The sequence below is a fragment of the Trichosurus vulpecula genome, chromosome 7 (genome assembly GCF_011100635.1).
Source record: "Trichosurus vulpecula isolate mTriVul1 chromosome 7, mTriVul1.pri, whole genome shotgun sequence".
Lineage (NCBI taxonomy): Eukaryota > Metazoa > Chordata > Mammalia > Diprotodontia > Phalangeridae > Trichosurus > Trichosurus vulpecula.
Window position 1 is genome coordinate 240,103,378 of NC_050579.1, and position 71,839 is coordinate 240,175,216.

General features: G+C 44.5%; 1 protein-coding gene across 9 annotated transcripts; it reads right to left on the reverse strand.

Moving 5' to 3' along the window:
* Positions 1–2,685: 2,685 nt before the first annotated feature.
* SLC29A1 (solute carrier family 29 member 1 (Augustine blood group)) lies at positions 2,686–32,800 on the reverse strand. Of its 9 annotated transcripts, none has more exons than XM_036766685.1 (15): positions 32,665–32,800; positions 22,650–22,764; positions 21,570–21,664; positions 21,195–21,276; positions 19,057–19,138; positions 16,613–16,803; positions 15,493–15,632; positions 14,113–14,247; positions 13,888–13,985; positions 12,646–12,724; positions 6,858–6,943; positions 6,415–6,523; positions 5,892–5,977; positions 4,622–4,824; positions 2,686–3,310 (listed from the first exon to the last, which is right to left on the reverse strand). In XM_036766685.1, exons 4-15 carry the CDS (start codon positions 21,221–21,223, stop codon positions 3,199–3,201), a joined length of 1,350 nt encoding a protein of 449 aa, XP_036622580.1. In that variant the 5' UTR covers positions 21,224–21,276; positions 21,570–21,664; positions 22,650–22,764; positions 32,665–32,800; the 3' UTR covers positions 2,686–3,198. The 9 variants fall into 9 exon arrangements, with proteins under 9 accessions (XP_036622580.1, XP_036622581.1, XP_036622582.1 ...); XM_036766686.1 differs by lacking the exon at positions 32,665–32,800 and adding an exon at positions 29,131–29,236 and having other exon boundaries at positions 21,570–21,930; XM_036766687.1 differs by lacking the exon at positions 32,665–32,800 and adding an exon at positions 29,131–29,199.
* Positions 32,801–71,839: the final 39,039 nt, after the last annotated feature.

Genomic DNA, 71,839 nt, shown 5'->3' on the forward strand with positions numbered 1-71,839 from the left:
CCAGCTTCACTTTCTCCTCCAGGGCCATCTGGGTCCAGCGGCCAGATATAGATCAGGACCACGAGATGGCCCAGGATGCAGTGAGGGCTCTGTTACAAGGGATGGCATGACCGGATAAGTGTCCTTCTTTTAATATTAAAGGCAAAAGACAAGGAAAAACAAGATCAAAATTAAAAGAAAAAACGAGTTGGTGTTTTAGGGATGGAATAATAGCTTCTATCTTCTGACCATCACCAGCAGAGTTCTTCTCATGGCCCCATTAACAGCGGCCTGGCCCTACAAGACAAGAACCTAGCTAGGCGGATCCTAAGTGTCAATAGATAAGCAGCTGATGAAATTGGGATATCATGGCTGTGGGGTGGGGGAAGGGGAAGGTTGGGTGGGGTGTTTCTGAGGAAGTAGAGCTAGGGGATTGTAGAGGACCAAAGTCAGTCTGGTAGCCCAGACTTCTCCATGCCTCTCTTATTCCATATCCCATAAATGGCTCTTCAAATCCCAACTTTCTCCAAGAAACTTTATAGAACTAGTAAGAAGAAATAGGTGACTGCTTTCTTCTTTAACCCCCAAATCTGGCTGACGAGCTTTAGGGATCCAGGACCTCATGGCCCTCTGCCCCCTACTACTTTTACTTCTGACCCAAAAAGGATGTAAAATTTATCCGTGATCTAAGTAGGATGTCTGACTTACAGACCCATTCTACACTGAAATGCAGACAATAGCAGAGAAAAGTGGGTTGTAAGCTGTCAAGTCCTATGCAAATGCGACAGGAGCCTTCAATTAGATAAATAAACCATCTGGCGCTGTGCTCAGAAACTCCAGGCCAGAGGCCCAATCTCCTTGAGTCATTCACTCAACTTTGAAATAAGGGCCAGCAAAAATATTTCCCTGTCTTAGGTATTTTTCTCCCACTGTGCATGTGTGTGTGTGTGTGTGTGTGTGTGTGTGTGTGTGTGTGTGTGTGTGTGTGGTGTGTGCCCTGTATATTTGTGTCTGCACAGTGTGTCTGACTGGGAGCCTGCCCAAGGGCAGGGCCTGCCTGTGTCTCTCTGCCACTCACTCACTGACACAGCAGCTTTGCAAGGTAGATGGCAAAACTTCCCTAAACTTTGCTAGGACTTTTCCATTAAGTCGGGGGAAATCCCTTTTGGGGAAGGGCCTAAGTTCAAGGAAACCCAAGAGATCTGAGCTCCCAAGGTTCTACAATCACTCCCCTGACACCCGAATCCTGGCCTCCCTCCTCTCAGACCCTTCCCTCCCAGGCACAAGTCTGTTGGGGTGTGGGGAAAGGGTCCAAGGCTGAGCCCTAGGGCGCCAAGCTGGCTAGCCCCCTCATTCTGGGGAGACACAGGCCCCCTTGTTCTCCAGGAAGCCCAGCAGGAGTGAGAGCTGAGGTGCCAGGGATGGATGCCAACCTTTTGGAGGCTTGAGCCTAGCCTCTGACTCCTTCAGTACAGGCGTCTCAGGAGTCCAGCCAAGAGCTGGGGGGTCTGGGATCCTGCCTGGGGTTCACTCACCCCTGGGGCACTGGTGGGGAAGGGGAAAACAGAAGTGGATACATGTGTTTTCTAAGTAGACAGAAGTATTTCAGATGATATTTCTGACAGGAAATGTCAGAGCTAATCTGACAGGTAGAAGAAATATTCTGGATCTGAGGTTAGGAAAGTAAGATATCACTGTAAATGACAGAAGTAGGTTCTGTGTGCCTTTTTAGAGGCAGAATGGCTTGTATTCTGGACTGAAAAGACCCGGGTTTGAATCTCACCTCAGAATCTTACTAGTTTTGGGATCCTGGGTACATCACTTTCATTTCTACACACTTCCTGTTTCCTCATCTGTAAAAGGAAGGTCTTGGACTCAATGGCGTTTAAGATTCCTTCTAGTTCCAGAGCTGCGATGATGTTGTTCAGTTGTGTTTGACTCTTGGTGACCCCATTTTCTTGGCAAAGATACTGAAGCGGTTTGCCATCTCCTTCTCCAGCTGAGGCACGAGGATGAGGAAACTGAGGCAAACTGGGTTAAGTGACTTGCCGGGGTCACACAGCTTAGTGGTGTCTGAGGCCGGATCTGAAATCAGGAAGATGAGTCTCCTGATTCTAGGCCCAGCACTCTATCCACTGTGGCACCTAGCCACCCTTAGAGCTGTGATACTGTGACCTAGATATCACTCCAAGTATTCCCTTAGGGGAATGGGCAGTAAGCAGCCCTCTCATGGAGGGGAAGAGGGCTTGCATTCCAGGTCCATCCCTCCCCTATCATCTGGGAGCATTACAGCGCCAGCAGGGGAGACTGACTCATAGACTGTTAGAGCTGGAAGGTCATCTAGTCCAACCAGGTCATTTAACAGAGGAGAAAACAGACCCATGGAGGGCCTCAATCATCAAGGCCCTACAGCTAATTCAGAGGCAGGACTAGTAGACAGGTCCCCTAGCTGTAAATCCTGAGCTAACATGCTACATTGGATTTCCTCTGTTCTCCCCCATTGCCCCGCTCCCCACATACATATAAAGGCAAAAAATAGGTTTTGTATAGCTCAGCCCCTGTTCTTACCATGATCATCTGGGAACACCCTCTCCTCCTTAGGATACTCACCCCAAGCCACCACAAAAGGCCCATTCAGTCCTCTCCCCTTCCCCCATCCACCCCTCCCACAGAATAGAGTTGATGAGAAACACTGAGCAAAAAAAAAAAAACAAACAAATCCCGAATGATTTATTTGATGCCTTCAAGGGGCACCTGGTTTCTGTCTTGAGTATAAAAAAGGCAATAAATGGCACTGTACATGAGATATTACATGGAAAAGCTAGGAATAGGGGAAGTCCTGGGGTTGGATGGATGGAAAAACATGGCCAGAAAAAATATGACCTAAAGCAATGTTTCGTCTCATCCACTTAGCCCCTGACACCAGATACAGACAGACAGACAGAGGGATAGACACACACACAGCTGCGGGGGGGGGAGGGGGGAATAAACACTGCTTTTCCCATAGTTGGGTTCCGTCGGTCAGTCAGTCAAATACTGCAGGAAGCTACTGACCTCTCTGTGCTGTCCTCTGGGACCCCTTCCCCAGGATAAGAGAGCTCTAGCTCTTTGGCTCCCAGTGTCCAAAGAAGGAGTTCTGCTCCTCCGTCCCCAGCACAGGTAGTGGGAATACAGAGGTCAGAAGTGAATAAGGGAGGGCAGCTGGAAGATTCCAAGTGGTCACACTATAGCCCGCAATCCGAAGGACAATAAGGCGCCCAGGGCCAGGCCCAGGGAGAGGAAGAAGGCCATGATTGTACCTGCAGTCTCAGCCTCAAAAGGTTTCACTTTCCTGGGGGGAGATGGGACGAAAGGCAAGGTCAACCCAAGACTCTTGAACCTGGTGAGCTCTTCTCCAGATCCAGACCCTCCTCCCCCTCTCCAGAGAAATCCTACACCCCCTTCCAGACCCCAGGACAGCCGGTTCTGAACCCTTGGATACTTCTTTCCATGCACTCCACTCAGTTCTTTCAAAGGTAAGAAATGTTCACCAGTTTAGAACTGGAAAGGACCATCTGGTTTAATTTTCCTTTTTCAGAAGACAGAACCAAGTCCCAGAGAAATAAAAAGTGACTTGTCCACTGGTAATAAGGTATCAAAGGTGAGATTTGAACCCATATTCTTGGAACTCCAAATCTAGTAATCTTTCCCAAAAATGTACAGTTTATGCGCTCTCCCGGATTCAGGATAACTGTCCCTGGCCCCTTGGCTTGGCTTATGGCACCTCTCCCACAGTTCTTCTCCAAGGTAATCTCCTTCCTTACTCCAGCGCACACACACACCCTCTCCACTTGGTCCCCAAGTCAGGGCCACTTGCTAGCTCTAATACTCACACAGCCCATTCAGCAAAGCGTTCCTACTAACCCATCCCCAGCATCCTCTGTGGCCTCCACTCCATCCTTCTCCCCTCTCCCCCGTGGAGCCTCCTCCCTTCACTGCTCAGGCCCACATCCTGAACGGGATCTGTGATACCCCATTCACCTGAAACTGCACCCTGCACGTCACCTATGAAATGTCCTATAGCAAACAAACTACACTTCCCAGAATCCCAAGCTGGAAGCTAGCTTACTTCCTGCCTTTAGCAACCAGAGCTGCAGGGGCTGCAGAGAAAAACGTACATTGAGGATGCTGGTCAAGTGCAGGATGCTGGAAGGGCAAATCTTTGGGGAAGAGCTGTGTAAGAAGGGCAGGGCAGCACAGAGGTGGGCACTCCCACTGGCTGAGGCTAATGGCTATCCAGAACCTTCGAAACTGTTCACCAAATTTCCCAGGCTCAGACTTTGTCCGTCCTTATCTCCCTGAACCCTGACCTTGGCTCTAGGCACACCTAATCCTAGAAGGAGGTGTCTGTCTGCCTCCAATGAGATTGAGGTTCTCAGGTGTACAGAATGGGTCTCTTCTAATCAAGCCTGAAGGATTAGCTTCCCTCCCTGCTCCCCACCCCCCATCCTGCCCAACTCAGAACACTGAACTGCGGGCAACGACTTACATCAGACTCACTGGTCAAGGATGTGCTGAGCCCCTGGGCCGTCCCACCTGCCGGCTAAGGACGCTGCCCCAGAAAATGCCCTCCCCCTCTCCTCTCCATGCCCTGCTCACTCACTTGGGGCCAAAACACATGCAGAGGCTGGCGAGGTAGCCGTTGGAGAAGGCAAAGAATATCATGAAGATGATGAACCAGGCATCATGGTGGAAGACCACGGGCAGGTTCTTCCTCGGATGGACGTTGCACAGCATCATCAGCGGCACGAAAACGATCCTCGCCACCACCAGGGAAGGCAGCAGCCATCGGCTCTCCTTCTTTGGCTGTGGAGGAAGGCCACCCAGAGGTCCTTGGTCTCACTGCCTGCTTCTAAGAGAGGGCCCCTACACTTGCCACACATCCATTCGTTCAACATTTATCCATCAATGAGCATTTATTAAGCTCCTGGCCCGGAGGCACGAAGATAAAACTATTCCTGCCCTCCAGGAGCTTACCAGCTTTTAAAAAAAAAATTAAGTTTTAGTTTACAATACACAGTTCCACAAGTTTTTGGTTCCAAATATTCCCCCCCCCTCCCCTCATATCCCCCCAAGATGGCGTGTAATCTGATATCGGTTCTACGTTAAACTTCCTTACACAACAGTCAAGTTAAGTTGTAAAGAAGAATTATGACCAACGCAATGAACCATGAGAAAGAAGAAAACAATGGCCCCCCACCCCCAAAAGGGGGAAAAAAAGAGAGCAAATAGTTTGCCTCCATCTGCGTTCAGACTCCATAATTCTTCCTCTGGATGTGGATCGCTTTGTTGGGAGCTTACTTTCTATCGAGGTGAAAACAACAGGGACCCAAAATGAGCAAATATGGAATCATCAGGGGAGTAGGGCACTAGTAGCTGGGGGAGGTGAAATCAAGGAATCAGGACAGGCTTCCTGTAGGAGGTAGCAACTGACTTGAGCCTTGAAGGAAGCCAGGGATTCTAAGCAGCAGAGATGAGGGAGGGAAGTATTCCAATTATGAGGAGCACCATGTGTCACAATGCGGTCCCTGGCCCACTAACCACCCACAGGCAAGGACCGGTGATCACATGTGAGTACAGATCTCTCTCTCTCACACACACACACACACACACACACACACACACACACACACACACAGAGCACTCTATTCTGGGACATCTTTAAGAAACTTCTAGTCCGGGAAGTTGGACCAGAAACCCCAAAGCCTAGCCCCACCCACCACACATTCCTGGGTTGGCCAGTTTCAGAGCAGGAGAGGGCAGCTTAGATCCCCTTCCCATAAATAGCTACTGTGCTTTATTTACTGTTCCATCACCAAACAAAGTCCCATGGGGACTCTTACAACAACCCCACCCCCATAAGCCCTACTTACCCACATGTAGACGGTAGTGAGGCTCCGGCCAGCCCAATCAAAGACGTTGAAAGTGAAGAAGCAGGAGACAGGAATGAAATACTTATCTGGAAGTGAGGTGGTGAAAAAGTTTCAAATTAGGGAAGGTACCTAAGGGGGGGGGGGCATTAAGAGTCAGAACACAGATTCTGGTTTCTGATCTCTGTGTGACCTGGAACAAGTCCCTGCCCATTTCTCCAACTGTGCAATACACCCTGATTTTTACCTTCAGGGAGCTGATGTGAGAACAGAATAAAAAGATGGGAACGGGGAGCCAAAGGTTAGGGACACCCTCCTAGCCCCCCATATGCAAGCAGGTTTCCCAGTCTTCTCCCCACCCATCCAGGTCCCTATCATCTCAAAAGGAAAGGGGACAAACTTGGCACCCTGAAGACCTCCAAATCCTAGTGAAGTTCTCTTCTTCTTACCTTCCTCATTCTCCACACCCTCCCCCTCCAATTCCACACCCAATCCTTCCCTGCCCACCCTGCCCTCCAGCTCTCACTCCAGTCACTGGTCCCTGCAATGGTGGACTGGACCTCAGCGGTCACAGAAGGGAACACGCCGATGGTGACGGTGAAGACAAAGCAGACAGACAATGCCAGAACCCAGATCTGGGAATTGGAAGAAAAGGGGATGGTTTCCTCCAGAGGGCACTGGAGCAGGTAGGGGTGGTAGTTCAGTCTCATTTTTGGATGTGTGTTGTGGCGGGGGTGGGGGGTGGCGCTGGAGTGATGAAGATGGGGGGGGGGGCGGGGTGAGAAAAGAAGAATAAAAATCTCTTTCTCCTGGACCCAGCCACCAATAACACAAGGTCAAAAATGAGGAAAGTCATAGATTGAACATGGGGGATGAGAACAGAAAGGGTCAAGGCCAAGGGGTGATGGGGATGGGTGAGGACAGGATATCAGAATGGCTAAGACCCAGGGGTTCTACACCTCAATCTACCTGTTTGAGGATCGCTATAATGGAAGGCCTCTCATGTGTGCTGGACTTTGACATCCCTCCTTCTCCACTCTTGGCACAATTATCTCCTGGGGAGAAGACAAGATAAATACATGAGAAGGTCCTGAGTCAGGGTAAAAACAAACTTGTTTTCTTATATAGTGTTACATGATCATAGATTTAGAGCTGGAAAGGAATTCTGAGATCATCTAGTTCAACTACCCCCCACTCCCACCCCTCATTTTATAAATGAGGAAACTGAAGCCCTAGGACCTTCCCCAAGGTAACATAGACAGTGTCAGAGATAGAATTTGAACCCAGACCATCTGACTCCAGGGCAAGTGTTCTTTCCACTGTCCAGCATCATCTCCTCCCAAATGGGCCCTGCTTCCCATCAGCAAGGTCTCAGGTCACTGGGTAGAGAGAACCTGAGATGGTCTCAACAGGGACCCACAAGATAACCATTTCACAGTCCCACTGGAAGCACTCTCCATGTTCTCTGCTATTCCCTTTCCACAAAGAACCCTAGAACCTCAGAGCTACCACTCATCACTTGGGTCACTAAAATGGCCTCCTGCCTCCTCTAGGCTCCCTTCTCTAATCTATATTTCACCCTGTCCCTACTAGAGGTATTTCCTTATGGAAATACACCATTTTCCTGTGTCATATCTCAGAGAGGGAGCTCCCTGTAGTGAAGAGAAAGCAGGTCTAGGTCAAGAAGTCTGGGATCAAGTTGCCCCTGTAAACACATACTAGTTCTCTGACTATGAGTTAACCCAGGGGTAGGGAACCTGTGGCCTTGAGGCCACAGGCCTCGGACCTAGACCCTTTAGGTCCTCGGAGCTAGAGGGACACTTGTGGCCTCAAGGCCACAGGTTCCCTACCCCTGGGTTAATCACTTCCCTCTAGGCCAGTCCTCTAAAACTATACATTGTAGTATAGTTATTGATCTTAATTAATTAGTACTGGGAATTTCCTCAATAAGGAATTTCCCTATTAAAATGACATGAAATCACAGTCCTAGACCTCCCGCCCCCAAACCTCCTCCATACACACATTTACTATGATTTACTTCATCACAACAGAATCATTTCCCTTTCAGTGGCCTCTCTAGTGGCTTCCTACTCACCCTCCTCTTATTCTTCCCCACAAAGGTACCCTCTATTCTAGTCGGAAGTCTCCTCAGTGGCCTACAAACATAGCATACTCCTATTCCTATGTGGGAAAATGGAAAGAAAACAGGATTTGGAGTCAAAGGACTCCATGGTCTAGCGGATAGAATAATAGACTTGGAATCTGTGAGACCTCAATTTGAGGCAGCCAAGTGGCACGGTGCACAGAGCACCAGCCCTGGAGTCAGGAGGACCTGAGTTCAAATTTGAACTCAGATGCTTGACATTTACCAGTTCTGTGACCCTGGGAAAATCACTTAACCCCATCGGGCTCACCAAAACCAAAAAAACCCCAAAACACAAAGGCCTAAGTTCAAATCCCACCTCGGATATCTACTAGCTGTGTAACCAACTTCTCTGGGACTCCGATTCCTCACCAGTAAAAAGAGGTTTCAACTTATCGCCTCTTACATCCCCCTTCAAGCTCTAAGATCTTTGATCCTCTAACTCCATATGATTTAACAGTGTGACATAACAATAAAAAGGCAACGATAAAGCATAATGATATATGATAAATGCTTACTGATTGATAATACAGTCCTAGGCACAAAAGTCAGCAAACATTTATTAAGGGCCTACTGTGGCACTAAAGAAAGACAAAGCCCCCCCCCCCCAATTCCTGCCCTTGAGGAGCTCCCAACCTAACAGGGGAGTCAACATGCAAGCAACTATGTAAAAATAGGCTATAGACAGGATAAACTGGAGAGAATCACAGAGGAAAGGCACTAAGAGGTGACTAAAGAGGTCTAGGAGAGGCTTCTTGTTTGTAGAAGGTGGGATTTTAGTTAAGACTTGAAGTAGCCAGAAGGCCAAGATGAGGAAGGAGAACCACTTCAGGCTTGAGGCATAACCACTGAAAACGTATGGAGTTGGGAAAGGCAGAGAGAGACACAGAGTTCACAGTCTAATGCCCAGAACAAGGAGGTGATGGTTCCAATCTATTCTGTTCTGGCTGGGCCATTATCTCTAGAGCACCTTGTTCAACTCTGGGCACTCTATTTCGAGGAAGAGATAGACAAACCAGAGTGTATCCAGGAGAGGATGGTTGAGAAGAGAGAAGAACATACTTTATGAGGATCAGTCGATAGCCTGGAGAAGGTAAGACTGAGAGGTAACAAAGGATAGCTATCTCCAACGATGTAAAGAGCTAGACTTGTTCTGTTTGAACTCCAAGGGCAGGAACTAGGAGCAGTGATGGAAGTCACAGGAAGTCAGTTTTGGATCTGACACCAGGAAAAGCTTCCTGACAATCGGAGCTGTTTGAAAACAGAATAGGAGGCTCAGGGTCATTCATCGGATGAGGACTTCTTAGATCATCTAGTGCTCATTTTTCAGATGTGAGTACTAACTGGGTAAAGTAGGGAGCGGTGCGGAGGGACAAGGATGGGTCGGACTAACCGCCAACTGAGGTCCCTTCTAGTTCTTGGGTTCCTTGTTTTTGTGAACTGGGGCAAGTGCCTTCTCCTTTCTGGGCTTCTGTTTCCCCCCAGAAGTAAATCGAAGACAGTAACACTAGCCAAGAGGAAGTGTGGCTTAGTGCAGAGGTGTCAAACTTGCAGGACCTCCGCAAAATCCCTGAGTGAGCCAGAACCAGATGAAAATGTCACTGATAAATGTTTAGCAAAAAAAAAAAAATTTGAAAAATACAATGCAACACAGATAATGTTAATTTGTGGTTTTCTAAGTTAACGATCTGGTTTCTATTTGAATTGACTCCACTGGCTTTATTAGATAAAAAGCCAACCTTGAAGTCAAGAAGACCCAGATTAAAGTCCCACCCATAATGGCTGTGTGACCCTCAGCAAAGTCCTTTAATCTTTTCATGCCTCAGGTGAAACACTTCTAAGATGGTAATTTTCATAGCAAGAATGGATCTGTTTTTGACGTAAGGGAAATTCCTCACTAGGAACACTGTTGCAATCATAGGTCCAGTCCCCCAAAAAATACTACCTACTTTTCACTGTGGTGGTGAAGAAATCACCCTTCTGACCTTTGAAATGCTACACAAGGGGCAGTGGGTATGCCTGGGCCCCTCCCCCAGCCCCATGACTCCAGTGCTTCTTTGGCCCTATTGAGCCACCATCCTCACAGTTCTCATCAAAGATAGCTTTGGCAAGGTGATGCTAGCTGAGAAGACATGGGGTCTCTGGAGAGCTGTTTGCCCATTAAGATCCTAGAGGAGGATACGATGGGATGGTGCAGGCAGCAGACTAAAGAAGCCCATCCTGGCCCTGTGGGGCGTTGCGGGTGGGTGGTAGCTACACTCCCTTCCCTTTTCTAGGTTACAGACCATACTTTGTGATGGAGTCCATGATGGGTGGGCGGGGACCTCCTCTACCACATTCAGCAGCTGGGCAACTCCTGACCTCATTCACTCCTGATGAATGTGGATCTAGCAGCTGGACAAGTTTTACAGGGACCTCATGGGCTACGTTCAGCAGCTGGGCAGGTCCCATTTGGGGAAACTATCATTGGCCTCATCTTCCCACACAACCAGGGAATCATCTACAAGGACCTGAAGCTGGATGATGTGATCCTGGACACAGACAGACACATCAAGATCATGGAGTTTTTTTTGCATGTGCAAGGAGAACATCTCCCCTGGGACCATGAGCTGGAACACCTGCGGCACCTCGCACTATGTCGCCCCTAAGATTATCGCCTACCAGTCCTCCGGGAAGTCTGTGAACTGGTGGTCCTTTGGAGTCCTGCTGGAGGAGATGCTGGTGGGATGGCCTCCATTTGATGGAGAGAATGAAAGCCAGCTCGAAGCAGATGGGTCACCTGCCCAAAAGCATTGTCCCAAGGGGATTGCTCACTAAACACTGAGTGAAGTGTGTGGGCTCTGGACCCGATGAGGAGGCTATCATCCATGTGCATGGCTTCTTCTGTTGAACTGATTATTAGCAGGGTACCTTGAGAGGCCAGAGATTGCCCCTCCCTTTGAGCCACAACCGTGTGGCTGCAGTGGCGAGCCAGGAGCCATCCCTCACTCAAATCAAAGTCCACTTTGATCAGGTCGATTGCTAGGGCTTCTTCTATGTCAATTCCAATTCTATACATCCAGATACCTGAGTGATCTCCAGTCCTGGGGCTGATGGCAGCCCGATGCCTGTCCTGTGAGCACATCTTGCTGGACCCAGATCCTTCTGCTGCTCCCCCACCTCCCTCTAAAGGTGGGGCTGAAGGGGCAGTTTTCAGATCTTTGTATTCTCCCCCCCCCCACTCTTTCCCTACCTGGGATTTGCATCCTGCATACCCTGCCTCAATCTATTCTACCTCCCTAGTGTCCTACCAATGTTCTAGTATCCCCACCCCCATTCTAGCTTCCCTCTATTCTTCAACTTTGACCCACCCTCACTGCCCTGAGCCTAGAGCCTACCTTCAACCCAAGGTCCTGTGGGAGGTGCTCCTGGGCCCAGGGAGTAGATGGAGATGATCCCCCGCCCCCAACACAGCTGGGTCCCAGTTGTCCCTGCCCCCCTCTCTGGTGTTCCCCACCAGCCAGTGTTCTAGAACTTCCCTTCTCTCCCAACCATGGCTCAACTCCCTGCTGCTGTGTGTGACTCAAGTCTCAGCTTTCATGGAGCCCTGGATTCACCTCTTAGAACCCTTAAGGCCTCTCTCATTCACAGTCCCCACATCTGTCTGCTCATCCCCATCTCTCAGGGCTGGGAAATAAAGTTGGGGTTTGATGCTGAAAAATAAATAAAATGCTACATAAGTGATAACTATTATGATTGCTGCCTGTCCTCACTCAGTTTCTTTAGCTCAGGCCCTCCACCCTTCCTTCCTTCCTCCAATCAAACCCCACCAATCTTTCAAGCTTGATCCATTCCCAGGGGCCTTAGAAGACAATACAATCACAAACATCTGTTAGGAATCCCATTTTTAAAAAAAGAAATCCCATCTTACAGAGAGAACCCTGCTAAGGGAGTGCCAAGGGACATGAAAAGTTTAGACAGCACAAGATCCCTGCCCTCATGAAGGTTACATTCCAGCAGGGGGGTGTGTCATGTACACAAAGCACAATCATATACAATTTTACACGGTAAGCCCACACTACAGAGGGCTCATAAAATAAAGTGCCATGAGAGTTTGGGGGTGAGGGTGGCACTCTGGTCAAAGGAAGACTTTTGGAGGAGAAAGCATTTGAGTTGAACCTTACAAAATAGGTCTCTGTTTCTTCTGAAGATTTCTTGCATGGACAGTAGGAACCTTGCAATTTTCAGAAAGTTATTTCACATCTATTAAATCTGTGTCCTCAGGTAGGATATAAGTTCCCCAAGGGCAGGCATCATATCTTATATTTTTCCTCACAGCAGCTTAGCCCAGAAATCATATCTAGGTTTGCTTGGGGTTTTTTGTTCCTTTGTTTTCAAGATTGGTCTCCCAATCTTGCCCAGGCTGTAGGTACAGCAGCCACTTACAGGCCTCAGTTTCCCCTGGAGCATGTGCTGCCATGCCCAATCATATTTTGTATTTCTTCTGAATCACCTAGCCCAGAGGCCACGTTTTTTTCTATATCCTTCACAGCACCTAGCACATTTTTCTCTTCCTCTTTTGAGTATGCATTCCCTCCGAGTAGCCTCCCTCCCACTCCTCTGGGGCCCAGGTACCTCTTCGAATCAAATCCATTTTGGTTTCTTGCTCCCCAAGAGTTTCCACCTTTGCTTGCTGGTAATACTGGTAGAATTTCTGGCAGGGAAAAAGAAAGAGAAGGAGCAGCTCAGACTGAGATTCTTTTCCCCGATTTCTAACTCTCCAATCATCTATCCTTAGGCTCACAGATCTAGGACCTTGATCTCATCCAACTCCCTTATTTTATATTTTTTAGAGGAAGAAGAGAAAAAGACTTTATCTACATGTGTGAGCACTAGAAAATAAACAAACATGGCAACTGACCTATATGCCTTCTCTGTCCCTCCCAAAACCTGGAGGAGCTGGGGAGTAGCAATCCATAGGGGAGGGAAGCAACACCATAAGTGCCCTTGAACTCCAGGGACAGGGGTGGAAGGAGGACAAACAAACATACTATCGTTTTCCCCAGGTCCCAAGGTAGAGAAAGGTCTTTGGGATCATATGTCTACTGGCCGATTACTTTGATAGGAAGGACACAGTACAGAGGTGTCAAACTCATGGCCCAAACCAGAAGAAAATGTAATTGGAAAACGTTTAACAAAATAAATAAGCAACATGGATAATATTAATTTGTGGCTAAGTCAAAAATATGCTGCTGGCAGAGATCCTCTCTTTCTATTTAAGTTTGATACCACTGGCTTAGAAGCAGAAGGGGGTTCCTGAAGTACTAAAAGGGAAGGAGAATTGTGTGGGGAGGGGATGGGTTTTGGGGCAGTGGTGTGCAGTTCTTGGAAGAAAAACAGAGGGGCCTAGGCAGCTCTAACCCCCACATTTTACAGGCAGCGTTGAGTCTGATGTCAGGAAAACCTGAGTTTAAATCCAGCCTCAGATACTTATTGGCTCATGTGACCCCGGGCAAGTCACTTAATCTCCGTTTGCCTCAGTTTCCTCACCTGTAAAATGGGTGTGATAACAACACCCATCTCCCAGTGTTTTGGTGAAGATAAAATCTGTATATTTATAAAGTACTTTGCAAACCTTAAAGCAACATATACAAGTTAGCTATTTATTTTTATGGCTATTATTTTTAATACCACAACTACTACAGTTTAGGAAAGTGATGGTCAGAGAGAAAAGTGATTTATTCAAGTGGCAGAGCCAGTATTTCAAACCCAGGTGGCTAGATTCCCAACCCGACTCCTTTTCTACTCTGCTACACTGTGTGTATTGTTCAGAAGCCCCCCCCCCCCAAGAGGACAGACTTCCGCCCTCTATCTTACCAGGCGAGGCAGGACCACATAGCATATGATAGAAAGGACAATGACCACACAGGCAGTGATAAAGTATCCAAAAGCACTTTGTTCCAGTTTTGAACCACCTAGGCAGACGGAGGGAAAGGTGAGAAAAGGGATCTCTGCGGGGCCTCTATCCCTAACCCATCCTCTAGGGCCATCTCCCCTCCCCTTCACCCCTAGGGAGTCATTAAGGAAGTGTGAAGAACTCACTGGCAATGGCGCAGATCATGGCCATGGCAGCGAAGGTTCCGGCCAGGCCCTGGCCGCTCATGATGGGAACTGTGTAGCTGGTAGGCAGGAGGCCAGCCAGGCCAAACAGGCTGCCCTGTAGAAGGGCTCCAAATGCTGAAGAGGACACAGGACATGGTATGAGAGAGGGGAGGGAAAGGTGCCAACCCGCTGAGGTCTCATCTCATCTCAGGACCTAAGACTGTAAGCTCCTTGAGAGCAGCGACGGCCTTGATAGTGCCTGGCACACAGCGGCTGCTTAACAAATATTTAATGAACTGAACTGAATGGTAGAGAGGGCACTGGGAGAAAGCAGGCAAGTCCTAGAAGGGTGTTACAACATGTAGCGAAGACCGGAGGACAAAGAGAAAGCCACTGGCCACTCCAGAAATATTCTCTCAAGGAGGGAGGCCAAGGCAAACATCTCTTCATTTTCCACCAGGCTGCACTCCCTCTAGTCTTCTCCATCAGGTCCTATTTCCCTTATATGCCTTCCCCACTTCCGTCTTTCAACTTCCTTTTAAGTATAATCTTCACTTTTAGAAAGTAAACTCCTTGAGGGTCACCTGTATTTGCATTCCCAGCACTTAGCACAGAGGCTAATACATAGTAAGCACTTAATAAATGCTTGTTGACTGCTGGGAGGCTAAGGAGGCCCTGATTCAAACAGATGGGAAAATGAAGACATACTGTGGAAGGGGCAGATAGGTGGGGGAGGGTCAGGAGGATGACTCCAAATCTGGCCTCAGACACTTCCTAGCTGTGTGACCCTAGGCAAGTCACTTAACCCTGTTTGCCTCAATTTCCCTCATCTGTAAAATGAGCTGGAGAAGAACATGGTGAACCACTCCAGTATCTTTGCAGAAAACCCCAAATGCAGTCATGGAGAGTCTCAGCAACAACAAACAGAAGGGAGTAAGCAGAAATGGTTGGTCAAAGCCACTCATTTCCCCAGGGTCCACTTTGCAAAAGGAAATAGGTGCTGTGGAATTCAGCCCTTGGGATTCCAGTGAGCTTTCGCCTCTTCTTGCCTGGAACTAAGCTTCCATACCGCTTCTCACCCACCTCTATATTGTGTCCTCTCCACCCAACCCTTTCCAGATCTCTTTTGTGTATCTTCTTCTCCAGTTAGAAAGTAAGCCCTTGGAGGGCAGGACCTGTTTTGCTTGATAGTTTCTGTATTCCCAGGGCTTAGCACAACCTAGTAAGCCCTTCATAAATATTCTACCTAACTATCTATTCATTCACTTATCTATCTCTGTATGGAAGAGGGAGGAAAAATCCAAGCTGAGGAAGTCCCCACTGGCTCTCCGTCAACCCCCCAGATGCCCCAATCAGCTCTCTTCTCCCCAGAGAACTCACAGTTGATGATGACAATCTTGATCATGGTAACAGTGAAGAAGGACACGGGATCAAGGTTCACTTTCACCAGGATGGCTGTCACGGTAAACATCAGCAGGATGGCCACCAGACTGCCCAGGATCCTCAGGGCCTGAGGGATCCTGCAGAAAAAGAAGAAGGAATGTGGGTCAAATCCATGTTCCCTCTCCCCAAAGCTGAGACAGGTCTGCAGGCTCACACAGGGGAGTGGAAGGCAGGGCATGGAGCAGGGAGGAGGGGGGATAAAAAGGATTCAGGACAAGCTAGGCGGGAAAGAAACGGGTGTGGTGGAGAACGGGCAAGGAATAAGTTCAGTGACCCCTTGGAGATTACGAAACACAGCAGAAATACTCATATTCAGATCCTGCCTCAGATATACACAGTGAGTCACTTAAAGCTCTTTGATTCTCAGTTTCCCCTACACTGAAAATAGGGATCAATTAACTCCTACATCATAAGGTTCTTGTAAGGATTTTGTAAACCTTAAACCATTATACAAATGGGAATGATTACTATTGATTCCAATCCCCTCATTTTATTAAAAAAAAAACTTATTGACATACAGTTATCCTTCCCAATTGAAGGGCTTAGGGGCACAATGGAAAATCACTTTTTTCTGTGTCGTCTGCTGGCCTTTACACGTCCTCTGTGCCCTCTGCAAAACTCCCCCAAAATACCCATTTAATTTTTTATGTCAACCCACGATATATTGAAACTATGATGGGGGAAAGCTGTGATATAGAAGGGATAACTGTAATTTGTGTTTATATCATAATCATTTCTGGGGAAAAGAAAAACTCTCTAACCCCCTTCTAAGACTGAACCTTCTCTTGAAACAAAATAAAACGACTGGATGGAAACATTCAATACAGCAGCAGCAGCATTGGATAAAGCACACAACATTCTGTCTCAGAAGCTTTCCACCTCTCTGCCACCCCGTAGAAAACAGAAAGGGTGATGGTGGATGTCAGCAGATCTGGGTCAAAATTCTCAGAGCGGCTACTCCACCTGTGTGTGCCCGGCAGGTCATCACTACATCCTTACTGAAGCAAGGAGTTAGGGCAGTAGGGAAAGGAGATGAGTCATAGAAGGGTTCAGTTACCTCTGATGCAGGAAAGAGTTGAGACAGGTGAAGACCAACAGGGGAAGCATGGCACATATGGTCATGACATTGTTGAAGATGGAGTCTAGGAAACCAGGCTTCAGTTGGGGTAACGATGTGTTGGCAAGGAGGTCCCTGTTTTCCTCCGGCAAGGAGTTATTCTGGGGTGGGCCCAGGCGGCTTCTGAAGTACTGAGGAGAGAGGAGGACTGTGAGGAACGCTCGAGGTATTCCCGCACACACGGGAAGCAAATCTAAGCTCTCAGCGTATTCACAATAGACTGAATGCAGAAGCAGATGAGAATCCAGCTGTCTTCTAGTAAGCCAGACAATACTGAAATTTGCAAAAATATGTAAAAAAAAAAGCGCTACTCTGTTAACTAATTTTTTTTTTAAAGGAAGCCACCTTGGTCCCAAGGCCATCTTGGAAACTAAGAATTTACAAAGGAAGGAAGGAGGCCAAATACTGTAGTAAAAAGAATATGGAACTTGGAATCAGAGGAAGACTTGGACACAAAGTCCTAGCTCTGTTACTACCTGAGTAAGTCACTTCTTTGGGCCTCAGTTTCTTCATGTCTAAAATGTAGAGACTGCTTGAAATGTATGATCCTATCATATTCTTTGGATGACTCTTGATTCACCTACATGGTTACTGCTTTCACTAGGAGAGATCATAATCCATCTGTGCCTTCTTGGTTCTTGTCCCTACCTTCCCAGAAATCTTTCTAAGATGACCCACCCAACATATGGGGGAGGCCTTCCTCTTGGTTAACATGGAGATGTGCTTCATTTCTTCTATTAGTGTATCCAGACTCACAGTGGGCTTTGCACAAGTATCCCATATATAGAGAGTACCAATAGTTGACACCTGGGTTTTTTCTTTTTTTTCCATGCAAAACATATTTCCATATTAGCCATGTTGCCAAAAAAAAAAGAAAAGAAAAGAAAAGAAAAAAGGCAAGAAAAATTAAGAAACACAGTCTAGCAAGTCTAGACTGACGGTGATGTATTGAGTGAGAGGCTGAGTCAGGAAGATTTGGGTTCCAGTCCCACCCTCTGACACATACAGGCTGTGTGACCCTGGGGGCAAGTCACCTCAGCTCCAAATGCCCAGGCAGTGCTCTCAGACTCTGAGTTATAAATGAGTTACTGGATCTGCAAGGGTGGAGGAAGCTTCCTATAATCAATGAATCACAGGTCCAGTTTTGTTTTTTTAAAAAGGCAGTACAGAAGTTATAAGATTCCGAATACCATCTCCTTTTCTAATCTCTTCTCTGTAGGCAGACAAGGCCACATAGAGCCCTATGTATTTTTATCTTGCTTCAGAGGAACAGGGAATTGAAGTTAGTCACACTCTCAGGTGAGGTCACTTGCTCCAGGTCACATACGGCAAATAAGTGTCAGAGGTGGGATTCAAACATCCATCTTCCTGACTTCAAAATCAGTTCTCTGTCTACTGCAACACACAACTTCATGTTTGGCCATAGCTAACGTGGTTGGTGATGAGTCTCCTGGAAGGGAGTTAGGCTGGTCATTGGACAGCAAGTACAGTCTATCACCCAGACTGAACCCAAATGAACTTTTTCCGAGTCAGCAGAGCATGTCAGAGCTGTAGGAACCTAGGGGTCACTGCCACATCAGCATAAGATTGCAGAGGACTTTAGAGAAAGAGACACAGAAATGTACTTCCCCATGCACAGAAATACGATACTTGGAAGGAACCTTAAAGAGACCATCTAGGTCAGGGACTTTCACTTTTTGTGTGTTACGGATCCCCTTGACAATCTGGTAAATCCTATCCTATCTTCTCAGGAGAATGTTTTTTTTTTTAAATGTATAAGACAAAATACATAAGATTACAAAGGAAGACAATTATATTGAAACACAGCCATCAAAATATATATTAAAAAATACAGAGAGCCCAGGTCAAGAATCTCTGATCTAAGGGGTAGCTAGCCAGCACAGAGGATAGAGCACTGGCCCTGGGGTCAGGAGGGCCTGAGTTCGAATTTGGCCTCAGACACTTATTAGCTGGGTGACCCTGGGCAAGTCATTTAACCCTGATTGCCTCCCCCTTCACCATTCCACCAAAGAAGAATCTCTGATCTAATCTCTTCCATAATTTTCAGAGGAGGAAACCAAGGCTCTGAGATGTAGTAACTTGACCAAGTTCTGATATCAGAGTCCAGACTAGAACTCGAGTTGCCATATTCCCATGTCCAGGGCACTCTCCGCTACCCAACAATACTGCCTCTTCCTCCTGCCATCCCAGTGGACAGAAACATTTCCCTCCTCCTAGGATGGACCTGTCACCTATCCACATCCTCAAATCATACCCTCCAGCACCTGACTGTACACTGATTTCCCATGGTGCCCCTGGGGAAGGTGCCCACCCTCTGGCCCTTGCCAAGTAGTCTACCATCTTCCCCCTCTCCTAAGTCTCACCATGGTGGCAGTCATAAAGAAATTCCATGGTAGCAGGGTGCCCAGCCCCAGCACGAAGAAGATAAACCATACCGCCTTGTACCTGGAGGAAGAGAGAGGAAAGGCACATGGGATGGATGAGTGGGATGCCCCAGCTTCAGTCCATAACTAAAAGGACACTCTCTCTGGAGCCTACCCCTCACTCCTCGTTTCCCCCCCAGCTCCCTCCAGTCCATTGTGACCCTGAGCAAACCCTTCACTTGGCTTTGGTGCCCCCTCCCAAGGAATGAGCATGGAGGAGAGCCCTTAAAAAGCAATAAAGACTGAGCCTTTCCTGTTCCCCATGGACAAGGATAAAAATAGAGAGATAAAGAGGCTCTCTCCAATGGAAGGGAATAAAGATAAAGAGATGATGTTTGAAAATGCGCTTGGACAGCTTTTGTGAGGAGTCTAATGGGAATATGGAGAACTCTACCTCTGGTGCTTTCAGAAGGGAAGGTGTTCCATTAAACGTACCCTGCCTATCACCTGGGTCTCTCACCTGCTCTGTCCCTATCTGCCCAGGCACAGGAAGCTGCTGGACAGACAGTCTTAGGCTCAGAGAAAGACAAGTTTCTTGCAAAGGATAAACACAAGGCTGCCACTATATCTGTGCCTTGGTTCCCAGCCCTCACTGATCCATAGGGACCTTAAAGGCTGAGTACTGCAGTTCAATCCCATACAGTTCCACAGAGAAAGGGGAGAGAAGTGGTGGGGGGAGGAGAGGGGAGCAAAAAAACAAAATACACAGCAAATATCCCTCCTTCCCCTTTCAGCTGGAAATTATTACGCTGCTGCCTCTTGGGGGTAGGAGGGAAGAGGAATGTCTAAGGTACCCTACAAAAGATGTGAAATCAGGGAAACCAAGCTCCCTGGTGATTATGCCTGCCCCTTCCAGGAAATGGTGGGTGGGAGAAATGAACTTGGGAGGCAAGGGGGTGTGTGTGTGTGTGTGTGTGTGTGTGTGTGTGTGTGTGTGTGTGTGTGTTTGCCTTCTGCTACAGACAGAACCAGCTTTGTTGGTCACAGTACCTAGGGTGGAACCATGGGTGTCAGGCAACAGGATGTCACCCAGGTTAGACAGAGTTAATAGTTAGGGTTTTCCTTGTTTGGGGGAGAAGGAAGGAAGGAAGGAAGGAAGGAGCTATTCCCCAACCCACATTAGGGCTGTAATACTCCCCACCACCCACCCCCATATCAACCACTGTCTGGGACAGGCTGAACCACAGGGGTAGGGTTGGGATCATGGCTAGGATCCCAAGGGAAAAAAGTCTGAGCTATTTCGCCAACCAAGAGGCAGAGAGGCTGGGCTTGGACGCCAAGAGGGCCAAGCAGGATGATGAGGTGAGAGAGAATCATAGGTTCCTGATTGTATGTGGGATGCAGGGATGGGATGGATGGCAGAGGAAGGATGAATCTCCCAAAGGATGAACAGTGAATGATCAGAGAGGGAGCACAGGGCCCTGTGATAGGTGTACTGGGGGCAGGGATGTAAGGAGTGGGACAGGAAATGAGGTTAGGACAAGAAGCAGACCATAAAAGTGTAGGGAGACTAGAGATGAGGCAGGAAGGTACTGAGAGAGGGTGACAAGGGGAAGAAGATGGGAGAAAGGGGACAGGAATCCAGAGAGCGGAAAAAAGTGAGGGCAAGACTCAGACTGGGGTTATCCAAGGAAGAGGTCCCAGAGAGAGAAGAAGGGTGGTGGTGGTAGCAGTGACAAAGTTTTCCAGATGTGCTGGCAAGGGAGAGACAGGAGCTGCCAAGTATCCTTCCCCACAGGGAAAGGCTGGAAGCCAAGGGCGGCTAGCTGAGGGGAGCCAGCAGCAGGGTGGAAACAGTGACGGAATGGGAAGAGGCCCAGGCCATCCTACATGGCCTCCCACTGACCAAGCACCTAGCAAACAGCTCAGCTGTGGATTTGCTCCTCATTGGCTGGTCTGAGCCTGACTCACAGGTGGCCAGCAGGAAGGGCTAGTAGACAGAGGGGGCCCCCCGAGAGTTATGTCACCACCCCTTTCCCTAGGCAGAGACCTCTCCTTGGGCCCTCTATGCTTCCTCTCCCTGCCCCCACTCCCCACACCCCTACCAGAAACCTTCCCGACCTTCAGGACTGTCATACCTGTCCTGTGGCCTGTGACTGGTCGTCATGGCAGTGCTGCCCCTGGCTTCACGTGGCTTCCAGCTCTGTCAGTCTGGGGGTCCTTGGGAGGGAAGGAGCAGCGTCGGTGTAAGTCCCCTCCCTCCCCACTCCAGACCCTTCTTTATCCCATAGTGGCCGAGCACTAGGTTAACTCCTAACTTCACTATTTTTGTTGGAGTTGTCCCTGTCTGACCCCCTCCCCACCTCCCAAAGGGACCCCAGCATGCCTCGACTTACTTCCCTTCAAAAAGGACCCTGTCCCCAGAACAGCCGAGACAGCCACCAAAGGAAACAGAGTCCTGGGAGCTTGCCCCCACCCCACCCCCCCACCTCCTCCCCTAGCTGTGGCAATACCTGGTTGCCCGCCACTGCCACCTCTATTTTTATCCAGTTCTGGAGCAGTCTGTAGCCGGGAAACAGGAGAGGAGGAAGCAGAAGGGAGGGGGTAACTGGAAGGCAAAGAGAGAGAAGAGACAGACGAGAAAAGGAGACTGGAAGGGCAGCAGGAGACCAGAGGAGATAGGAAGCTGGGGGGAGGGAAACAAAACAGAGAAGAGGGAGGCACGGACAGATATGCGAGGGAAGGAAGGGGCAGAGGGAAGGTACAAAACAGACGGAGGAGGAGAAGCTAAAGGACAAAGAAGGGCGAGAAGACAACCGCCACAAAATCCTCCTCTCACAGGAACTTGGCCTCGATCCCTAAAGATCCTTTCTCCTGGAGGTGGGAGTGGGGGAGAGGGGGAGGTAAGAGGGTCCGGGCATCCGCTCCTAGGCTGAGGCTTCCCTTGGCCCCCTTCCTTCCCATCTCGGTTTCCATCTACATTTCTGTGATTTCCTACTGTTATTTTCTAGCCCAGATCTTCCTCCCATCCCCCACCCCACACCCCAGCATTAGGGTTTGCCTGTCCCCATTCCAGAGATTTTCTCCCAAACACAAACACTTTCTAATAAACACATTTCCTCTATGCCTTGACCCTGAAACCCTTATTCTATCATGCTGTCCTGCCCTCAGAAAGCCTTTTGTGAAAAGCAGGCTTTCCCCACCCCCACCTGTACCCTACTGCTCTCTCAGTTCCTTTGTGAGTCAGGCCCCCTCTCCCCTTCCTCTTTCTCCCAGAGCCTTAGGAGATGAAGGGGAAGGAGGAGCAGCAAGGGGGAGGGGGGGAGTATCACAGCTTTCTTGATCCTAAAAGGCCTCTCTCTGCCTTCCCCTCCCCCACATTGGAATGGCCCCGGGATGAACAGGTGGCAGCAGGGTGTACGGACCCATTAATGGACTGCTTGGGAAACAAGGGAAGCTACGTGTTCTTGGCCATGCATGCAAAGGACCCACATGGGAGGGTCAGATTCCGAGGTCCAGATCGGACTGTCCCCAGGGAAAGAATCCTGTCTCCTCCCCCCTGCCCCAAGCATTCCCCCGGGCTGGGCACACACCTGAGGTTGGAGCCCGGGATCTGGCAGCTTTGTTCTCCCTTCTGGATAAGTCTCGAGCGAGGGAAGAGCACGGAATGTCCAAAGAAACAGCAGGGCCAGTGCAGATTCACTTAGCCTAATATGGGAAAGGGAAGGAGAAAACAAGTTACGAGGCCCCTTTCTTGGAAGACTAGGTGTGCAGAAGAGATAATACTCTTTCTGACTTCGGGAGACAAAAGGGGGACAAGAGCTGCAAGGCAAATACGTCCCTTCTATAAGGGTTACAGTCAGTCAGGCAATAATCATTTATTAAGCTCCTACTATGTGCCAGGAACTGTATTAAACACTGGGATCACAAAGAAAGGTAACCCGGCGCCTTCCTACCTTTCCAATGTTCCTGCACGCTACTGCCTTCCATACGCTCTCCAGTCCAGACAAACTAGGGTACTTTCTGTCCCTCACACGCAATACCCCATCTCTTGCCTCTCTCCCTTTCCACCGACCATCTCCCATGCCTGGTGCGCACTCTCTCCTCACTTCTCGGGGTCTCTGATTACCTCTGAAACGTCGCTTGAGCGCCAACTTCTATGTGAAACCTTTCCTGATCATCCTGGCTGCTAATGCCTCCCTCCCCCTCCAAATTACCTTGTAGTCAATTTGTACATGTTCTTTCCCTCTTCTTCCCACTTCCCCACCATTAGAATAGTTGATTTTTGTCCTTCATACTTGAAAAGAACACCGAGATCTTGGGGTCAACATAGGGTGTGTCTGGCTGTGGCTGATCAGACCAAAGTGAGCTCAGAAGGCACAGGACGGGCACAAGTAGTCTGTGTGACTATCTGGAGTGGAGAGGTCTCTAAACGTGTGCATTCCGCCTCGCTCACAGAGCACAGCACCTTCTCTGATCCCTGAAGAACACTGGTATTGATTGTGAGATGTGGGATACACGGGCACTCCTTCAGAGCAGGGCCTGAAGACTTTTATCTTCATCACCACATGACCGTATTTTTTGTTGTTGGGTCTTTTTGGTCGTGTCTGACTCCTCAGACACTCAGGGTTTTTGTGGCAAAGATACTGGAATGGTTTGCTATTTCCTTCTCTAGCTCATTTGATGTGTGAGGAAACTGAGGCAAACAGGGTGAAGTGACTTGCCTGGGGTCACACAGCTATCTGTCTGAGGCCAGGTTTGAACTCATGAAGATGTGTCTTCCTGACTCCAGGCCCTGTACTCTGTCCACTGTGCCGTCTGGCTGCCCCATTACCATATTTTAGGATGTGGAGAAACTGGACAGTACCCAGAGGAGGGCAATTAGAATGGTAAAAGGCCTTCAGCTCGTGCCAGCACGTAATAGAGTGCCTGGCACATAAAGAGGTATTTTAATAAAGGCTCACTGACAGATTGATCAGTAAAAGGTAGATGATACTTGTACCACCTGTCAAGCAGGGCCTGCTGTTGGAAAAGTGTTTTGTAAACTCAAGCACTCCAAAAATTCGAACTGTTGCTTAGCTCTTCCCCTCGACCTCCTGCTAATTTCCCCTAACCATCCCGCATACATCGTGGCCAGTCAGTTTCCTCATCTATACGATTCAATTCCATAAGCATTTATTAAGTGTATACAATTTATAAATATGAGAGATACAGTGACCAGGGGAGACCAGTCAGGAATGATGAAGGCCCTCCAGGTAATGCCAGATATGGACTGACTGAAGGAAATAGGAATGTTTAACCTGGAAAAGAAAAGGCTTAAAGCTCGCATATGGAAGAGGGAATGGGCAGAGTTTTGTACCTATGTGTTCCCTGAATTGTAACATAGCCTTAAACTGTATTCTTCACCCGTTGGTGAACAAAAAGATCCTTTTTGTTGCCTAGAAAATATATAAATGGGGCAGCTAGGTGGTGCAGTGGAGAAAGTATCAGCCTCAGAGTCCAAGGGACCAGGGTTCAAATCCCACCTCAGATACTAACTAGCTGTGTGGCCCTGGGCAAGTCACTTAAGTTCTATTGCCTCGAAAAAGGAAAAAAAAAAAGAAAATGAAAAAAAATACAGTAAGTTAAAGGAATGAAATTAATAAAAAAAAACAAATTTGTATCTTTTTTAATCCTAATAAAAATAAATAATTTGAACACTTAAAAAAAAAAGTAAGTGGGAACAGACTTGTTCTTCTTCCTGACCTCAGAGGTCAGAACCAGGAGCAATGATGGCAAAGAAACACACTCAGACCGGGGGTAAGGAAAGATTTCAGCACCATCCACTAGTGAAATGCCCACGCATCTGGCAGTAGCAGGCTCCCCCTTCCCTGGAGGTCTTGGAGCTAGAGCAGAATAGCCATTCACCAAGGGAGTTTTAGGGGGTATTCTTGATCAGGTCTCCGGTGGACTGGATGTTCCCCGTCCCTGGAATGCTCTCACTCCTCCCCTCCACGTCTGAGGTCCCCTCCAAATCTGAGATTTCACAACTTTGTGGTTTGCACCGCTCAGACTTTAAGGTGCCTTTGTTGTCTTGCAGTCATGCCAGACTCCTCCTGACCCCATTTGGTGTCTTCTTGGCAGATACTGGAGTGTTTTGCCATTTTCTTCTCCAGCTCATCTTGTAGAGGAGGAACTTGGGCAAATAGGGTTAAGTGACTTGCCCAAGGTTACAAAGCCAATAAAATGTGAGGCCGGATTGAAACTCAGGAAGATGAGATTTCCAGATTCCAAGCCCAGGGCTCTATCCATTGAGTCACCTCACTGCTTCCAAGACGGTACCAAGGAGGTGAATATTTGCATTAGCAAAAGGCCAAGAATACCTCACGCTGGGGAAATCCCCGTCACCATATGCATGCAATTCGCATGTAAATAATCATTCCTCCTGAGGAGATAGGAGATTTACCGCATTTTTGCAAATGGTGAATCCCTATCTAAATGTCAGCTATTATTATGAAAAAAGGATGAGGCAACAAACACCCTCTTTACCTCATACCTGCATTATTGCAATAGTCTGCTGACTGGTTTTCCTACCTCGAGTGCCTACCATCCCAAACCATCCTCCAAACAGCTGCCAAAGGCACTTTTCTTAATTGCAGATGCCAACGCATCACTTCCCTACTTAAACTCCAGTGGCTCCCTATTACTTCCAAGATCAAATACAAAATGCTATGTTTGGCATTTAGAGCATTTTACAACCAGATACCATGCTAGATTTCCAGTCTCCTTTCCCCTCTATTTATTCTACAATACATGGCTGTTCATCCACCAGCCACCATCTTCAGACTCTGTTTTTTTTTTTGTTTTTAAAACTAATCGACCCCCTAGAATGCCCAAAATTTGCTCTCTCCTCATGTCTGCCTGCTGGCTAAGTGACAACTCAGAAGTCTTTCCTGGCCACCCCCCCCATGATAATAACTTCTCTCTGACGTTATTTCCAATGTAAGCTGTACATACTTTGTTTATGCATAATTGTCTGCATCTTTTCCCTTCCCCACCCCAGACTGTGAGCCTCCCACCCCCCCACACACCCCCCTCCACCCCCACCTCAGCAGGGACTGGTTTTTGCCTCTCTTTGGATCCTTAGTACTTAGCACAGTGCCTGGACACATGGCAAGCTCTTAATAAATGCTTTGGTCCAAGGTGTCGGATCCCTCCCACCTCAGATCTCAGAAAATCAACTGAGTTGATGGAAATGCCTACTCCAACTAAAGTTCCTGGTCCAGCAGCTAGGTGATGCACTGGGCCTGGAGTCAGTTCCAGTTTGGGCTTAGCCATATGACCCTGGTCGAGTCACTTTAACTCTACCTCACTTTCCTCGTCTGTAAAATACTAATACCTCCCTCCCAGGGTTGTTGTGAGGATCCAATGATATAATAATTGTAATTACACCTGATACAGAGTAAGCTCCATCACTGTTAGGTGTTAGAATTATTCTTACTCCTGAATAGGTGGAAGAATCAAACCTGAGACCTTCACGTGCTTCTTACCAGATTACAGAAGGATGAAACTGGCCAAACCAGATCAGTTTTAGAAGGAGGGGCAGCTGCTGTGGAGAGGCAGGTTTAGATGTCAGATTTTCCCATCACTCAGCAGAGGGGAGAATCCCTTGTCACTTGTGGCAAGGCCCAGTCAAGAACCCCTGGGCCCCACCTACCACAAAGGCAAAAAGGAAGGAAGGGGGGAGGTTTAGGGGCAGAGCTGAGTTGTCTGGGTGGGGGGGGGGTGAAATACAGAAGGCAGCAAATGCCATTTTAGAATTCCCCCCCTTCCATATTACTAGCTAAAAAAATTCAGGCCCTGAAACTAGAGGGATCCTCCCCAATGTGGCAGCCTGGTCCTGCCAGGCCCTTCACACCATCCATTGGCTCCAATTGCCCCTACCTCTTCCTCCTCACTTTTCTCTAAGCCCTGAGAGCTGTTTGTATCTTTATCTGCCCCTACCACCAGCAGCCTGGCAGGTGGGGGTAGGGAAGACAAGAACACAGAGGAGATGCTGGCAGGAGCATCTGGGCTCCCTCAACCTGAAACTTGACAGAAGGGAGACATCATGAGCTGTCAGCCTCTGAACAGGACAGGTCAAGCCCTAGTGACGAAGACCCCCTACCCCAGAAGCTATTCCTCTCCTGAATCCAGAGTCCACTCCGCTGTACCAGAAAGATGCCCCCCTACCTTCACTGCCACCAAATCCCAACAATTCCCTGCCACCCCTATAAGCTTCCCCACATGACATGAAGCAGGTGGGGAGACAAGGAGAGCGCCGTCTTCCCAATACCACAGAGACCAGACTGCCAAGGAAACCTCAGCTCTTTCACAAGACATACTGGGGTACCTGCACATGTGTTGAGATGAAACACTGAGACAGGCCTGGAAGAGTCTTATATCCAGGATCTGGAACTTAACTGGGGTAGTGCTGGCTAGAGAGGAAATGCTGATAGAGGAATTAGCAGAAATGGGGACCAGAGGTGAGGAGTTGGTGAGAAGGGTAAAAACAAGGATTAAGACTGAGGGAGAGCGGAAAATAGGCCAGGGCAAATAGACTGTGATAAGGAAATCTTGGAGAAGAGCTTTCCTTGGGAGAGATAGGGAAGCCAAAGGGTGGGCTGAACTCTGCCCGGGTCCCTTACATCTTAAGTGTTGTGCTTAGGTCTTGGTGATAACAATTTAAGAAACCACTGATAAGCTGGAGTGTAGAAAGGAGAAAACAAGCAGGATTTTGAAGGGCATCAAGAGATGAAGCCATAAGACAATTAGGTGTAGGCTCAAAGAATATCTGGCCTAGATAGAAAGACTTGGTAGCATTTGGGGGACAAGATAGCTGGCCTCAAGTGTTTGAAAGGCTGTCCCCTACAAAAAGCCATATAGATTCGATCTGCATAGCTCCAGAGAGCAGAACTAGCAAGTTGGCATGCCTAGTAAGTAAAACAGAGGCTTGATGCAAGGAAAAAATTCCCAATAATTGGTTATCCATAGGTGGACTGAGCTGCGTCTAGAGGCAATGCGTTCACCTCATCAGAGGTCTTCACCAAACGCTGTCTGATTTTTGTTCAAGTCTGTGCCCCAGCTCTGAAGTTCAGTCCTTCCGGGGAACCCTATCCAAAAGTTGGAAGGGGGGGGGGGGGGGGGGCGGCAGACTCAGGAAACAGAAGCTTCAGGAATAGATGCACCTGTGTTTGAAACGGGAGGCGGGGGTAGCCCCATCATAGAGCCCCGGTGAAGCGGGGCAGGGGCCAGATGTGTACAGGAAAATGCGAGGGAGGGATGGGTAGAGTTCACTCTCTCGCACTTTATTAGGGATAATCTGCAAGTCCTTTCCTCACCCCCGAGTCCTTCCTCATCAATAAATCTCTTGCCAAGGTAGTCCTTGCCCTCGTGGATCCGACAAGCGAGGACAGGCGTTACATAAACTGGCATGAGAACTATCAGATCACAGACCGTCCTTAAATAGCAAGACTTGGGCCCCTCCGACCAATCCACCGAAGACATTAACCAATTAGTCAATTGCCAGCTCCTTCCCTCTCCCGGTGCCCCCTCAGCTCCGTCCGAAGGCAAACTTGGTGGGCCAGACACCGGACCCGGCCGTAACTCCAGCCCCTCCCAGAGCACCACGAGGTCCCCTGTCCGGGTCCCCATCCCTTCTTCCGCCGCCACGTGCTCCGCGGCTCTCCTCTGTCCTCTACCCCACCCCGGGACCAGGAGGATGACAAGGGAGCAACGGCGGACGCGGGGACGCGGGAAACACCCAGGGGTGCTCCGCCCAGAGACCCTGGATCTTCCCGCGCTGTGCCCTAAGAGCGTGCGCGCGCACCCCTAAATCCCCGGGGACGCCAGTGTGGCCAGTGCCAGGGAACCCCACCTTGTCTCCTGCACACGCCGGGCCAGCGCAGAATGGGAAGGGGCAGCGCAAAGTGGAAATGGCCAGCGGCGGATAGGGGTTCAGAGGCCACGGGCCATTAAAGGATGGCGGGGCTCGAACCTCCTACCCTTAGGGGTCCCCTACCGCCCCACTCCCCGCGTGCACATCGAAGACCGCACCTGCTCGGGGTTCCTCCGGCTCTCAGCTCCAGCTCGGCTCGATTCCCGCGTCTTGCTCCCGCAGCCCCGGCCCCCTTCAAAGCTTCCCTCCCTAGGTCCCGCCCACAACCCGAGAAACACCGCCCCACTCGCTAACCCTCTCCACTCCCGCCTCCTCCGCTCCCCCAAGCTCAACTCCTCCTTCTCTTCAAATACCCCTTTCCTCAGCCCAGGGAGCCATCCCCCCAACTCCCCCCAGCCCCGCCCAACGACACCCGATAACCCCTCTCCAAAACCCTGGGATTGGTCTTCCCCACGTCTACTTAATGGTAAATTGTTCTTTCCACACCCCACGAAAATATCCTGTTTCTACACCACTCTAGGCCTCTCCCAAACCCATATTCCAGGGGGACCCCTTCATCTGGTACATCCCCCCATTGGTATACTTCCCCACGATAACCCCATCTTGGGCCACAGAACCTCCCGGCCAGAGGTCCCCTTTCACCTCCCAAAGTTGAACCCGAAATTCTACCTTTCCTCTAAGAGTAATTTCGTTACTTTCAGAAGGAAAAATCAAACAGGGCTAGGTCTACAACCTTGAGAACAGGGGCTCAGCTTTTTTTGGGGGGGAGGATGTTATTTTTTGAATCCCCAACTCTTAGCACAGCGCTTGGCACACAGCAGGCGTTTAAGCAACACAACTTAACTGACTTTACCCTCTCTGCTGCCTCCCTCACCCCAGTCACACTTATTCTCCAGATTCAGCCCCTTTTGTTTCCACGGACACTAAGCTCTCCCCAAGCATACTGCCTGCTTCACCAAGCCCCTGCCTTCTCTCTAGTAATGTTTTGTCTCCCATGATTCTCTTGGACCCTCAAACCTGAACTCCCTTAACTGTCTCCTTTCCTGAGCAGGATTACTCCCTTCAGATCCGTTTGGTTCTCTATTCCTACAGGACTGGTCTCTTCCTCCACCACCTCCAATCCCCTTTGTTCACCTTCTTCCTCTGCACTTTAATGCATTGGGGGAAAGTCGGGGTTTGTCTCTAGATTACAGTCTTCCCGCTGCCCTGGACTCACACTAACCTAAATTAGATCCTATCAGCACATCATAACCCTATCTATAGCCAAGACTAGCTCTGAGGGGATGAGAGTGAGAAGAGGTTGGGATGTCTTTTGGAGGTCACATCCCCAAAAATGAATCTCAGTGTCTATTTTCCAGCCGTCTCCATAAAATCCAAGGTCCCTTTTCTTGGCCCCACATCTCACTGGTAGTGAGTTATCAATTAAGCCGGATTTAGCCAGCAGACAATAGGGGTCCGATTGGGGGTAATTCTAGAAGGGAAGTTTCTGAGAAGATAATTTCCAACTTCTTGGCAAGAGCATAAGAAAGGAGGTATAGCTAATAAAGTATGGAGTCGGGAAGACTTGGAGTCAGGAAGAAAGACCTGAGTTCAAATCCTGTCTTCAGCATTTATTAGGAGCTGGTGAGCCTAAGTCAACAAACCTTTCAGCCTCATTTTCTGCACCAGTAAAAAGGGGATGATAATTATACCTTCTACAGAAGGTTGTTGGGGGGGGGGAATCAAATAATGTATGCGGAATTGCTTTGCAAACTTTAAAGTACAAAGTAAATTAGAGCTATTATTTTTATTACAGAGACGGAAGTCTAGGAAACCTCTAGGGCTCACTTCACCCTGTTGTCTCCACCCAAGCACCTGGCCCTTTAGGGAGGCAAGATAAGGCTAATTAACAATTAATAATAATTACGAGGAAGAATTCCTCAGAGATAGTCAGACCGAGCTGGGGAGATAAAGTCTCATTTTTCCCAACCCCCTCTCCCCCAACATATACACATTTAGACCAAAGAAGGGAAGGGGGCACTCCAGTCTCTCAATCCTACGCTTTTGTCCCAAATGTTTTCTCTCATACATACAGGCCCAGATGCCAGGACACACAGCAGACCTGTATGGATATACATTCACAAATACCCCAGAGTCTCCCTATCACCAAGGTCACCATGCCCTTGACCTCAAAGGTCAATTGTTCTAGCCTCAGCCTGAGTGGGAAGCCCAGGGAAAGGGATAGTTTTGTCTTGCTAGGGGACACTTAGGCCCAGACACCCCCCCTTAGACCTCTGTGCAAATAGGTGTGGCCAGCGATCACTGGTGTTGTGTCTAAAGGAGGCCCAGCGTGGGAAGGGAAGGAGAGGGAAGTGGTCACTGTCTTGGGTCAGACTGGAGGAGGTTTATTCTTTTGTAAACCAACATACACCACCCCCTCCCCATTCCTCTAGGGCTGGGTGGTTGGCAACAGCCCTGGCTGTTATTGCTGGAGGGCCGCCCATCAATCCGCCCAACCTGGGCACTAGCCCAGCTCTACTACTAGGCACCCAGCCAGCGATTCCTCCCCCTCCATCTCCTCCCCAGGAAACTGGACTCCTGCAGAGGTGGTTTTTGGACACAGGTGCCCTCTGGTGGGCAACCCCAGGAGGCTCTAGGCTGTCTCAAATGGAAACCTTCTGTTGCTGTACTAGCCTGTGTCCACCATGTCTAAGAATCATATGTCCTTGGACCCCACAGGACACTTCTAAATCATCCCTAACTGGACACTGCTCATGCCATTCCACCATGGGTTCACCCTCAGGTGCCTAGCAGTGGGTTCTCTGGAGGTTGGAGGCAAGGAAGAACACTTACTAACCAGAGGGCTTTGGGCAAATTAGTTTGGCCTTTTTGAAGATGGGCAGGGGGTGGGGGTTATAGATTATCTCCAAGGTCCCTTATCGAGCCCTAAAGTCTTTGATCCCCCAACTTTGATGGGACTCAGATTATTTCCAAATCTTTCTTTGTCCTCCCCAGGTTCCTCAGGCAGCCTCCCCCCTAGAAAATCAATACTATAAACCTTCTTTCTTTGTAGTTAACCAAGTCACCGCAGTTTGAGAATGTGTGGTTTAAAGTATCTCTGTTTGTTCCTGTTAGTCATAGGCTCTTTGAGTGTTTGTATATTTGCACACCACAGGCGAGTTTTTCTATAAAGAACGTGTTTGTTCTGTTCCTGTTAAGGGTGTTCTGCCTGTGTTAAGGGTGCTGCACCTGCTGAGTGCTCTGGAGTGTCCACTCCATTATCCATGGTGTGCATGTGTGTGCATCCAGGGAGCCTGGGGGAGGGGATTCCTTTGCTAGTCCACTTCTCCATCTCACCTCCCTCCTCCTCCTCCACTGCCCCCCTTCACTAGGCTTGCCAACCCCACCCTACTCCATTTCTCAGACCTCTGACCATCCCACCTCCATGCTCAGGACCACTGGAGAAGGGTGGTGCACTGATAGAGGAGTCCCTTCTCTACCCGCTTGGCCTCCTCCCCTGATTCCAACCCTGCATTAGTAGCGGTCAGGAGCCCTAAAAGTCCCAGGGCCGTCCCCTCCTCTTCCTCAAGGGCAAGACTGGCCCCTTGATTCCTTAGCCCCAATTTTCCCACGATCATCATTCCACCTGTCGCGCCCCCATCTCTTCCAGGATGTCCTTTCTCATATACCCCCTTGAACCTCCCCCCGGTTACCTGGGTTCGCATTCCCCGGACACCCACTCATTGTGCTCCGCCGGATCCTCGCTTTTCCATCTCCACCTCCTTTTCTGTCAATTGCGCTTCTTGGGCTCCAAGCCGGTCCCCAGTAGCGTGAGAACCGCTGGAGCCCCGCCCGGCATCCAGCCAACACCCCTCGCCCCGCCTCCCAGCCAGCTCTGGTCGCAGCCGGGAGGGAACCTGTCCTTTTCACCCGCTCTTCCCACATTCCAGGCTGCCGTACCTCAGGGCCAGAACGGCAGTCATGACCACTGCACAACTGGGGAGAGGGGGCAGGTCATGAACCGGACGGGTCCGGACCACCTGCCAGACCATGACTTCCGAGGCAGGTGATTCTCATTCATACCCCCAACCCTCCCCGGTGTGTTGTGCATTGGAGGCGGATCAGGAGGCTGGCAGGAAGATTGCCATTTGCAGCGTCCAGGCTGACCTTGGGTGCTGGGAAAAGGGATCGTCAGTCTGTCAGTGGAAGCGGTACTGCTCGTTGAACCCGGGCACCCCAACCTTAGAGATGGGAAAATGGGATTAGGGACCCAGGAAAGGAAGGGTTTTTCTGAGGCTCTCAAGTTGTGGGGAGAAGGGTTACCCCAGTAAGAAGTGTCGGGAGGGTGTGGGCCGGGGGGATCAGCCTGACCAGGGTGCAGTCACAGAGGGTTGCTACTACCCTAGGGTAAGGTTGGCAGTTTTCATCCATGGTGCTTGTCCCGCATTGCTAGCGGGGCCGAGAACATAGGTGAAGTGCTCCCTTGAGGGGAAGTTAGGGAGATGCTCGTCTCTGGTTAGGACCTCCCTCCTGCCCATACAGTGGGCCAGAGTGGCAGGAGCTGTACCATAGGAAGGGTGTGGCTAGAGGAGGAAGAGTAAGGAGCATTGGTCTCCTTTCCTTTATTATCTACCACACAGTGTCTATTGGGACTCCCTACACTGTGTTGGCTACCTGGAGCAAGTTGAGGGAAGGATTTCTGAATTTTAGACTAAGCAAATTATTGAAACTTCTGTGGAAATCAATCTTGTTTTGACTTCTTGATGTTCCTTGCATGGAACAACCTCCCTTACCCTTACCTCCCATCCCAAGAGAGACCTACATCCTATGTCAGAGCCTTAACTCAAGACTTCAGGGTCCCTATTCCTAGAAAGGTTAGCTGCTTCCTCCTCTTCCTTCTCTTAAGCCCGTTGGTATTAGAGTGTTTCCCATCAGAAGCCAAAATCTTTGACTCACCCTAGTCTTAACTTCCCCACTTCTTGAAGGACCAGACTTTGCCCTTTCACCGGTTGTCTCCCATTGCTGGAATGCTTTCCCTCCTCACCTCCACTTCCTGGCTTCCTTCAGCTCAAAGGCCTTTCCTGCTCCAATTCACAACCCCACCCCCCACCTCCAGTGCCTACCCTCGGCGATTATCTCACATTTATAGGTTACATATGTTTTTGTATGTTTGTGGTTATTTGCATATTGTTCCCCTCCTTCCATTAGAATGTGAATTCCTTGAGGGCTGTGTTTTAGTGTTCCATCTTTCTTTGCATCCCCAGAGCTTATCGAAGTACCTGGAATACTGTAAACCCTTAATAAATGTTTGTTGACTGACTTTTTATTTTTTACTTCTCTTGTTTTAGGAAAGGAAATCCTGGCCTCTCTTTCTCCTTGGGAAAATCCTCTTTGTCTTCCAAATCTTACCCCAAGTCTGGGCTGTCTTCCAATCTGACAAACCTCAGAGACCTTCTCAGGAGTTGATGTTGAGAAAGTCACTTGAACTATATCTGCTAATCCCTACAGACTCACTGGAAAGACACGACCTGCCTCCCATGGAGCAGACTACTTTTGAGCTCTATTCCTGGGCTTTGCTAGTCCAGTCTCCTCTGAGTGAAAATTTGGGGTGAAGGATTAAAGCAGTGATCTCCCAGTCAGGCTGATCAACCCTCAGAGGCAAAAGATTCACAGAGATGCAGAAAGAATAAGGTTAGACACAATAAAGAAACTCCTGGCAAGGATAAAGAGTGTGGAAGCACTCCCTTCCTCACAATTTGTCTATCCAGGGGTTAAGAGATTATTTTGCTTGGAGCTGGGCACAAGAACAAAACAAGGTGCCCTGAGTTCTAATCTCAGATTGCCTCCTGGCTATACTCTTTGAAGAAGGCTTGAGAAGGAAGAGGCGTGGAAGATTCAGGATTAATTAGCTTTTTTCATTTTCCACTGGATAGATAAGGCAGCACTCAGAACCAGACAGATGGCATTAGGACCAGGCACACACTCAGCCCCCCAACACGCCTGTGCCAGAGGGGGTTGGGGAAAGGGATTGTCTGAAAACAGAGGTCCAGGTGAGGCAAACCCCCAGTTAGATGCTTCTCTTGTCATGCTGCACTCTCCCCTCCTCCTCAATCAATTGGGCAAGATAAAGCTGCACAATCTCATTCTAGGTGACATCGGCGTGGAGCAGAATAAGGCTATAGATGGGGTTTAGTGTTTTCTGCCCTGGGGGGAAGCTAGAGGCCAGAAAAATAGCCAGTAGTGTTGGGAATCTTCCTTTGCACCCTGCCCACCCCACCCCCACCTCAAAAAAGAGACATGCCAAGACTCCAGGGTCCCATTTCTGGAAAGATCTCTTTCTCCTTTTCCTCCTCCTCCTCCTCCTCTTCCTCTTCTTCCTCCTTCTCCTTCCTCCCCCTCCTCTTAAGCCCAGTGGTAGAAGAGGGCTTCCCTTAGGGCTTTGGGGTCTTTGCTGCCCCCACCCCAGATCTAGCCCCCCTTGCTCCCTACTCCATTTCTCTGTGCATCAGGCTGGTGCCGCAGGCTGAGGGCATAGAGAAGACAGCCCAGGAGAGCTTGGCGAGTCTCCTGAGAGCCCAGGCGTTGGGCCAGGCGGCGAAGCAGGGGCAGGAGATGCTTTCGAGCGAGGCGGGCAGTGGGCAGCAGCAGGCGGGACAGCAGAGTTCTTAGCAGCAGCGGGAGCAATGGAACAGGCATGGTAGAAGGCCCAGCTGGACACAGCACTGTGAAGTGGGGAAGGGGAGGATGGCCACTACAGAGGCATCTACCAAGACCACTCCTCCCAGGCCTTTCCTCCCACTATGGCTCAATCTCTAACACCTTCTCCATTTTATAGAAAGGGATCAGTTTTGGGGGAGGGGGTTTGGGGAGTGGGGAGAAAGGGTTTGTCATCTGACCTATGCCCCCTGCCCCTTCTGGTATTGTCTAATTGGTTGCCAATTCTTACTTTTTATATTTTTTTATACTTTCAAAACACTTTCCTTCAGTTCTCTTCTTTGATTTTTCTTCTGAGGGAGAAAGAACAAGCAATTTTCTCCCTATTGCATAGAGGAGAAAGTTTGAGACCCAAAAATCTCTCAGTTACTTGCCTGGGATCAGGAAATATTAAAACAAAGACAAAACCCTTGGGCTTTTCTGTCTTCTCAACCCAGGGTTCTTTCTACTAAACCCTCCTTAATATCAACTAGCCCCATTTTCCCTCACACATTTTAGCTCCCTCCCTAGTTCCTGTTCTCTTGTTGAACCACACTTCCGGTGGGTTGGGTTGGTATAGACGGAAGACCCTTCCATGACTACCCCTCATTTTTGGTCCTTTCCCTCCCAATCTCCAGGTATTGACCCTCCCCCACCCCTTCCATCCCCAGCAAGTCAGGGTGGGCTCTCACCTGTCTAGTAGTGGTATTGATGGGGTCAGAGGGTAAGTATTCAGTGATCTGTCCACTACACCAAGTTGAGCTGTATTTCACAAAGTTCATGTATTTCTGCTCCTGTCTTTCCTCTGAAAAATAATTAAGGGTCTTCTAGCTAGTACTTGTTGCTCTCAGCTCTCTCCTTGGCATAAAATAATTTCTATTTAGGGGACGTAAGATGGAGGCAGAGAGATCGCCAACTAGCCTCGCCCCACCCACAACAGCTGGGACAAACTTGATAGGGAGGGGGTTAATGGAGGGGAGACAGCTGGGGGGAGTGGGGAGTAGTAGAGAGGCCCAACTGAGGTGGCAGCTGGCATTATGAGAAGAGGGGATCCGGCTGGACTGGCTTGGACACCATTCTTCAGTCTAGAGGGAGTGAGGGATAGTTTCTTATCTTAGCTCATCTTCTGTTTTCTGTACTTCCTTCCTAGTCTATGTGGCCCTTAGAAAGAGGGCCATGAAGAATGCCCTAGGGTTGAAGTAGAGACTAAGTGTTAATATCCTCTTAAATTCCCTCAGGGACCTGGACAGGATAATCACCATTTTTCAGAGGAAAGATAGGTGACAAAATATTTGAACTTTGTGAAATACAGCTCAACTTAGTGTAGCAGGAAGAACACTGGATATTTACCCCCTGACCCCATCAATCCTACTACTAGTCAGATACTCTGAGGAGGTCAAAGATGGAGGAAAGGTACACTATACACCCCAAATGTTTATAGCTACACTTCTTGTTTTAATGAAAAAACAGGGAATGAGTTGGGTGCTCATCATTCGGGGAGTGGCTGGACAAGTTGCAGGCAAGACAGGAATGTAATGGAACCTTATGACGAATATGAATACTGGGAAATGAGAGAACTTGTATGAACTGGCACAGAGTAAAGTAAGCAGTATCAGGGGAACAATTTACTTGGAGATCACAATAGCAGCGACCAACGCAAGCTTTAGAGGACTGATGGTCAGGCGTGCACGCCTGCTGTTACCGCAGAGAGGTGGTGGATGATAGGCGTAGAATGAGGCATTCCTTGTCAGGTACGGTTCATGCCTTGAGTTGTTCTGTTTAACTGTCTTCTTTATATGGAAGGAGGGTTTTATGGCAGTGGCAGGATCTTCATTGGAAAACGCAAGCTTTTTTTTTTTTAAAGAACTTCAATAGATTTATATGAACTGATGCAAAGTGAAGTGAGCAGAACCGGTACAGTCACAGCAGTACTGTACAATGTTCCACTGTGAATGACTTAGTTATTCTCAGCAATACAAGGATCCAAGACAATTCCAAAGGACTTATGATGAAAAATGCTGCCTACCTCCAGAGAAAGAACTGATAGTGTTGGAATGTAGATCGAAACATACTTTTTAAACTTTTTACATTTTTTTGGTGTGTTTTCTTTCAAAACATGACTAATATGGCTTAGAGCTTGGTGAGACACGGAAGACACCAAGGTCATTCTCTGCATCCTGGGCCATTACTAGTCATCTTGACTTTTGTCCCGCCGCTGTCCTGACTCTGGAAGAGAGAGTGGGGCTGACAACTTTGTGCAACTCTGCCTCACTTAAATCCAATTCATTCAAGTCATCACCCATGATGTCATTGGTCCTCTTCAAAAATGAAGGACAAACAACAATATGCAAATGAGTTTTGCATGACTGCACATATATAATCTATATCAAATTGCTTGCCTTCTCGAGGGAGAAGGGGAGGGAGGGAAGGAACAAATTTGCAATTCAAAATTTTAAAAATTGAATTAAAATTGTTTTTACATGTAATCAAAAAACATAAAAATTTTAAAACTAGACCTATGGGACCAAAAGGATAAATAAAAGGAAAAATATAGAATAAATTTCTGTAAAAACTAAAAAAAAAGGCTTCAATAAAACATTTACTTTAGAAAGAAAGGCAAGTCAAGAAATACGGGTGATAGGCACAGCCCACATCTACTTATTTTCCATATATATGTATTTCCCTCTATGTGAGTGTGTTTTACTAGCAGTTGCTGGGCCTTGAAGAAATCACGAGTGTGGGAGAAATACTGGCTCTGTAGTCACATAGATTGTGTGACCTTGGGCAAGTCATCAAGCTCAAAATGTTTCTAGGTGGATGCTACTTTGGAGATTGTCCTCCCCTCCCCACCAAACATACGCTTGTTTATAGCTGAGGAAACTTGAGATCTGGCAAGATTTACTGATTGCCATTGGTGGAGTGGACTGAGTGCTGGACTTTTAGTCTGAAAGATAGAGGTTCAAATCCCGACTCAGACATTTACTAGTTTTGTGTTACTGGGTAAGTCATTTGTAATCTCAGGCCTCCGATTCACCAGCCATAAAATGAGGAAGGTTGGAATCAATGGGCTTTGTCTGAGGTCCTTGCCAGTTCTTATACTCCTATGATTTGCTAGAAGTCACTGGGCTTTAGTCCAGAAAATGAAGCTTTTTACACTTATTTATCTGGGCAAGTTTATTTCCCTTCTCCGGGCCTCAGTTTCCTAGCCTAGAGATATTTCCATACCCCACTCAGAGGGGGTCTGTTTGCCCAGACAAGTGCAGAAAGAGCACAGTCCTGGCAGCTACCCTCTCTAAGGTCCTTCCCCATGGTAACATCCAATGATATGGAGGTTTACCTGCACTTTACCTAGGGATAGGGCAGACGGCATCCCCACATATGGAGTCAGGGCTCTTCCTAGGGAGAGCTGAGCCCAGGGTGAATCACATTGTGTTCCTCCCATCTCTCCCTCTCATCTTTTTGCAGGTGAGATCGGGTTAAAGTGAACACTGAGCAGCCTTGAAGAAAAACTGGAATCTCACCAGGGCTGCCTACAGCTTGAAAGAAGAATCTGCAATTACTTATTAATTGCCTGCTATGGGCTCAGTAGAGAGGGTTATATTTAGTAAGGAAGAGAAGTTAACTATACCACAACCTAGGGGCAGCTAGGTGGCAAAGTGGACAGAATGTCAGTCCTTATCTTCCTGAATTCAAATCCAGCCTCAGACACTTACTAACTGTGTGACCTTGGGCAAGTCGCTTAACCCTGTTTGCCTCAGTTTCCTCATTTGTAAAATGAGCTGGAGAAGGAAATGGCAAATCGCTCCAGTATCTTTGCCAAGAAATCCCCAAATCAGGTCACAAAGAGTTGGACACTACTGAAACGACAAATAAGAACACAGAATATGGTAAATATGTCAGGCCACTAGTATAAAAAGGGAGCCCTGGGTGAGGAGAAGTCACTTTGACCTCGTGTATCAGGAAAGCAGGGAAAGAAGCATTTGAGTTGGGCCATTTTTAGCACCCTCTGGGAACCCTTTTTTCCCCAACCAGCTGACTCCTTTAGGCATTGCCCAAATGAAGAATCAAGAAAAGATGTGGGCAGTCTATTCCCAGGCCCTCGGGTAGATAGATCCCTGAATGCACTCACAGATGATAAGTTTTAGAAGTAGGAGGGACCTTAGAGGTCAACTAGCCCATCACTCTCTCCTTTAATAGAGCAACCAACCAATCAACAAGCAGTGACTAGTCACATACTAGTGCCAAGCACCACGTTAATGTACCCGGGATACACAGACCAAGAATTCCTTCATTTCGTGCCAAGCTGCCCTGCTAACTCGTCTCCACAGGACTTTCTCTACCATCCCCTCACTTTGGATGCCTTCATCTCCCTCTTTTTTCAGATCCCTTTTCTGTGATTTCTTCTTATTTAGAATGTAAGTTTCTTGAGGGCAGGGACTGTCTTTCTTTCTGCTTATATTTGTACTCCCCATCCTTAATCCAGTGCTTAATAAATGCTTCTTGACTTGACTGTACTGGAATAAAACCATCTCTACTTTCAAGGAGAGTACAGATTAGAAAACTGAGTCCCAGAGAGGAGAGTTGATTTGCCCAGGGTGACACAGATAGCAGATGGCAGAGCCATGGTTTGAACTGGCAGCTACGTGTCCTAGCAGACAGAATATCAGACTTGGGAAGATCTGAGTTCAAATTCTGCCTCAGATAAGTTAACTAGCTGTGTGACCCTAGCAAAGTACTCACTTAAATTCTTTCAGGTTCAGTTTCCTCCTCTGTAAAGTGGGGATAATAATAGCACCTACCTTGTAGAGGATCAGATGAGACAATACAAATAAAGCTTTTTGGAAATCTTGAAGTGATTTTTAAATGCCCTCTGTTATTTCAACTTAGGAAAAAATATATGTACATATGTATATACTATGAATATGCATATGGATGAACATGGATGAACTCTGACCCCACTTTCTGAGGGCCAAGTGTGTTATATTTCACCCTCCCTCAGAGCTCTCTAGTACTCTTTATTTTTTGGTTTTGTTTTTGGAGGGGGGAAGGCAATTGGGGTTAAGTGACTTGCCCAAGGACACACAAGTCAAGTGTCTGAGGCTGGACTTGAACTCAGGTCCTCCTGACTCCAGGGCTGGTGTTCTACTCACTGCACCACCTAGCTGCCCCTCTCTAGTACTTTTTTTTTTTTCCCAGCTTGGTCCTTCAAGGTATTCTTTTTTTTTTTAAACAGTTTTTTAAATTTATTTAATATATTTAGTTTTCAGCATTGATTTTCACAAGAGTTTGAATTACAAATTTTCTCCCCATTTCTACCCTCCCCCCCAACTCCAAGATGGCGTATATTCTGGTTGCCCTGTTCCCCAGTCAGCTCTCCCTTCTGTCACCCCACTCCCCTCCCATCCCCTTTTCCCTTCCTTTCTTGTAGGGCAAGATAAATTTCTACGCCCCATTGCCTGTGTATCTTATTTTCTAGTTGCATGCAAAAACTTTTTTTTTTTTGTTTTTGAGCATCTGTTTTTAAAACTTTGAGTTCCAAATTCTCTCCCCTCTTCCCTTCCCAACTACCACCCCCTAAGAAGTCAAGCAATTCAACATAGGCCACATGAGTATCATTATGCATAACCCTTCCACAATACTCATGTTGTGAAAGACTAACTATATTTTGCTCCTTCCCAACCCATCCTCCTTTATTGAATTTTCTCCCTTGACCCTGTCCCCTTTCAAAAGTGTTTGTTTTTGATTACCTCCACCCGCATCTGCCCTCCCTTCTATCATCCCCCCCCCCTTTTTTATCTTCTTCCTCCTTTTTTTCCTGTGAGGTAAGATACCCAATTGAGTATGTATGGTATTCCCTCCTCAGGTCAGATCTGATGAGAGCAAGATTCACTCATTCCCCCCTCACCTGCCTTCACTTCTCTTCCTACAGAACTATTTTTTCTTGCCACTTTTATTCGAGATAATTTACCCCATTCTATCTCTTCCTATCTCCCTCTCTCAATATATTCCTCTCTCATCCCTTAATCTGATTTTATTTCTTTTAGATCTCTTCCCTTCATCTTCAACTCGCCCTGTGCCTGCTCTCTCTCTCTCTCTATATATATATATATATACACACATTACATATATACATACATACACACTCACATATACATATATATACATAAACATATATGTATATGTATGCGTATTCCCTTCAGCTACCCTAATACTGAGGTCTCATGAGTCAAACACATCATCTTTCCATGTAGGAATGTAAACAAAACAGTTCAACTTTAGTAAGTTCCTTGCAATTTCTTTTTCTTGTTCTTTTTCTTGATTACCTTTTCATGCTTCTCTTGATTCTTGTGTTTGAAAGTCAGATTTTCTATTCAGTTCTGGTCTTTTCACTGAGAAAGCTTGAAAGTCCTCTATTTTTATTGAAAATCCATATTTTGCCTTGGAGCATGATACTCAGTTTTGCTGGGTAGGTGATTCTTGGTTTTAATCCTAGCTCCATTGACCTCCAGAATATCGTATTCCAAGCCCTTCGATCTCTTAATGTAGAAGCTGCTAGGTCTTAGGTTATTCTGATTGTGTTTCCACAATACTCAAATTGTTTCTTTCTGGTTGCTTGCAACATTTTCTCCTTGATCTGGGAGCTTTGGAATTTGGCGACAATATTCCTAGGAGATTTCTTTTTGGGATCTATTTGAGGAGGTGATCGGTGGATTCTTTCAATTTCTATTTTGCCCTGTGGCTCTAGAATATCAGGGCAGTTCTCCTTGATAATTTCTTGAAAGATGATATCTAAGCTCTTTTTTTGATCATGGCTTTCAGGTAGTCCAATAATTTTTAAATTATCTCTCCTGGATCAATTTTCCAGGTCAGTGGTTTTTCCAGTGAGATATTTCACATTGTCTTCCATTTTTTCATTCCTTTGGTTCTGTTTTATAATATCTTGATTTCTCATAAAGTCACTAGCTTCCACTTGCTCCAACCTCATTTTTAAGGTAGTATTTTCTTCAGTGGTCTTTTGGACCTCCTTTTCCATTTGGCTAATTCTGCCTTTCAAGGCATTCTCCTCCTCATTGGCTTTTTGGAGCTCTTTTGCCTTTTGAGTTAGTCTATTTTTTAAGGTGTTGTTTTCTTCAGTGTATTTTTCAGTATTTTTTTGGGTCTCCTTTAGCAAGTCATTGACTTGTTTTTCATGGTTTTCTCTCGTCCTTCTCATTTCTCTTCCCAATTTTTCCTCTACTTCTCTAACTTGCTTTTCCAAATCCTTTTTGAGCTCTTCCATGGCCTGGGACTAGTTCATGTTTTTCTTGGAGGCTTTTGGCGTAGGCTCTTGCACTTTGTTGACTTCTTCTGTCTGTATGTTTTGGTCTTCTTTGTCACCAAAGAAAGATTCCAAAGTCTCAGACTGAATCTGGGTGCGTTTTCGCTGCCTGGCCATATTCCCAGCCAACTAACTTGACCCTTGAGTTTTTCAGCAGGGTATGACTGCTTGTAGAGTTAAGAGAACTATGTTCCAAGCTTGGGGGAATGCACCAGCTCTGCCACACCAGCACTCCTCCTTCCCCAAGAACCCCCAACCCAGACTGGACTTAGATCTTTAGCAGGCTCTTCACTCCTGCTCTGATCCGCCACTTAATTCCTCCCACCAGGTGGGCCTGGGGCCAGAAGCAACTGCAGCTCTAGTTCTGTAGCTGCCCCACCTCCGCTGCCCCCGGGGCAGTGGCTGAACCCACAGACTCTTTCCACTCCTGCAGCTTTTCCCACTAACCTTCTCTGTTGTCTTTGCTGTTTGTGGGTTGAGAAGTCTGGTAACTGCTGCAGCTCATTGATTCAGGGCACTAGGGCATGCTCCGCCTGGCTCCTGGTCTGGTTGGTCTGCTCTGCTCTGCTCCGCTCTGCTCTGCTTCACTCCCAGCTCCGTGCAGGATAGATCTTACCCAGAGACCATCCAGGCGGTCCTGGGCTAGAGCCCTGCTTCCCTCTGCTAATTTTAGGGTTCTGCAGTTCTAGAATTGGTTCAGAGCCATTTTTTATAGGTTTTTGGAGGGCCTCGGCCAGGAGCTCACGCTAGTCCCTGCTTTCCAGCCCCCTCTCTAGTACTCTTAAGAGAGATTGGGAAGGTCTTTCTTCTCTTCCATTAACTAGACCCCCCTACTAATTGTGTTTCCCCAATTTAAGATGTCCAGGGACCTCCAGCTTCATTTAACTACTTTATATCAGGTTAGCTTTTACAAAGGAATATTTATCTCAAAAGTATATTGATAAATTAAAAAACGTTTCCCTCAACACTTCAGGGGCACAATCCCCCCTATATCATCTTGGTCTCTGGGAAATGAAGGAAAGGAGATTTAGGTTCATACCTTCACTCAGTTAACTACATAGCATTAGTCCCACCAAGTCCACTCTGGGCAAGTATTCCAGGACCCTGGCTTCTCAGGGCCTTCTTGCTAGTCTGTCTGCAACATTTGGCCTGCATTCCTGGATTCTAAGGACCCCATTGATTGAGCTCCTTGAATATAGAACTGAAAAAGACAATGAAATAGACCAAAACCCCAAGCCCATTTCTCAGGACCACTTAGCCTAAGGGGAGGACAAGGTGACACTCAGGCCATACCCTGGCTTTGCTTCATGGTGTCACCTGTTACATGTGAACCAGGGCTTCATTCCTAGACACCACAAGAAAGAAGGAATCAAGACTGTGCCGAGAAGATATAATAAATATACATAGACATAATATAAAATATAACAAATATATATAAGATAGATATAAGATATTACATAGATAATAAATTATATATAACACTATAGTATAGGTTATATACACAATATAATCATATATAATATAATATATTCTATATTATAATTATAATATATTATATATATAAATAATAAAGATACTGCCAGTTTCTGACTACATAGTCAATGGAAAAGGGCAGCTCCCAACCATATAAGAAAATGTCCATGGAGGCATATGGGATGTTCAGGGAGGATGATCATGTCTGATGTGAGGGCTTGCCAAGCCCTTTTTGGGACTGCTCATCCACCTTTGATGCCCACCTGGCACTCCACCCTCACCTGTGGCTCCAAGAAGTGTAGCACTCCCCAGTAAACTGTCTCGGCAGATGGGCTAAACTAGTTTGAAGGTAACCGATGGGACTCAAACCCATTGGTGAGTTAGGGGGTGTCTTACCCCAAGCATGTGAAGACTTCCCTTGGTGGAATAGAAGGATGAGGACGATTTGTTCCAATGACCATGAAGGAGGCTGAAGCAGGCTGTGGAGTACTTAGAACCTGGTCAGACATTGAAGACACCAAGGTTATCCATTGCATCCAGAGCCCTCAACAGTCCTCTTGATTTTTATCTTGCCACTGGATTTTGATGACTCTGGAATAAAGAGTGAGGCTAATGATTTTGTGCAACTCTGCCTCACTTAAATCTAATTCACTCGAAAGTCTAGATATCACCTGTGATGTCATTGGTCCTCTTTAGAAACAAAGGATGAAAAACAACATCTTGGATACCAAATCACTATCAGAGAAATTTGACACAAAGGTTTTTTCCCCACTCAACTGTTTTCCTTCTTATCCTAGGTGAATTAATTTTATTTATGCAGGAACTTTTCTGATTCATATAATCAAATCTATCCTTTATTTGGTTAAGAATACTTCATATACCCATAACCATAAGAGGTATATAATCTACTTCCCTTCTAATTTTTTATAGTATGATCTTTAATATTAAAGTCACATATTCATTTGGAATGGGTTATGGAATATATAGTGTAAGATGTTAGTCTAAGCCTAATTTCTTCCATGCCTCTTCCGTTTTCCCATAAGTTTTTTCCTTTTTAATCAAAATGGGAGCTATTTCATAAGTAATTTATATTTTCCAGTTTATCACTAGCTTACCGAGTTCCACTTTTTTTCCTGATTCTCCCTTGTTTAGTGTGTTTCGTAGATCTGTTTCTCTATTTTAAAACCAATACAAGATGGTTTTGATGACTGCTTCTTTATAATGTAGTTTGAAGTCTAGAAGTATTACTCTCCCTTCTTCTCTCCCTTCATTATTTTCTTCTTTTTATTTTTCAAATGAAATCGATTATTGTTTTATCAAGTTCTATAAAATATCCTTTTGATAATTTGACTGGCATGGCATTAAAACTGTAAATTAACTCTAGTACTATTGCCATTTTTATTATATTGACTCAGCCCAGCCACGAGCACTGAATTTTCCTCCAGTTATTGAAGTTGTTCTGTATTTCTTTAAGGTGCATTTTATAATTGAATCTATATGAGTATTTTGTGTGCTTTGGTAAATTGATTCCCAGATGTTTTATGCATTTTGTAGTTATTTTGTTATTTTCTCTTCTGTTATTGATCCTTGGATTTCATTATTATTATTATGTTGAAATGCTGTTGATTTGGGGGGATTTATTTTGTAACCTGGGACTTTGCTGAAGCTATCAGTTAGGGTCTTTGCTGATTTCCTAGAATTTTCTAAGTAAATCATCATGTCATCAGCGAATAGGGATAGTTTTATCTCCTTGTTACCTATCTTTACACCTTTAATTTTTTTCTCTTGTCATTACTATTACTAGCATTTCCATTACTATATTAAATAATAATGGGGAGAGTAGGTGTCCTTGCTTTACTCTTGTATTTATTTGGAAAGCTTCTAATATATCCCTATTGCATATGAATATTTGCTTGCTTTTGGTTTTAGATAGATACTTTTTATGTTGTTGTTGTTTGTCCTTTGTTCTCAAAGAGGACCATGGCATCAGCAAGATGATGCCATGACTTGCAAATGAATTGGATTTGAGTGAGGGAGGGCTGTGCAAGCTTACCAGCCTTACTTTTAAAAAAAAAGATACCAACTTTAAAGGTTTCCTTCCTTCCTTTTTTCTTTTTTTAAAGCACAAATGAGTGTTGTACATTGTCAAAGGCTTTTTATGAATCTGTTAAGGAAACAATGTGGTTTTAAAAAAATGATTGATCATGTTAATTATTTTCCTAATGTTGAACCATCCTCACATCCCTGATATAAATTCAACTTGGTCATGAGAAATGATTTCTTGGATGAATTTCTATAGTCTGTTTGATAGGTTTTTGTTTAAAAATTTTGAATAACTATTTGCTAATGATATTATCTGCATTATTTAAAAGTCTTTTATTGATTAAATTTTGTCCTTATATCAGAGTGATTTCAACTCCCTCCCAACTTAGTTTTTCCTTATGACAAAGAAAAAAAACTGTTAAACAAAAACACCTGATACTGAGATCACATCTAAAAACATATACAGTATTCTGCCCTAGTAGCCATCTCTCCATCTCTCTGCTTTTTGGGAGAAAGTATGTTTTATTATCTCTTCTCCAGGACTGTCAATGTTTTTTCTACTGCTCAGAGTTCAACTTCCTCTTGATCTTGTTTACACTGTTTTAGTTTAGTTCGAGAAAGCTTGGCAGTTTAGTTTGAGAAAGGACCTCAGTGTCTGTATCTTATCCTGCCAGGTGATCTCCAGAATCTTCCTAAGACAATTCAAGTGTGCGATTCAGTTTCCTGGCATGGCACTGGTATACTGTCCAGGTTTCACAGGCATACAACAATCAGGTCAGCACAACAGCTCTGTAGACCTTCAGTTTGGTAGTCAGTCTAATACCTCTTCTCTCCCATTCTTTCCTTTGGAGTCTCCCAAACACTGAGCTAGCTCTGGCAATGCATGTGTCAACTGCGTTATCAATGTGTACATCCCTGGAAAGTATACTACCAAGACAAGTGAACTTATGCACAGCATTTAGAACTTCTCCATTTGCTGTAACTGATGGTTCCACATATGGATGGTGTGGTGGTGGCTGATGGGGCACCTGTGTTTTCTTGGTGTTAATCGTTAGGCCAAAATTAGCACAAGCAGCAGAGAATTGATCCATACTTTGTTGCATCTCAGCTTTAGAGGCTGCATTGAGTGCATAATCATCTGCAAACAGAAAACCATGCACCAACGCTCCCTCCACTTTGGTCTTGGCTTGTAGCCTTTTCGAGTTGAAGAATTTACCATCAGTGCAGTAGCTGACCCTGATGCCGTGTTCATCCTCATTGAAAGCATTTGACAACGTGTCTGAAAACATCACGTTTAAAGGCATGGGAGCAAGCACACAGCCTTGTTTCACTCCATTGGTGACTGGGAAAGCACAAGAGCATTATCTATCTATCATCCAGAACCCAGGCAAGCATGGCGTCATGAAACTGATGTACAATACTGATGAACTTTTCCGGGCAACCAAATTTTGACTTAATTTTCCATAAGCCCTCACAACTTACAGTAACAAAGGCCTTGGTCAGATCTACAGACATTGTGTACACACCTCTGTTCTGCTCCTGGAATTTCTCCTGGAATTGTCAGGCAGCAAATACCATATTGACAGTACCTCGGCCCTTTCTGAAGCCACACTGGCTCTCAGGTAGATGACCATCTTCCAGGTGAAGGATCAGCCTATTAAGAAGGACCCTGGTAAGAATCTTGCCAGCAATGACTAACAAAGAGACCCCACCCCCCTGTGATTGTCACAGGATAATTTATTTCCTTTACCCTTATAGAGATGGACAATAGAGGCATCCTTGAACTCCTGGGGGGGATAACTTCCTTTTGCCATATAATCTGGAAAATTTCAGTCAGTTTTTATATGAGCAATGGAGCTGGTAAACCTCAGCTGGAATAGAGTCAGCACCAGGTGCTTTGCCACATGAAAGGAGCCTAATGGCATTCAAAACCTCTTCTTCTGTTGGACATAGTATATATATATGTATATATAAAATACATTTTTATATGTACATCTGTTAGTGTATGTATTCCATATATATTAATATATGTGTATATATATTATATATATACATATATATATATATACATATATATACTACTTTTGGTTCTACTTATTTCTGTGTAAATTCATACAAATCTTCCAACATTTTCTGCATTTCTCACATTTTTCTTCCCACACAGTAATATCACACTATATTCACATTGCATTCATTCTTATTACATGAGCATCTACCCCATGGCCCATACATTTTATTGCTTCTGGACTTCAAGACAAAGAATTTTAAAGGAGCTTTAAAAAGCTCTTTCTATTTCCAGCAACGGAAATCTCCTGCTGTTCTTTCTGCTTTTCTTCCCAAGTAGTGGAAGAATTAAGGGAAAGAATTACATGTCAGAGACCTCCTTTCAGGGATCAGGGGCCTGGGGTCTCTGTCATTTGGGACCAAAGACTTTCTATAAGAAAAGAGTTTGTCTTCCTTCTATTTCCATAGGCAGTATGATTCTCAAAAACTACTGGTACCAGGAGCCCCTGAATCTATCCTTATCCCAGACTTGACTATGCCAGGCAGTGGAGACTCCCACAGTGTTGTGCATCCCTGATTCAAGCCAGGATACTGGTCCAGCTCCCTAGTCCATCCCCCTCATCTTACAGTTGAGGAAACCTAGGCCTAGGGAGGTTAAGGGTCAGAGGCAGGACTTACCAGTGTCCTTTCTACTATAACACGATGTTTCATGAGATTCCAGCTTTAACACTTTATTATTATTAAAAGAGTACTCAGAAAGGATACAGAGACCCACATGTGGGCATATACAGAACGAGCTAAGGCCTGTGGACTGTGGTGGACTGTATAAAGGGAAAAAAGGGGAAGGTTAGAGATCAGGGCCTTGCCTAGGACTAATTTATCCCTAATGTAAATGGGGGAGACTCCAGGAGAGATTCTTAACTGGAGGGTTTAAGATTTTGGGGGACCTGTGAGCTCGGATGAAGAAATTACATCTATATTTCCATTAACTTCTAACTGAAATTTAGCATGGGCTTCAGTCATTTAAAAACATTATTCTCAGAAGAGATCCACAGGCTTCACCAGACTGTGAAAGGGTTCTAGGATACATTGAAAGGTTAAATACTCCTGCCCTGAGGGATCTAGGATTATTAATGGAAAGAGAGGAAACAGGATGTTGTACTGGGAACAATAGAGGGAGGGAGGGCAGACTAGAGGTCTGTATCTAAGAGAATGGAAAGGAGAATGTCTTTGATAAGGGAGACTGGCGCTGGGTAGGGCCAGGAGAGCCAGAAGAAAATTTATACAGAAACCACAACACTATAAAGATAAATAACTTTGAGAGATTTAATAAAGCTGATTGATTATAATGGCCAAGCATGATGTACAGGGCCCTGATGAGGAAGTGTGTGATTCACCTCCTGACAGAGAAGTGACAGGACGCACAATGCAGAATGAGACATACGTTTTTTGGATGTGGCCACTGTGTTGATTCGTTTTGCTTAATGAAGGGTTTTTTTCCCTGCCCCCCAACAAGCATGTACACACACAATAGGGCTAAAAGAGGTGGGAAGGAGACAAAATGGATTTTGTTCATTGGAAAAAGTAAAATTTGTTGTGGTATATGATTGTAATGGAATACCATGGAACTATCCAGACTCAGCGGCTGCAGCTGGGGCGGGCGGGGCGGTGGGGGTGGGGATGGGGTCCAACAAACTCAGCATACCTTAATGTCCCCTTTTCTAGGGTTACATCGTGTTCAGAACATAAACCTGGCAGCTAAGCCCTTGGGTTTCCTCCATGTCCACCAAGATAACAACTGTCCCTTGGCAAACATGCTGCAATTGTTTCTCCTTCCCGAATTTTCTGGTTAGAGATTGATAGATTTAATATAGGGGCTCCTCCCTTCCCCTTGAGAGAGAGAGAGAGAGATAGAGAGAGAGAGAGAGAGAGAGAGAGAGAGAGAGTGTGTGTGTGTGTGTGTGTGTGTGCGCGCGCTCCCTCGTGTGCATGCGCATGCTGATGAGTTGAGCTCTGGCTGGCAGTGGGGACCAGGCTCAGTCGGTGCTGGTAAATAACTAACCTGGATGGAGCCAGTCTCCTGCCCCATGTGTAAGCTGATTCCTGTCTCCCTGGGCTGGCAGCCTACTAATGTGGCTTATTTTTGTAACAAGGATTATTCTGGCTCGCATACACCAGCCCGCCATTAAGTTTTTTTATTGAGTTTTACTTCTTTTTTTTTTTTAAACTTATTTAATATTTTATTTTTCCACAATTACATGTAAAAACAATTTTTAACGTTTGCTTTTTTAAAAAAAATTTGAGTCCTGAATTCTCTCCCTCCCTCCCCAATCCCTTAAATGAGAAGGCAAGCAATTTGATTTAGATTATTCATGTGCAGTCTTGCAAAAACACATTTCCATGTTAGTCATGTTGTAAAAGAAAACACAGGCCAAAAAAAAAAAACCAAGAAAAATAAAAAAAGTGTTAAAAAAGTATGTTTCAATCTGTATTCAGACTTTATCAGTTTTTTCTCTGGAAGTGGATTGCATTTTTCACGAGTCCTTTGGATTGTTGTATTAATGAGAATAGCTAAGTCATTCATGGTTGGTCATTGTACAATATTGTTATTACTAGGAGGTTATCACTGCTGGTTCTGCTCATTTTACTTTGTATCAGTTCATGTAAGTCTTTTTAGTTTTTTTTTTCTGAGAGCATCCTGCTTGTCATTTCTCATAGTACAATAGTATTCCATTATAATTATATACCACAATGAATTTTAGTTTTTCAACGAATAGAAATCCATTTTCTCCCCTTCCCATCTCCTTTAGCCCCATTGGGGAAAAAAGAAAACTTACTAAAACAAATTTATAGAGTGGCCACATCCAAAAATGTATGTCTTATTCTGCACTGTGAGTCTACCATTTCTCTGTTAGGAGGTGGGTCATATGCTTCCTCATCAGACCCTTGTAAATCATGGTTGGTCATTATCTCCATCAGAATTCTTAAGTCTCTCAAAGTTATTTAGCTTTACAATGCTGCAGTTATTGGAGAAATTGTTCTCTTGGCTCTGTTGACTTCACTCTCTACCATTTCATACACATCTTCCCAGGTTTCTCTGAAACTCTCCCCTTTATCATTTCTTATGGCACAATAATATTTCATTACATCCATTTGCCATAATTTGCTCAGCCATTCACTACTCCTTTGTTTTCCATTGGGAACTGATGGGCCACCTCTGAATTAGCTAGGAAGGTGGAAAGAAAGCTGGATTTGAAGTCAGAGATTCTTATTCTTCCTTTCTGTACCCTGGACTTAAAAAATCTATTATCCTAAAGATCTCTTGGGTTTTTTGGCCTAGCTGGTGCTGCATCAAAATTGGAGGAAAGGTGGAAGGCTATAGAGCGTAGTGGAAACATTATAGGCTCTAGTGAGGGGACCTAGGTTTAAATTCTGCCTCTGGTGCTCGTTCTATGGGCAAGGTCAGAATCTCCCTGGGCTTCCATTTTCTCATCTTTTTGTGAAAGAGATGGCTTCAGAGATTTTTTCTAGTTAGTTCTTTGACTTTTCCATTTCCTCAGAGTCAATTCTTGAAATGGCTACAAAGTTGTTGGCTGGACTTCAAATTCTTCTCCTCTGAATTAGGCGACCATGGGCTAACCCCCTGATAAGATGGACAATAGTTTTTGGTTCTATTCCAGGGCTGGCCGTAGAATTTCTGAAGACACAGGCCAGAAAGAGCAGAATCTTGGCGAAGAGATGACTGTTTCTTGTGTTTCCTGTCATCCATCTCCCACCCTGGAGAGCCAATTCAGTTCAAATATTTACTTGGTGCTTGTGTACAGAGTACTTGGTGGTAGATGTAGAGATATAAGAAGCATGTCCCTGCTCTCAAGTAGTTTAGTGTCATAGGGGCAGGATGGGAGGGGGTGTGGCTAGGTGGTGTAGTGGATAGAGTCAGGAAGGAAGATACATCTCCATGAGTTCAAATCTAGCCTCAGATACTTTCTAGCTGTGTGATATTGGGCAAGTCACTTAACTGCCTGAGTTTCTTCATCTGTAAAATGAGCTGGAGAAGGAAACAGCAAATCACTCCAGTATCTTTGCCAAGTAACCCCAAACGGGGTCACAGTCAGATACAAATGAAAACAAAACAATAAAGAAAAGGGAGAAAAGACAAATAACACTAATAACGTTGAAAATATCCATTCAACAAACCTGAGGATGTTGAACTACATTATTTCTAAATTATCTTCCACTGCTAAACTCCCATAATACCTTTTTGTTGTTCGGTAGTGTTCAGTTGTGTGTCTCACTTTTCATAACCCCATTTGGGATTTTCTTGGTGAAAATCACTTGGCGAAAGCCACGGGAGTGGTTTGCCATTTCCTTTTCCAGCAAACAGGGTGAAATGACTTGCCCAGGGTCATACAGCTAGGCCAGATTGGAACTCAGGCAAATGAGTCTTCCTGACTCCAGGCCCAGTACTTTATCCACTACGCCACCCACCTAGCTGCCCTGGGTAGACTTTACACCTAGATACAGATGTAAAGACACCTTAATAATTGGTATGGTATTTCAGCTATAGAAATGGGACATATTTCATTGTGGAATGAAAGTCAATCGAAGGAAATGCTTCTTAAATGCAGGCCTATAGCAATTGCTCCAAAGAATGATTTTTTCATTTGGAAGACAATGTGGTATGGATAGAAAGGAAAATAGATTTGGAGTCTGAGGACCTGGGCTTGAATCCTGGCTCTGCCTCAGTTTATCTCAGTTTCCTCATTTGTAAAATAAGAATAACTATAACACCTACCTCCCAGGGTTGTTGTGAGGATCAAATGAGATAATTGTAAAGTGCTTTGCAAACCTGGAAGCACTATGTAAATGCTAGCTATTATATATTATAATATATCATATTTTATCATATATCACATCATATCACATTATATATGAGTGAATATATGTGCATATGTGTATGTGTATGTGCATATGTATATCTATGTCTATGTCTATATTGAAGGTCCTGGAATCCATGACCTATTGTTGTTTGTCCTTCATTTTCGAAGAGGACCAAGACATCAGGGAGATAATGCCATGACTTGCAAGTGAATTGGATTTAAATGAAAGAAGTCTGTGCAAAGTCACCAGCCTCACTTTCTGTGGAACCATTTGGGTCCAGTGGCAAGATAAAGATCAGGACGACTGGAGCTGGCCCCATCCATGACCTATGAATTTCAATTGAAGGATCGATAGTATTTAGCCTGATGAAGAGAGGGGTGGCTATTTAAGACATGATAGTTGTCTTCAAGTGAAAGAAGAACTAGACTTTATTTTTTTAAACTTATTTTTTATTTTTAGCTTACAACACTCAGTTCCACAAGTTTTTGAGTTCCAGATTTTCTCCCTCTCTCTCTCTCCTCCCCCCACCCCCCTCCCAAGACGGCATGTAATACGATATAGGTTCTACATATGGTACCTTCACATTAAACTTATTTTCACAATAGTTAAGCTATAAGGAAGAATTATAACCAATAAGAACTACACTTTAAGAGAGGCAGTTATAGTGTCAGAGTTGGAGTCAGGAAGACCTGGGCTCAAATCCAGTCATGACATTTACTAGCTGTGAGACACTAAACAAATCCCTCCATCTCTCTGAGCTCTGAGGCGGTTAGAATAAGTGGCTTCTAAGATCCCTTCCCGGGTGAAATGCATGATTTTATTTGTTTGGCCCCAGAAGACAGAACCAGGAAAAGTGGGAAGAAATCTCAAAGAGGCAAATTTAGGTCGATGTCAGAAAAAAATTCCCAATAATGAGACCTATCTACACAGAAGTGGAATGGGATGCCTTGAGAAGGGATCCCTCATTGTAGCTAGCCAAGTGCAGGTTGGATTCCACATGTTGAGTCTTAAATGATGGGGACGCCATTTGGGTAGAGTTGAAACAGATATGAAAACAAAAGTCATCAATAAGATTTAATTTTAAAAATAACCTATTTACTTAATTTCATAGTTTGGTATACATTTCTGGTAGGATTTAATCTATCACATAGGCATGAGAAGGACTTTAGAGATCATTTAGTCAACCCCTTTAATTTTACAGATGAAGAAACAGAGACCCAGATTGGGGAATTATCCTCAGGTCTCAGCACTCAGGGACAGAACCAAGAGAAGAGCCTGAATGTCTAGTTTAAGAGATTTTATATCCAATTGCATTCTGCCTGCACACTCACTCAATGATTCTCTGAAATTATTATTTTAATGTGTTTTTAACGCCTTTTGGTTTTAAAAACAAATTTTATTGACATCTTTTGTTTTTATATCACTTACATTTCCCAATGTATCCTCACCCTTTTCCCTCCCAGAGACAACTATTTCTTATTACAAAGAAGAAGAATATGGGAAAAAACAGTTCAATAAAATTACCATATCAAAAAAGTCTGACAATACATGCAGTGTCCCATACCTACTTTACCAAGAAACAGAGGGAAGTACCTTCTCGTATTTCTTCTTTGTGGCCAAGTTTGGTCACTACCATTTTGGAGAATTTGATTCTAATTGTTTTATTCTTCCTATTTATGTTATCATAGTCACTGTGTATGTTGTTTTCTCATTTTTTTCTTCACTCAGTATCATTTCATGCTTCTTTATAATCTTAGTCATTGTTTCTTATAGGACAGTAATATTCCATTCCTGTATTACAACTTGTTTAGCTATTCTCCAATTGATGGACCTCTGCATTGTTACCATTTCTTCCCTAATACCAAGTAAACATATTTTGGGGCCTTTCTTTTTGTCATTAACCTCCTTGGAGAATTCCTAGATGTCACGGTTCTGAGTCAAAGGGTATAAACACAGGAGGAAATTTTATTCAGTAACAATTCTATAAAGCAAACAACTCCAAAAGACTTGAGAACTGATCAACACAATGGAACCAACCAGAGGCGTCATGATGAAAAACGCTGCCCATGTCCAGTTAGAGAGGTGAAAGACTCAGTACAGACTGAAGGATATTTGGGAAAGGGGGTTCATGCCTAACATGGAAATTTGGTTTGCTTTCACTGTATATATTTGTAGAGCAGCTAGGTGGTACAGTGGATAGTGTACTGGTCTTGGAGTTTCAGACGCTTACTAGCTATGAGACCCTGGGCAAGTCACTTAACCCTGTTTGCCTCACTTTCCTCATCTGTTAAATGAGCTGGAGAAGGAAATGGCAAACTGCTCCAGTATCTCTGCCAAGAAAACTTCAAATGGGGTCACCAAGAGTTGGACACAATTAAATATTTGTAAAAATTAAATTTTTGTAAATATTTGTAACAGTTTTGTTTTTCTTGCTTTTTCAATGGGCAGGGGGAAAGGAAGGGAAAGAATTCAGAACTGGAAAAAAATAAAATTGAATTTTTAAAAAGAGTGTAGACATTTTAATTACTTTCTTAGAGCAATTCCATATATCCTAATCCCTCATCCCTCTTACAAAAGGAAAAAAAAGAACAAAAGAAAAAAATCATCAAAAATCAGTCCATTAAAAAAAATCTAACAATATATACAATATTCCACTTCTGTGGACCCTTATTACCTTTGCACAGGCTTTGGGGGAAGTGTCTTTTAATCTCTTTTTTGGGAGCCAAGCTTATTTTTTGTAGCTTTGCAACATTCATTTTTTAAAATCATTTTGTAGTTCTTTTTCTTTCTGCTTTCATTGCTGCATATACTGTTGTATATATTGTTTTCTTGACTGCCTCAATTTATATCAACTCATGTAAACAGTCTTTCTGTGCTTCTGGTACAGTAATATGCCATTCACATACCACAATTAGTTTGACCATTCCCCAATAGATGGGCATCTTCTTTCCCCTGAAGTTCTTTTCTACCATAAAAAGTGCTGCTATAAATATTTTGGTTACATAGAGCCCTTCTTTTTATCAATAACCTCCTTGGTGTAGATTCCTAGCAACAGAATATCTGGGATCCTAGCAACAGAATATCTGAGTCAAAGAGTATTGACATTTAGTGGTCTTATCTACATAATTACGAATTGTTTTCCAGAATGGTTATACTGATTCAAAGCTCTACCAACAAAGCATCAGTGTGTCTATCTTTCCAAAATACTTCAACAATTGCAAATCCCATCTTTTGTCATCTATCTCAATTTGCTGGGTGTGAAGTCAAATCTCAGGATTGTTTTGATTTGCATTTTCTTATTATTAGTGATTTGGAACATTCTTTTATATGATTGTTGATGGTTCACAATTCTTTTGAGAACTCTTTGTTCATATCTTTTGACCACATGTCTGTTGAAGAATAGCTTTTGGTCTTACATATTTTTGTTAGCTGTTTAGATATCTTGGATCTGAGAAATCTGATACTAAGATTTTCCCCCTAGTCAATTTCTTTGTTTCTTATGTCAGATGCATTAATTTTGTTTGTACAAAAGCTTTTCTACTGCATGTAATCAAAATTATCTATTTTCTCTTTTTTTCCTTGTTTGGTTAAGAATTCACATCCAACCCAAAGCTGTGAAAAGTATGTGATCTACTACTCTTCTATTTTTTTATAGTATAATTTTTGTTATTAAAATTTTTAAAGTTTTTACTGATTTCTCTTGTTTTTTTTTTTAAATCACCGTAGTTTTTTCCAAGTATCTCTCCCCTTTCCTTCCCAGAAAGCCATCCCATATAACAAATAGTATTTTTTAAAGACAAAAAATGAAAAAGTAGAGAAAGCCAGTATAACTGATCAATATATCAATACAACTGATCCGTATAACACTGAAAATGTATGCAACGTCCAACATTTGTGTACCTTCTACATCTACAAAGAGTGGAATGGGAGTGTCTTATCATATCTCTTCTTTCAAGTCATGCTTGTTCTTTATAATTTTATGTTCACTTTTGGTTTTTTTTGGTGTGTGGTTGTTCTTTCTTTTTACATTGCTGTAATCATTATGTATATTGTTTTCTTGCCTCTGCTTACTTCATATTCTACATCAGTTCATGTAAATCTTTCTACGCTTCTCTGTATTCATTGCATACATTATTTCTTACAGCACAGTAATATTCCATTATATTCATGTACCACAATTTGTTTAGCCATTCCTCAGTTGATAGGCATCTACTTTGTTTCTAATTCTTTGCAATCATGAAAAGTTCTGTCACAAATATTTTGGTGCTTGTGGGGACTTTCTTTTTATCAATGTCTTCCTTGGGATATAAGCCTAGTAATGGAATCTCTGGGTCAATAACTTTACTTGCATGATTCCAAATTGTTTTCCAAAATGGTTGTACTAATTCACAGCTTTACCAACAGTGTACCAATTTGCCTGCATTTCAACAACCCCTCCGATGTTGACTATTCCCTCTTTTGTCTTTCTTGCCAGTTTTCAAGGTGTGAGGTGAAACCTATTGTTCTGATTTCCATTTATCTTAATTTCATGATTAGGAGCCTTTATTCATATGATTGTTAATAGTTCAAAAATGTATAAATATACATATGTGGATATCTATATCTATATGTCTATCTTAATTGTTATATATTTTGAACACCAAAACCCTTATCAGATAAATTTTATATAAAGATTTTTCCCATTTGACTACTTCCCTTCTTTTTAGAGATATATTTTTATCTGTGCAGAAGCTTTTTAGTTCTGTGTCATCAAAGTTATCTATTTTGTCTTTTTTTTAATCGCCTCTATCTCATTCGGTTAAGAGTCTATCTCCTCTGCATGGCTATGGGAGATATCTAATTTGTTTCTCTTCTAATTTTTTCATAGTATGATCTTTAATATTAAGGTCATATATCCATTTTTAATTTATTGTGGAATATGATACAAGATTATGGTTTATGCTTAATTTCTGCTGATCTGCTTTCCAGTTTCCCCAAAAGTTCTTATCAGAGTTCTTTTCTAAGTAATTTTGTTTGGGGGTTTATTGAACATTGGGTTGTTGAGTTCCATCATGTCTGATTCTACCTGCCTAGTCTGCTCCATTGATTTACTTTCACATTTTTTTAAACCAATACCAAATAGTTTTGGCGAATGCTACTTTATAATATAGTTTGAGGTTGAGAAGTACCCTTCATCCCTATGTTTTTTCATTATGATTTACCCTGATAATCTAGATCTTTCTTCCTTCAAACGGATTTTGTTATTATTTCGAATGAATTTTGTAACTTTTTTTTTATCAAGTTCTATGAAGTATACCTTTGTTAGTTTAATTGGAATAGCATTAAAATAGTAAATTAAATAGGTTAGTATTGTCTTTTTTATTATATTGTCATGGCACTGCTGTGAACACTGAATACTCATCCAACTATTGCTGTTGATCTTTATCTGAGGAGCACTTTGTAATTGAATGTATAGAAGCATTTGGTTTGCTTTAGTAGAGTGATCCCCAGATATTTTACATATTTTGTAATTATTTGGAATGAAATTTCCTCTCTTTTATTGCCTCTTGGATTTTGTTATAAATATATAGAAATATTATTGATTTTCGAAGGCTCACTTTGTAGTCTTCCATTTTTTAATTGTCTTAATTCATAACTTTCCTGATTCCCTAGGATTTTTTCTAAGGAAACCATAATATCATCAGCAAATAAAGATAATTTTGTCTCCTTTTTGCCTATCTTTATTCTTTTAATTTCTTTCTTTACTATTATCACTATATTAGCATTTCCAGAACTATACCAAATAATGGTGAAGAAATTGGACATATTTGCTGTACTCTTGTATTTACTGAGAAAGCTTCTAGTGTGTCTTCATTGAATGTGATGCCTGTTGCTCTCTTAGTTACCAAATGGAAAAGTTTGGGGGTTTTTCCTCCTTAATTCTCATCTTTCTTGGTAGCATTTGCCACTGTTGACCACCTTCTCCTCTTGGGCGTGCTCTGCTTTCTAGGTTTTTGTGACATTGTTCTCTCCTGGATCTCTCCCTACCTGTCTGACTGAAGTCTCCTCTGCTAGTTTTTCATCCATGTCAGTGTCAGTCCCAATCTCTTTTCTGGGCATGATTCTCTTTTCTCTCTCTACTATCTCACTTGGTGATCTTATCAGCTCTTATGGGCTGCACACATGATTTCTACATCTATGTATGCCACTCTGTCTCTCTCCTGAGCTCCCATCCCACCTCACCAAGTGCCTTTTGAACATCTCAACCTGAATATCCCCTAGGCATCTCCAAATTAGCATGTCCAAAACTGAATTCATTATTATTCCTTTCAAACTCTCCCCTCTTCCAAACTTTCCTATTACTCTTAGGGTCACCACCATCCTCCCAGTCACTCAGCGTGGAAGCCTCAGTATCATCCTTGACTCTTTACTCTCATTCACTTCATATGGTAAGAGCCATTTCCTAAATTCTCCCTTCATGCAAGTCAGACAAGATTTTCCTTAGAAGGTATTGAAATCATCCTGGAGACTCAATTGTCTTAGGGGACTAAAGGCTCAGGCTATTGCATTGCTTTCTGGTTGCCTGGACACAAAAGAGACACAAAGAGCTCTAGATGCTTTCAGATGCTTGGCTGGTGGAAAATAATGGACAACTCAGACAAGAGATGTTCTCTTAGTTGAATCAATGACTGATGTCCTCAATATATATCCTTTTTGAAGATCTTTCTTCTGCTATGGCTAAGTCAATCTTTTGTTGAATGAGCAAGGTATATTTTATTTCTGGTATCTGAATCAACTCAGGCCCAACCCAGAATACTCACATATTCAATCCGGTGCCAAATCTTGTCATTTCTACCTTCACAAATATACATCCCCTTCTCTCCACTCATACGACCACCATGTTGTGTCTTCGGTTAGAATGTAAACTCCTCGAGGGCAGGATGGTGTTTTTACCTTTCTTTGTATCCTCAGCACTTGGGTGCCTGGCCCAAAGTGAATGCTTAGATTTCTAACTAAGATGGCTGCCTAAACAGGAGGCAGGCTGAGAAGCTTTCATCTACCTATTCTAGCAAAAACCTGAATTCACACCTGATTGAATAATGATCAAGAAATCCAATGAGACTGATGCAGAGTGAAATGAGCAAGACAAGAACAGTTTGTACAAAGTCACCAATAATGTAAAGCCAAACAACTTTGCAAGACTTGGGAACTCTGATCAATGTAACGATTGATTCCAGAGTACTGATGATGAAACAGGCGTACTCACTGCCTGATAGAGAGGTGAAGGACCTAGGGTATAGAATGAAACATTAACTTTTTTTGGACATAGCTGATTCGGAAATTTGTTCTGTTTGAGTACACATGTTCTTAATAGGAGTTTTGTTTTTCTTTATTTCTCAGTGAGAAGATAGAAAGATGGAATGTTTTTGTTGATTAAATTTTTTTAATTTAAAAACAAATAAATAAAATGAAGAGAAGTGAGAAACTACAGAGCTGAGTAGGAACTTTGAAATACAAACATGAATCCAAAGAAGCCTAGATAGTTAAAATCCATTTTAGCAATCAGAAGGAGCTATATGATGCTGTAGTGCTCACATTCAAACAGGCCAAAAAGAAACAAGTGACCCTTCAGAACCTTAATATCTTTTTAAAATTATGGAGGGGATTAAATAAGAAAAACAGAAGTCATGGGAGGGGATCGATTATGTTCTGAGGGTTGAAGAGGGGAAAGAGGAGGGAGGGTAAAAGGAATACATGAGTGTATAAAAGAAGAGTTAGGAATGGGGAGAGTAAGCATTACATAAACTCATATATGAAACCCACAAAAGACTGGACACACACAATGCATGTGGTATAGAAATACATCAAGTAACAAGAAGAAAAGCAGAGATAGGGAAGGGGAGGGGCCAAGAAAAAAGCAAAAAACGGAAGAGGAAATAGCTGCAAACAAAAAAAAAAAACTTCCTGGTCCAAAAAGGGAATTTAAAGGGAGCAAAAGGAAAGAACTAGAATCTAAGGGCTCCTTTTGATTGTCTCTTAGATGATTTGGGAATGGCTGAATAAATTGTAGCATCTGGATATAATGGAATGTTGTACCATAAGAAATGACAAAGGAGAATATATTAGGGAATCCTGGATAGTATGAACGAGTGCAGAGTAAGTAAGCAAAGCCAGGACTTTCTTTAAGGGTAGTAACATTTTAAAGAAAAATGATTTTGAAAGAATTCAGAATTCTGATCAATATACAATGATCAAGGGGCAGCTAGGTGGTACAGTGGACAGAGCACTGACCTTGGATTCAGGAGGACCTGAGTTCAAATGCAGCTTCAGACACTTGATACTTACTAGCTGTGTGACCCTGGGCAAGTCACTTAACCCCATTTCTTCAGAAAAAAAAACAAAAATATACAATGACCAATCATGTCTCCTGAGGACCTATGATGCAATATATCATCTCCTGACGAAGAGGGGATGAACACAAGGTACAAAGACATACATTATTGAATGTGGCTACTGCATGTTTTCAGTTTTAGTATAAGGACTTTTTTTCTTTCTTTCACTTGGTTAATTTTGGGGTGGGGAAGGAAAGTCAGCAATCATGATGCAAGAAAAAAAGAGAGAACAGAAGGAAATTCAGAAAGAAACATAGACAAGTAGGACAGTTTTGAAAATGGTATGTACAATTTATTAAATAATTTTTAAAAAACAAGTGGTATGAAATGGAGATTTATTGTTTCATAGAGAATCCTCTTTTTGTGTTCTACTGTGTGTATGAAAATGCTACCTTTTGGGGAGAGTTTAGGTTCAGAATAAAACATTTTTTAAAAAGGCATCGTTTGTTGTTGTTCAGTTGTTTCAGACTCTTTGTGACCCCATTTAGGGTTTTCTTATCAAATAAATATAATATAATATAAATATAAAATATATATTCTATTTTATGCAATATATATATATATGTAATATGAAAAGATACTGGAGTGGTTTGCCATTTCCCACTCCAGCTCATTTTACAGATGAGGAAACTGAGGCACAAGGTAAAGTGACTTGCCCAGGGTCACACAGCTGGTAAGTGTTTGAGGTCAGATCTGAACTCAGGCAGATGACTCTTCCTGACTGCAGGCCCCGTGCTCTATCCACTGCACCATCTAGCTTCCCTAAAAGAAAAAAAGCATAGTAAATGCTTAATAAATGTTTGTTGATTGACCATAGTCCCTAACCTCTCCAAAAAAAGGAGGCAGATGCAGTTATTCATTTCTTCCCAAGGACCAATGACTAAGTCTTTATAGCAACACATCGTTCAGCTTTGTCCTACTGTTCTTTCTGTTTACATTGCTGCAATCTTTGTATGTATTATTTTCCTGGTTCTGCTCACATCATCCCGCATTGATTGGACCTGCTATTTCACTGGTGGAAGGAATGCTCAGGGAGGGAACTCCCTCTATCAATTTAGATCTGAATTTGTTCTACAACTTAAGTCTCAGAGAGGGGCCACAGAGAAATTAAATGACTTGTCCAGGGTCACACGGCCAGCCTGTGTCAGAGGTGGAAATTTAACCCAGGTTTTCCTAACACTGAGCTGGCTTTCCCGTTTACAACCATGGATTGCTTCTAATTTCTTTCTTAATTAAAGGGTCCTTCTTCTTTGTACTATTCAGACTGAGGCGTGCCCTTTCTGATTAAAATTGACCCATTCATCATGTGCAGGACCTCCCTGCCCTAATCTGAATTCCAGATGCCATTCGAAGTAGAAGCTTGAAGGTCGATGCATTTAAGATATAGGGAATTGTCAGAACAAGGCAAGAAATCGGAAAATTCCAAAGGATTATTTTCTGTTTGTGAAATGTAGGAGGGTCACAGATTGAGATCTGAAAGGGACTTTACCTTTCAGGATTTCATTCAATCTCCTTATTTTTACATCTAAAGAGACAGATACTCAGAGAAATGAAGTGGCCTGGGGCAAAGTCCCCCAGGTGGTGGCATGTATCAGAGCTAAGTCAGTCCCTCTGTCCCCAATCCAGTTCTGTTCACATTATCTTTGAGAAATATGGCTGATGAAGGTAACAGAGGCACACGCAGACATGAATCAAATCCTACTAGCACACACAGAGAAAAGGCATGGGAGGTGCACACACTGGTGCAGAGAGAATGGACATGTTCAGCTAGGTGGCACAGTGGATAGAGCTCTCAGTCTGGAGTCAGGAAGAACTGAGTTCAAATCCAGCCTCAGACACTTAGTAGCTGTGTGATCCTGGATGAGCCACATAACCTCTGTCTACCTCAGTTTTCTCAACTGTAAAATGGGGGTAATAATAAGACCTGCCTCCCAAGGTTGCTGTGAGGTTCAAATGAGATGATATTTACACAGCATTTTGTAAGGTTTAAAGCACTGTATAAATGCCAGATATTATTTTTTTTAATTGCTAACATGTATGCAGAATTAATGCGCGCACACACATACATACTTACTGAATCTTAGAAATGAGGCAGAACTGAGTGGAAAGGCTAGGATAGAAGTAAACAGTGCCTCATTCCCTGTCTTCTCCCAGAATTCCTTCCTACTCCAGGAAGCTCTGCCTTCTGCCAAGGCCGGAAGAGCAGAGAGGATGCAGGATAGGAGGGGGCACTTGAAATGACATAGACAGCTGTGTGGGACAATGGATAGAGCTAGCATTGGAATCAGGAAGACTTCAGTTCCAATTCCTCCTCAGACACTTACTAGCAGCGTGACCCTGAGTAAAACACCTAACCTCTCTCAGACTCAGTTTCCTCATCTGTAAAATGTGGAAAGTAACAGCACCTGCTCACATGGTTGTTTGCAGGAACAAATGAGATGGCTTATGGAAAGTGCTTTGCAAACCTTAGAATACTATATATGTCAGCTGTTTATTATTATTATTTTTCTGGGTTGTCAGCAACAGCTGGGGCTGAGTTGTCAGAATAGTAGGCCAGCTGTAGGGATGAAAGAATATCCCTAGCAGTTGAGGCCAGGACTGTGGAGATGGTATATTAATGAAGCCCTGGACAGGTGACTTTTATCCCCACTTATTCCTCAAGGAAGCTCTTCTCCTCTGTTAATTCTTCTGGGATTAGTAGGCATGCTCACCCCTTTGAGGTCCTTAACCTAGATGTTGTTGGGTTGTATATTATGCCCTAGGCACAAGGAAAGAAGGAAGGAAGAAAATAAAGAAAGGAGGGAGGAAGGAATGAAGGAAGATGGGAGGAAGGAAGGAAGGGAAGAAGAAAAGAAAAAAGGACAAAAGGGAGGGAGAGAGGAAGGAAGGAATGAAAGGAGGGAGGAAGGAAGGAAGGAAAGAAGGAAGGAAGGAAAGAAGAAAGGAAAGAAAGAAGGGAGGAAGAGCTCAAAGACAGCTCCAAAGGACTCATGATGGGAAAAGCTCTCTACATCTAGTGAAAGAACTATGGAGTCTGAATGCAGACTGAGGCAAACTATTTGCTCTCTCTTTTTTTCTCCTTTTTTTTGGTTTTGTTTCTTCTCTCTCATGATTCATTCCATTGATCATAATTCTTCTTTACAACTTAACTATTGTGTAAATAAGTTTAATGTGAAGGTATATGTAGGATCTATATCAGACTACATGCCGTCTTGGGGGGGAGGGGGGAGGGGAGGGAAGGGAAGAAAATTTGAAGCTCAAGAACGTGTAGAATTGAGTGTTGTAAACTAAAAATAAATAATCTAATCAAAAAGAAGGGAGGAAAGGAAGAAGGGAGGAAGGAATGAAGGAAGATGGGAGGAAAGAATGAAGGGAGGGAGGGAGAGAAATAGAGAAGGAGAAAAGTAAGGAGAGAAGAAGGAAGGGAGGGAGGAAGGAAGGAAGGTAGCAAGCATTTATTAAGCACCTACTATGTGCAAGGCACACAGTCCCTGTACTGCTTTACAGATATTACCTCATTTGTACCTGTGTGTAAATGTGTATCTCATAGAGTCTGTGCTACTTTACAAATGTCATTTCGTTTGTACCTGTGCTATTTTACAAATAGCATCTCATTTGATCTTCACAACTCTGGGAGGTAGGTGCCTTATTATCCTCATTTCAAGAGTGAAGAAACTTGGCAGTTTAATGATTTGTCAAGGGTCACACCTCTATTAAGTATCTGAGGCCAGGTTTTTCATTTTGGTTGGACCTGTGATTTCACTGGCACAGGGATGCCCAGGGAGGAAACTCCCTCTTACCAATTTAGATCAGAACTTGCTCAGAGTGGCCTGGGGGCACTGAGAAATTACCTGACTTGTCCAAGGTCCCACAGCCAGCCTGTGTTAGAGGAGGAATCCGGGTCTTCCCGATACTGAGCTGGCTCTCCTATTTACCAGCACCGACTGCTTCTAATTTCTCCATTAATTAAAGGGCCTGAAAGTAACACTTTCCTTTGTACTGCTTAGCCCAAGGTATGTGTTTTAGTCCTTCTCGGACTAAAACAACCTATTCATCATGCGCATATTCTCTCCTTGTCCCTGTTTAAACTCCCAATACCCTTTGCAGTGTGCCTCTGCTCTTCCTGACCCCAGGCTCAATCCCTGAACCCACAACAGGGCCTCACTCTGCCTCTAGTGAGGCAATCTGTTACAAAGCTGAATATGTGGGATTAGGAATATGGAGATACCAGAGTTTGACTCCTCCCTCGGACCCTTATCTAGGCGGAGAGATCATAGGCAGATCGAGAACCTTCAGTTTTTTTCCCTATAAAATGAAGACCACTGACCTCACGAGCTATCGTGAGGAAAATGTTTACAGACTTGGAAAGACAATAGAAATATGAATCGCTGTGTTAAAGCAAAAAGCCAGGTGTTGTGGGGGCAGGCAACCGTGAGGACATGATTTTTGGGGGGAGAAGGGGGTTTCCCCATGACAAAGGCAATAAATACCAAAGGACTTTTGTTCTTCCTGAGAAACAGGTTTCACTACCCAGTAGGGAAAATAAGAGAGAGGGCCAGAGATGGGGGATGGGAACAAATGTAGAGTCTGAAAATGGTCCCAATCACCCAAGAGGAGCTGTAGAGACCTGTGTCCATAGGTCAGGGACCACAGAATAATAACAGCTAACATTTATATAGTCCTTGCTGTGTGCCAGGCACTGTACTCAGTGTTTTATTATGATCTCAATTGATCCTCATAACAGCTCTGGGAGGTAGGGCCTCTTATTATCCCCCTTTTACAGATAAAGAAACAGAAGTTAAGTAACTCACCCAGGGTCACACAGCTAGTATCTGAGGTGGGATTTGAACTCAGGTCCTGCCGCCCCGTCCTATCTCTTGATTCTATGCCACAGTCCACACCATACTAGTCTCAGACCTACTCATAGATACCTAGGGGACAAAATGCCAGTTAGACAGATACTGAGAAAACACAATGCCTGGCTCGTAATAGGTGTTATATTCCTGCTCATTCCTTTCCTTCCCCTTCCCATTCGGTTGAGGGATGGGGTGGAGGCAGGGCAAGGCAGAGAAAGGCTGGCAGGTGGAGAGAGTTGCCCCAGGGGACAGATGCAGAATCTCTCGCCCTTCAGCCCAACATGCACATATTTTAACATTCCCACCCTCAAGGAGAACACTTGTGGGGAGCTGCATGGGCAGTTGGCTTCTGTATAGAATTCTTGCCTTTGTCTCTTCTGGGCAGCTGTCCCTTGGAGGAGGGAAAGACATATGAGAGCAATCTCTCAGCCCACCCAGCCTGTCTTTCTATTTCAGCTAACAGAAAGACAGTCTCCAGGACAGACAAAAGGTGATCAGTGGGGTTCGTGAAGGGTAAGGCCTTCGGAGGTGGAGATGGGTAACTAAGGCTAGGTCAAGCCTGTGGGCTGGAGGCCAAGTTGATCTGGGCTTCAAATAGACTTTCCTGGCTTCTCTAGCAACGCTTTGGGGAATGGGCCTTGGTGACAGCTAAACAACCAGGCCATCGAAGCTAGAAAGGTTAGAGACTGGCTGTGATGATGTGAGAGACCGATTTTAAAAAAAGCCATGGCGTTTAATATCAGTATACATGTAATTTATTTTCAAATACTTTATTGATTTTTTTTTACATTAGCGCTCCCTCTAGATTGAACCCTCTCTTATCACAAACAATTAAATAAAAATCTATAATACAGTGCTCTTACTCACCAATGTACGCAATAACCTTTCCCCTTAGGCCCCACCCTCTCTGCTGGAGGAAGGAGTGGGCCCTGTTATCTAATTCTTTGGTACATTAATTGCTTTTCCCCCCAGTTACTTGGAAAACCAGATTATTTTTAGCAAATTTACATTGTCATCTCAATAGTTTATAGTATCATAGTATCTTAGATCTAAAGCTGGCCCAGTTTCCTCATTTTACCAATGAGGAAGCTGGAGCCCGCGGAGGCTAAGTGATTTTTCCAACATTATACAATTAGCAAGCATCAGAGGCTACATTTGAACCTGGGTCCCCTTGAGTCCAGAGCCTGTGTTCTTCCTATCACACAAAGTCCTCACCCCTCTCTCTCTTCTTCGTGGGCCTCCTTCCACTTTTGCAAGACTCCACTGATTAAAGTAGGAGACACTAGAGACCCGAACACGTGGTGCCAGGCTGCGAGGGCTTCTGGGTTCTGTCTCTCTTGGCAGTAGCCTTGTTCATTCCCATTTCTGTTTCCTCCAAGGAGGGGGTGTGGGGGTGTGGTGGCTGTCTGAGTCCCCTCTCTCCTCTCTGCCCATCCCTTCTCAGGGATTGGGAGGGGGACAGGTTTTGAGATCAGGAAGGTTTAGAATTAGGAAACCAATTGAGATAATCTTGGTGTCAGGGTGGTGTTGGTAAGAGAACTGGGGGTTCCTGTTTATTCAGGGTGTGGCTTAATGATCTCTCCACCATAGGTCTCACACAATGTCTCCTTTGGTCAGAGCCAAGAAGAACCGAGCTGTGCTCGCTAGGGCCACTCAGTCGTTGGCTGTCCTCTCAGCAAGGCCTTCTCTGCTCTGACCAGGCCAGTCCCTTCACCCTCCCTTGTTTTTGTGGAAAAATATAGGGCTGGTCATGGTGAAGATTCTAGAAACTGTGTCCCATAAGGAATGGGAGTGTCTCTTAACACACACAGGCTCTGACTCACACTGGCTATGAGTCCTGGGGCAAGGAAACTGCCCTAATATTAAAAGTTGCAGGAAATGTGGGGACCAGCCTTGGTATAGGAGGTACAGTGGAGAATCAGGAAGACCTGAGTTCAAATCCAGCTTCAGGTACTTTGTATGTGACCTTGGGCAAGTCACTTAACCCTGTTTGCCTCTGTTTCCTCATCTGTAAAATGAACTGGAGAAGGAAGTGGCAAACCACTCCATTATCTTTGCCAAGAAAACCCCAAATGGGGTCATGAAGAGTCGGATGCAACACTAAACGAAAACATCGGTCTTGTCAGGAAAAAAAAAAACCTGTATAAAAGTGGTCCAAACAATAATAACTAACAATTATACAGGCACTGTGCTAGGTGCTTCACGAGTATTCGTTATCCTCATTTTACAGATGGGGAAACTGAGGCAAGCAGCAGTTAAGTGACTTGCCCAGGGTCACACAGCTTGTAAGCGTCTGAGGCCAGATTTGAACTCAACTCTTCTTGACTCTGAGCCTAGAGCTCTATCCACTGGGCCACCTAGCTGCCCCATGTCATTATTACCTATGATTAACTATATCTATCTATCTATTGTCTATCTGTCTGTCTGTGTGTCTGTCTGTCTCTCTGTCTGTCTGTCTATCTTTCTATCTTTCTACCCATCCATTTATTTATTTGATTGATATCTTTTATCATGGAATCACATTCATTTCCATATATAGCTGCACTCCTACCCATTGAAACTTTCCTCGTAATAAAGACTTTTTTAAAAAAAGGTAAAACCAAAAGAGAACAAAACCATTTGGCCAAAATCAACCAGATGTATCAGCAGTACCTGATAGTACAGAGCATCCCCCAAATCGTATTGAAGCTTTCATGTTATTGCATCTTAAAGCTTAAAATGGCAGTAAGACTTTTAGGATCACTCTGTATTTTAAATATTCCACACTTCCCACCTTTCTCACTGTTGTTATAATCAAAGAAGACTTCCTGGAGGAGATCAATAGAATGTAAACTACTGGACAGTTGAGAGAGTTTTATTTTTTTCTTTATACATCCCTCTCTCCCATATTGCTTAGCACAGTGCCTGACACATAGTAAGAACTGAAAAAAAATTTTTTTGATTGAGGTGGTATCATAGTGTAAGGGCAAGCAAAGTGGGACTTCTTGTTGTCTTTTGTTTTGTAGCGCCTCTCAGCCCTAAGGCAATCAAGTGCCTTTGATGAGTCCCACATCCTTTTGCTAGTTAGGTCAGAGAGGTGGGAAGTGCTCTGACCCTGAAGAAGTGTATATATACTCTGAGTTTAGCATTTTGTTTGGGGGCTCACTCACTAGAAAAGTGTTGTGTGTGATTTGACCAGAAGTCACTCTGGGTAGCCATTGGAGCCCCCCCAGCTTTGAAAACACAGATGTTGGTACTTCTCTCTCTGGTAACTGTTGGTGTACTGCCTGGACAGACAGCTAGAAGCCCTTCTGCTGACCTGCGTTTATTTGCTCTGTTTACATAATATATGCTTGTAATTTCTGTTTGTATTTACTCTGAAGTTCAGGGTGCTGGCTTTCCCCCCTTAACTAAGTGAATGCTGTATGTATGTTTGATTAAAGTGAGATTGTTAACCCCTTAAAGTTGCTTCCTTAGAAAAGATCAAAGAACTTGTGCTAGCAGCCCTCCTGTGTACTGGTGTTATTGGTCTTACACAGCCACAGTAGTATTGTTGTTACACATAGAGATTGTAAGATTAATTTTTTTAATGGTTTTTAAAAATTATTGTGTACTATGCCCCTACCCTTTATTAAAAATGAAAGCAAATCCTCTCCTATGTCCAATAAGCACACATTACCTATATCTAAAAATATATATATATCTCATTGTATGTATGTGTTATATCCAATTCTTTTCTGTCAGAAGGTGAGTGAGCAGCTAGGTGCTGCAGTGGATAGACTACTGAGGCTGGAGTCAGGAATATCTGTGTTCAAATCTGGCCTCAGACACCAACTAGCTGTGTGACCCTGGGCAAGGCACTTAACTTCTGTTTGCCTCAGTTTCCCCATCTGTAAAATGAGAATAATAACAACACCTTCCTCCCAGGGTTGATGTGATGGTCAACTTGGATTAATAAGAACTTAGCACATAGTAGGTACTACAGAAATACTGGCTTTTATTATTACCAGTGGTTTGCTCCGTCACTGGTTCTCTGCAATGATTGGGGTCCTTAAGTATCTCAGATTTCTTTATCTTTGCAATGTTGGGTCATTCTCAACAGCAACCATAAGCATTTATTAAGTACTTACTATATGCCAGGGGCTGTACTAAGTGCTGAGGATTCGAACATTTTCAAAGCTCCTTGTTTTTCTGTGCTTCCAAGTTTTTTTTGTTCTCCGCTATACACTTTTTGTTTTTTTTTTCCTCCCTTCCTTCCCACTCCACCCTAGGGAAGGTTACCGTTACACACACACACACACACACACATATATTACACACATCATATATACACAAACACATATGCATATACAAATAGGCTACCATTAGACACAAATATATGTATATGTACACACATTTCATATATATATATATATATATATTTACATATAGGTGTGTGTGTGTGTATAAAACCATACCATATATACTTCTATTTAATAGTTCTTTCTCTGGACGTGGATAGCATCTTCCTTCACAGGTCCTTTGTAATTGAATTGAGAATTTATTTATTTTTTTTGGAAGGGGGAAGGCAGGGCAATTGGGGTCAAGTGACTTGCCCAACATCACACAGCTACTAAGTGTGTCAAGTGTCTGAAGCCGGATTTGACTCAGGTCCTCCCAACTCCAGGGCCGGTGCTCTGCTCACTGAGCCAACTAGCTTATAATACTCAAAATGACACAGTCATTCAAAGGTGTTCTTAGAACAATCTTACTGTAATTGTGTACAGCGTTCTCTGGGTTCCGCTCATTTCACTCTTCATTATTTCATACATATCTTTCCATGTTTTTCTAAAATCAGCCCGCTCATCATTTCTTACAGCACAGTAGTGTTCCATCACAATCATAAACCACAACTTGTTCAGCTATTCCCCAACAGATGGGCATGCCCTCAATTTCCGGTTCTTTGCCACCACAAAGAGCTGCTATAAACATTTTAGAACATATTAAGTTCTTTTCCTTTTTCCCTAATCCCCTTGGGAAACAGACCTTATAGTGGTGTTGTTGGGTCAAATGTTCCTGAGCATAATTCCAGATTGCTCTCAAATAAAACTTATTCTGAAACTGGGTCTTGGTGTCCTCATTTGTAAAACAGCACATTTGCACTGAGGGATCGCTAACGTCCCTCCCAGCTCTGACATTCTAAACTCCTGATACAGGGGTTATGATTCCCATTTTACAGAAGAGTTAATGGAAGTTGAGAGAGGTAGGGACTTCTCTACATCCACACAGC

Bases quoted from the DNA above. Each gene is read 5' to 3' on its own strand.
- SLC29A1 (XM_036766692.1), bottom strand. From the start codon at position 21,223: ATGACGACCAGTCACAGGCCACAGGACAG. The intron at 14,248-15,492 runs GTGAGTTCTCTG...TGTCCTCTTCAG, and splicing joins CAAGATTGTCATCATCAACT to CATTTGGAGCCCTTCTACAG. The intron at 6,524-6,857 runs GTAGATTGAGGT...TCCAATTCCCAG, and splicing joins TTATAGCGATCCTCAAACAG to ATCTGGGTTCTGGCATTGTC.